The sequence below is a fragment of the Lepus europaeus genome, chromosome 17 (assembly GCF_033115175.1).
Source record: "Lepus europaeus isolate LE1 chromosome 17, mLepTim1.pri, whole genome shotgun sequence".
NCBI classification, from domain to species: Eukaryota; Metazoa; Chordata; class Mammalia; order Lagomorpha; family Leporidae; genus Lepus; species Lepus europaeus.
The window spans coordinates 49252259-49324347 of NC_084843.1; positions in this window are offsets into that span (position 1 = coordinate 49252259).

The following is a 72089-nucleotide window of genomic DNA, read 5'->3' on the forward strand; positions in this document are numbered from 1 at the left end:
AATAAAGAAATAAATCTTAAAAGCAAAAGGAAGGGAGAAGTGTAGAATGAACCCTATTGGCATCAGAGATACCAATTTGAGAACACACCCACATGTACACAGAGATGAGTACAGAAGTAAATGTAGTTGTGCATGTAAGCAGGACTAGTACGTGTGCAAATATTTCCAAGTTACGATTTCCGAGAGAATAATTACGAATCAGGAGCAATAAGCACACCTAGTTCCCAGATCTTTCTTTCTAGTACTATTTTCCAATAAAAATAATTTAGTTTCCTCCCATAGAATCAGTTGCTTGCAGATCTGGAGCAAGATGAGCAAGGTGATGGTGAGAGAAAGTACAGATGTTCTCAAAAAAAGAAAAAGAACAAAGATGAGAAACATAAAAAGACCAAAGAAGCCAACATGCAAAAAGTGCTCAGTGGCCCAACATGGAAAAATTGGTGCAGCAAAGTAGATAATGATAGTATTGCATTACAGCCCAAAGCAAACTGCTATAAATAATGAACTGAATAAGTAAGTCAATAAAGGAGAGGGGAAGCTCTTTCTCATAGGAGAATGCCAGTTAATAAATGTAGGAAGAATGAGGGAAATAGAATATCGCTGCAGTGATTGTCTTAGGCAAGCTCCTCCAGTGGATGCTAGATTTAGTGGCAAAAGTTTGAGCATATTTTTCATAGGCTCAAAGCATCTCCTCCACAGTGTCCATTATTTACAATGGGAAAAATAGTAACTTCATAGTAAAGAGACATGGAAGATACCACTTTTTCACCAAACGATCAAGGTTAACATCAGTAGGAATAAAATACATACACATCATGTACCTCCTGACACAATTCACTAAAGAAGGGCATATCACCCATGTGTTTTCTCAGCAAAAATGCTTAATATCTATCTAATCGTGAGAAAGCATACAAAAACAAAGGGCATACTATAAAATAATTGATCATTGTGCTTCAAAAGTGTCACAGTTTTGGAAAACAAGGCAAGCCTGAGGCACTGTTACAGACCAGAACAGATTAAAGGAGCATGACAATGAAATGCAGCATAGAATCTTAGTTAGATCTTGGAACAGGAAAAGGACTGCTGAAATTTGAATAAAGCCTAGAGTTTGGTTAATGGTAAAGTCCTAATTTTGTATTATGATGTATACAGGATGTTAAGCTGAGGAGAAGCATTGTGATGGGTATAGGGGGACTCTATTTTGCTATTTTTCTGTAAGCCTGAAATTATTTCAAAATAAAGAATTTAAAAATTAAATGACCAGCATTACTGCTAACAAGAAATCTCTGTGAAATTTGAGGAAAATAAATAAAAGAATAGAAAAAGAGGCCACGAAAAAATTATTCCCCAAAGGAAGTATTATTAGAGATAAAGAGGGACATTTCATAATTCAAGGACGCCAACCCAATAGGAAGAGATCACAATTCTGAATCTGCAGGTAATTCAATAATATAGTATAGTACACGTACACACACACACACACACAAACACACATACTAGCCCTTCCATCCTATTCTGTTTCAAGGCTTATAGTACAATGATTTGCCATACACTCAGAGATAACAAAAATGGCATTTAAGATCATGGAGAATGATCTGAAAGTTAAAAAGTAAACATCTTCTTACAGAGATAACAACTCCAAGTCAACAATAACAAAATTTAAATTATTTGTCTAGTTATTATGCTCAGGGTGTGATAAGACTTTCTTTACAAAGCTCTGTTGCATTTGACAATCACTTAAGAATTTTTTTTAAAAGATTTATCTTATTTATTTGAAATACAGACTCACAGAGAAAGAGACAGAGAGAGGGAGGACTTCTATCCACTGGCTTACTCCCTAAATGGCCACAGCAGCCAGAACTGAGCTGATCTGAAGCCAGGAGCCAAGAGCTTCTTCCAGGTCTCCCATGTGAGTTCAGGGTCCCAGGCACTTGGGCCATTCTTCCCTTGCTTTCCTAGGCACATTAGCAGAGTGATGGGTAGGAAGTGGAGCAGCTGGGACTTGAACCAGCGCCCATATGGGATGCCAGTGCTGCAGGCTGGGGCTTTAACTCGCAGAACCACAGCATTAGCCCCTTGAGCATTTTTAAAACTTCAGCTCTCTTGACTTGTTCAATAACACTGGGTTCAATTTAGGCTTGGATTTTTTTTAATCCCTCTAGGTGATTCAAACATACAGCCAAATTTGGAAATCTCTCTTCTATGTCATCCTCTCTCACTTGTCGGAGAAACACAACTCCTTCTGTCTTGGATTAGAGTTGGCTATAAAACAAAAATCTACACCCTAGGCTCACTCATGTTCCTTTGGATTCATCTGGGTGGCTCTCTGGTGTGTGCGTTGGCAAGGTGCAGACAGCCGGGCTCACGTTTTATGTCTGGTCTTTCTGCCTATGCTATCCTTTCTTGGCACCTACAGAGTTAGACACGACTTTAGATTTCAGGCAAGCGCAGCTCTTGAAAGGCCAAATATAGAATGGAAAACTGATATTTAATTTAAAAGATCATTAAAGAAAATTTCATTTCAATTCATCTTTGTAGTTTCTTTAAGAGTTTTAAATTTTATTTGAAAGTCAGAGTTACAGAGAGAGAAGGGGAAAGAGAGAAGGAGAGAGAGAGAGAGAGAGAATCTTCCATCTGTTGATTCACTTCCCAAATGTCCACAACGGCTGCGTGTGGGCCAGGTGGAAGCCAGGAACTTCATCTGGGTCTCCTACGTGGATACACAGCCCCAGGTACTTGGGCCATCTTCCACTGCCTTCCCAGATGCATTTGAGAGAGCTGGATTGGAAGTGGAGCGGCTGGAACTCCAAACGGCCCCCATATGGGAAGCCGATGTCACGGGCCAGGGCTTTACCAGCTATCCTGTGACTGTGACGTGGGCCTCGTTTGTGACTTCTGAGTTGAGGTCAAATGCACCTGTCCAGAAAACCCCTTGGGCTTCTGGTCATTCAGAGCAGCCCTCAGTCAAACCCACTGACAGTGGGTGAAGTGGGTGTAAGTTAATTCTTTTAGTACTGATTTTTATGATTTGCTCATCAGTTTGTTTCTCAGGGAAATTTTCCTTTGAAAATTTAGATCACTGACACCCAGATTTAATGGGCATGAAAATTACTCAGAGAAGGATTAAAAAAAAAAAAAAACGGAGACAATCCCCTACCTTCTGAGATTATATATAATTAACTTTGGGGTGACTTGGTAAAAATCTGTACCTTTTAAAGATTTATTTATTTATTTGTAAGGCAGAGAAAGAAAGGAGAGAAGGGAGAAGGCAGAGAAGGAAAGGGAATGAGAGGAAGAGGAAGAAGATCCTTCATCTACGGATTCATTCCCCAAACGGCCACAAAAGCTGGGGCTGGGGCAGGCAGAGGCCAGGAGCCAGGAGCTCCATCCTGGTCTCTCACATGGGTGGCAGTGACCCAAGTACTTGGGTCATCATCCACTGACTTCTAAGGCACATTAACAGAAACCTGGACTCAAACCACCACTCTGGTATGCGTTTGCTGGCATTGTACGCGTTGGCTTAACTCAACATACCACAATGTCTGGCCCCAGATTTGTTTTTTTAAATAAGTAGTTTTGCATGACCCTAGTGTAGTTGGGTCACTAGAATACCTTTAGGATATCCTTGGTGGGAGATCATCTCCAAACTGAATGTGGTTGTTGAGCTCCAGTAGCTGCAAGCTAGCACAGACACTGAACTTCAGCACTGCAGTATTCCAAGGGAAGACAGAGCTTGCTAATGTACCATGGGGGTGGGGGTGTGCAGTCTAGATAAGAAAATAAACCTTCCGTTCTCAGACTTCTTTGTAAATGACAACTTTTGCAAAATGACTCACCGGAGGATTATTACGGACCAAGGATGCTAACAGTCATTAACATTCTAGGCACAAATGTAATTCATTTAGAGACTGGCAGGCACTTGGTATCGTGAAGTACCTAATGTAATTGCATTCTGCAGCTAGGACGTGGCGATGGACCCCTGGCTGGCCACGTGGGTCTCTCCCGTCAAGCACAGCCTAGAAACCTCTACGTGTGGCCCTGAAGTAGGGCAGCTTCAGTTTCCATCCTTCCTTCCATCTCATTTTCTGAAACACCATTCAGTTATATTGAGATCAAAGAGGAAAGAATATTTTATTTTTTTCTTCTGTGCTCCTGGCTGAATGTGAAAATACTCTGCTCTGTTTAGAAAGTTCGTATAAAAAAACAATTTAATCTCTCATATGTATGCAGCAATTGTTATGAAAGCAGAGAGGGGAAATGTGAAAGCAATTTAGTTATCACCACAGCGCTCTACTGCCTCTTGTATTTTCTTCAGATTTTAGCCTTTTCTTTAGTGATGAATCTTGGGACACACTGTTCACTGTTTCCACCCAAGAAATGCTTTTCAAATGCCTTTTCTCTTTTATTTCATTTTCCATTTAGTGTTTGCTAAATACCACCAGGAGTAGCATTATGGTCTGGGATAATAGAAGAAAAATTAAGTGTGTTGAAAGCTGTCTGCTGCTTTTTCTAGGAGGGTGAGACCTCATTGCCACACAGGAGCCTGCTGGTGGACTTCTAACAGAGGACAAAGGAACTCGGTTCTAGAAAATCCTACTGTGGGTTTGGGAGCTCCAGTGAACCACAGCAGCATCCCTGCCCAGGCAGTCTGCCCTTTCCATTTGTTAAATTGTATTTCTCATTAGAGCCTGGCTGATAACACTTATAACAAGGCAGAGGAAAGTAGGTCTTGTTGCCGCTTAATGTGAGGAAATTGATTAAGATAAATTTAAGATTGTGCCCATCTTAGAAAAAAAAAAGAAATAACTCATTATGAAAAGAATGGACTGCTTGCTATTATTCTGATAGGGAGCAATTTAATGAGCAAATTTATGAACTGCTGAAGCCAAACTTCTTGGCAATTGCATTTTGCTTGGTAGTTCCTAAAGAAAAAAATAATAACCCACATTAGGAGATGAGCAGATGTTTTCATAGAAAACTCTGGAAAATACACAAACTTGCAAATGAGAATTTATATAACCATTAATATTCTGATACATGCACTTAAAACCATTCTCTTTGTGTTTAGATGCATTTTGGCATATTTTATACACTGCTCTCAAAACTGCCTCTTTTCACCTACTCTCACATTGTAAGCATTTCTCATGATTAGAAATTCTTCACGAACATCAACTGAATGTTAGTGTAATGAATTCTTGGACATGACGTTTATTTATAATACTCATAATCGTCAGCCATCATTGACGCTCTAAAATATTTGTGGAAAGTCCCAAATTCCCACCTAGTAAATTAAATGGCAGATGATAGATTCTGGATCACCCTGTTTATAATAACGAAGTCACTTCTTGAAAAAAATGTTAAAATATTGAAGAGGATCCTAGACCTTAAGAACTGGTTGTTTGGGACTGTGTTTTGGTTATATTTGGGGTTGAGTCATTGTTTCCAGAGTTGCTTCTGTGTTTGATGTCAGTGGATTAGAGCTGGATGCCAGTGGTTTCTGGATCTAGCAGGAGGGTACAGTAACCAGGAAAGAGAACAAATGAGCTCCAGCCATGATGTGTTCAGGATGAAGGGAAGACTTGTAAACATAAGGGTGATCTATTTAATCCATCTACCACAAGACCACAATTAGTAGGCAACATCTGTATACACTGTCCTATATGAACTTAAAGGCCATATGCAAGACTTACAGACCACAGTCCATCTCTTCAAAGAGGTTTTATGTTGAGTCCTTAAAACTGCCCTAGAGCTATAGAAGGGTCTTTTCAGGCCTGTCCTGCTGTCTTTTCTCTTAAATCCATCTGCTGTGCACCAGAGGTGGCAGTACCCACTCTGACACAGCTCAAGTGGGCAACTCAGTAGTAACTCTGATCTCAGAGGGCTCCTGGATCTGCTCTGGGCCCACACTCCCCAGCTGCTGGCAAGCTCTGCTCTACTCTTCACCCCATAGCAGGCTACTATAATACCCCACCCCATCCCCCACCCCCCTACCCCCACAAACGCCAGTGTCCGGGGCCATGTTTGTCCAGAAAGGTAGAAGGCAAAAGACACACAAATTAACATATGGAACAAACTCCATTCAGAACTGCAAACTGTTAATTTGCATTAGCAAGAATATGAACACAATGATCAAAGGCAAAGATAATTTATGGAGAACTTACCAAGTGCCAGGTTTTGCTTGAAGCACTTTACACGGATTATTTTAGTCAATTCTTACAGCAGCCCTGGAAGTTGTTATCACCATTTTATAGATGCGAAAACAAAGTCAGAGAGGTCTTCCAGATGCCAGACAGAACAAATAGGATTGAAACCTATTCTGACGCCAGTGTGCGCCAGGTGACACTGCTAGCTCACAAAAGGAAAGAGTGAATTAAGAAAGACTTCCGAGGAAGTCTGAAATTTTTCCGAGCAATGGATACAACCTAAGGAGAGAAAGGGAGGGTGTGTTCTAAGTCAGGAAAATGCTGTGCATCCAACTTGCAAGAACCTAATAAAAATTCCTGTCATGCTAATGTCTACCCACATGCTGGAATGTTTTCTCTCCCTTTTATTATTTTGACTAACTCTTGCTCATCTTATCAAACTTAGCTCAGAAACCACCTTGTCTAGAGCGTTTCCTGCAATATCCCTGGTTAATTGCTCCATGCATGCTTGGTGATGACTTCTTTCATAGCTTGTAGTAGATGGGGGGGGGGGGGGGAGGGAGAAAAGGAAAAAGAAAAGGGAAAAGGAAAGAAAAAGTTTTTGTGGCAACCTCTGCCCATGCACTTGGCCAGGCACCTTGGTAGCCCTACTTAGGGACTGCATTTATTCCCCCCACTCTGGAGTACGAGCAGGCCTCTGACATGTCTGGCCAACAGGATGTGGTAGGAGAGATGGTACACCAGGTTTCAGACTAGACCACCAGAGATCTGGGGAATGTTGATCTCTTGGATCCTCGTCTCTCCATGAGAATGAGGCTAAGTTGTGATGGAGGAGGAAGGAAGCTTATGGAGAACTGAGTAAACCCCCAGAAACTGAGCACTTATCTGATGCCTCACCTGATCACAGAGGCATGGGAGAGCCCAGAAGAGGAGGATCAGGCCTGGTTCAGATCAGCCAAACTCCCCATTCAGCCTGCACTCTGGTGATCAACTGCAGACAGCTGCTTTGCCTTATCTGTGAAGTTGTGGAATGCTGAGTGGCACAGCAGGTATCAGCTGATACAGAAACTGATACCCATAACAAAGTCATAAAATACGTGACGTCAATTTTGTGTACAGTGGTGAGCACAGGCTAGGGAAATAATGGGTAAACTGCAGGAAAGGGTTAGAAAAATGGTGAGAAAAAATTTTAGAGGAGTTTTGGAAAATGGCAAGCCATCTTATATAATGAAATGACTAACAAACTGTTAGCTCTGCTACTTAGGGATGGAACATATCCCTAGTGAGTTACTGGATTTGGCTAAGAAGACCTCTAGGCACAATGTTGAAAGCATGAGGATACTTCAGGCCTGACATTATAGTGCAGAGGGTTAAGTCATTTCTTGAGACACCAGCATACCATACTGGAGTGCTAGTTAGAGTCCCAGCTCTCCACTTCTAATCCAGCCTCCTCCTGCTAATGCCTTTGGAAGACAACAGATGATGCTTGGGCGCATGCCACTGGTATGGGAGACCAGGATGGAGCTGGTAGCTCCTGGCTTTGGTCTGGCCCAGATCTTGCTGTTGTGGCCATTTGGGGGATGAACCAGTGAATGGAAGGTCATTCTGTGTGTCTCTCCCTCTCTCTCTCTGCTATTCTGCCTTCCAAATAAATAAATCAATCTTAAAAAAAAAAGAAATTATGAGGGTACCTCAAAAAGCTAGTGGAAAAGTGGAGTTAAAGATAAGTTTATTTTGGTACAAATAATTTGAAATCCGTGCATAGCTTTTTTCATAATACATATTTTCAATGAGCTTTTGAAGACCTTGCAATGCATGCATTTCAAACAATTTTAGAACCAAAATAAACGTATCCTTTAATTCCATTTTCCCACTAGCTTTTTGAAGTATCCCATATCAATTAATCACTGCTTGATATGATAGGGTACAGAAAGCAGATGGTGAACTAAAAATCCGTACTGGATAGTTCATAAGATGTAAAGGTTAGGAAATAAAAATGTTTCTCGGCTGGCGCCATGGCTCAATAGGCTAATCCTCTGCTTGCGGCACCAGCACACCGGGTTCTAGTCCCGGTTGGGGATGGCACCTGCATGGAAGACCAGAAGAAGCACCTGGCTCCTGGCTTTAGATCAGCACGGTGTGCCAGCTGCAGCACGCTGGCTGCAGTGGCCATTGGAGGGTGAACCAACGGAAAAGGAAGACCTTTCTCTCTGTCTCTCTCTCTCACTGTCCACTCTGCCTGTCAAAAAAGTAAAAAATTAAAAAAAAATGTTTCTCACTTCTAGCCTCTCAATCAGTAAATAATCAAATGCAAGTTATCCCAGAAAGACATGGCCTTGGGGTTTAAAAAGCACATAAAAGCAGCAATTTATAGGACCTAGGCAAACATATGTTGGTCAGTTAAGCAAGAAACATTTTTGGTTACTGATGATAAATTAATACCCCAGGAATGGAAGGTTCTGAATTAACAATTTGAACATGTGCTTATTTCTAACCCTAAAAGCTGCCAACTTCTGTTCCTTGTATCCCCGTGGCTGTCACCCTTTCCCCCGCCGGTATTCCATCTCCCTACTTCCTGGGGTTTGCTTTCCTCTAATCTCTCAATGATGGGATCCGTGTAGCAATTTAAACCTAATGAGACTTGTAACACTTTCCAACCCCCTATTTAATGTAAGCAACTCTGTACTTGATAATTATATTACCACGTAAACTTATAGAAGAAGCTGCAACTTAATTCCTAGACAATATTGTGACAGGAAAACAACTTCTAAACTGGGAACCAAAGGCAAATCAATTTATCATATTCTAGGTGTGAACTGAAAGTCCCTTAAAATAGAACTTTGTGGATTTCCTTGCCCTCCCTCACCCCTCTTTTTGTCCCTCCTTTCCTTCCTTCTTTCTTTTGCTGTAAGCAAAGAAGTTTTAGAGTACTTTTGGCATTTTTTTATTTTCTGCGCTCTACTAGTCACAGGGTGGGGATGTGTATGTTTGCCAAAACTGTAAAGGCCAAAGCAAAAAGTCTTGTGTTGCAACATTCTGTCGCCAGAGCAGGCTCAGTTCCGTCCTGACCAGATGAGACCAAATGGAGATTGCTCTCTGAGTCAATTCCAGAAAAACTATTTGCAGTCTCCACATGTTCTCAGTGAGCAGATGATGTTGACAATAAATAAATAAATAAAGGTGCCTTTTCTGATTAATTCTTGGAGTACAGTTTACTGATGCACAAAATAGATGAAAGAGATGACATTTGGATTGAGTTCACTCAAGTGGTATCATGGTAAGCAAGACGGAAATCGTACACAAGCAGTGAAACAAAGAACAAGACTCTCTTTTTACCCTTTCATGGCTGAAAATTTAGCAAAGCTAGCATTCGGTCCCGAGTCTCTGTGCTTCAGAAGCTGTGAACATGTTAGAGGTGTGAAAAGCAAGCACAAGCAGAGTCAAGAACTGAGCTGATAGAGGACTTCAGGAAAGTAGCTAGGACTGCTGAGGCCATTGGAGTATCTAGTGTTGATGTCCAGTACTGAGACTATCTAGTATTGAGACTATCTAGACTATTGATATCTAGTATTGAGCCCATTGCGTATCTGGTCTAAACTGGGTTAGAAAGGCCTTTGGAGAAATATAAAGTTATGATAGGGCACCTGAGCTTTGGGGACTCCTGTTTCTGCCTTCATGGAATGACTTGTATTATACTTTGCCTCCAGTGGAGAGAAACTATAAAATCTGGGTAACATGATAGCTTGAAGGCACTGGGGAGCAACCATGTCAGCCAAGACTTGAGGGACCCAGAATGCTGAGAGAAATGTAGACTGCGTTTGCTTCCTCATCCTCCCTTGGGTCATTTGCTAATTTTACAGATCAGAGAAAAAGAATCCAGCAGGCAGAAGCATGCGAGGGCTTTGGCATTTTCATTAGGCTAAGAAAATAGATGTGGCTTGAGGCTGCCAACATAGCAAGAAATGAAGAAACCCAACTTCTAGAAAAGGAATCTTGGAGAAATGAGCTTGAAAACCTGCATGAGATTGCCCTTTGACACCCCCCCCCCCCCCAACTCCTAGGTGTGCTTAAGTGAGGCAACAGAGCCAAGTTTCCGCAAAAAAGGTAGCAGATGCCAGCAACAGGGAGGCCTGAACAGACATTTGGGGCCAAGTAGATTTAGCACTAAGGAGACAGGCATTAGAATTCACGGTCAACAATGTGGATGAACCCTGGGAGATAGCCTTACACTTTTTAATTTTATTTTTTGACAGGCAGAGTGGACAGTGAGAGAGAGAGACAGAGAGAAAGGTCTTCCTTTGCCGTTGGTTTACCCTCCAATGGCCGCTGCGGCTGGTGCACCGTGCTGATCCAAAGCCAGGAACCAGGTGCTTCTCCTGGTCTCCCATGGGGTGCAGGGCCCAAGCACTTGGGCCATCCTCCACTGCACTCCCGGGCCACGGCAGAGAGCTGGCCTGGAAGAGGGGCAACCGGGATAGAATCCGGCACCCCGACCGGGACTAGAACCCGGTGTGCCAGCGCCGCAGGTGAAGGATTAGCCTAGTGAGCCGTGGTGCCGGCTGCCTTACACTTTCAACTGAGACTTTAGAAGAGGAACTCACCTAAGAGTTAGGGCTAAGTTACAGCATTAAAAGCAATGCTGAAATGGCCCACATTCCAATGATCTATCACTATTCTGCAAAAGTGCAACAGGTTTAAGACAACGAGTAATCATCTTTCACAGTTCTTGGGCTCAAGAGACAGCTGGGTGGTCTTGTCTGGTGTCCTTCATGTGCATCCACGTGTTTGAGGACTTGCTCACTCAGGTGTCTGGAGCCTGGGCTGGGAGGTCTGGAATAGCTGGAGAGTGATCAGGCATTTGTGTAGAAGTCCTTTCCACATGTCTAATTTTTGCTTCCTCATAGCATTAAATCTCAGTGTAGCTGGACTTCTTATATGCTAACTGGTTTCCTCTACATTAGGCATTTCAAAAGACAGGAAGTAGAACTGCCAGTCTCTTGAGACCTGGGCATTGAAACGATGCAGCATCACTCTTGCCCTATCATGTTGGCCAAAATATCTTGAAACCTACCCAGGTATAAGAGGAGGGAACATACATATCTGAACTCAATAACATGAGTGTAAGAGAACTTGAAGTCATCTTTATTATACCACAAATGCAATCCCACAAAGCATTAAGTTCAGTCTCAACTAGATGAAGCTGATCTTCACATACTTGACCTACCTGTCAGAAAGCATTTAACTCTGCAAGGAGAAATATTATTTAATGCAGAGACCCATAACTGTTCATGCACAGTGTTTGATACTCAGTGAAAAACTAGTAAGAATGCCTAGAAATATGACCAAATCACTAAAAGCCAAGAGAAAAAGTAAACAACAGAAACATGACCCTTAGCAACTGCTAAGGGAACTTAAATAAGAATGGTGAATATGATCAAGAAAAATATTTTGAAAGATAGTTAGGAGGCCAATGTAGTGGCTTAGCAGGTTAAGCCATTGCCTGTGATGCTGGCATCCCATATGAGCACTGGTTCGAGTCCCGGCTGCTCCACGTCCAATCCGGCTACTTGCTAATGTGCTTGGGAAAGTAGTGGCAGAAGGCCCAAGTACTTGGGCCCCTGCACTCATGTGTTTGACCTAGTGAAAGCTCCTGGATCCTGGTTTCGCCTGGCCCAGCCCAGGCCGCTGCGGCCATTTGAGGAATGAACCAGCAGATGCCAGATTCTCTCTCTCTTTTTCTCTCTCTCTCTGCCCTCCTCTCTCCTTGTGTTTCTCTGCCTTTCAAATAAATAAATTTTTAAAAAATGTTTAAAATTGCCAGTAAAAAAAAGATTCTCTTCATCAAAACAGGATTGACAGTTGACTTTTCAACAAAAATGTTGAATGTGAGAATTCAGTAGGATGATTGATATCTTTAAAGTGTGGGAAGAAAATAACTGCCAATTTAGAATTCTATATCTAGTGAAGATGTCTTCATAAAATAAAGCAACATAAAGACAGATTTAGATAAAAAGTAAGAGAACTAATTCTTGAAGACCCACACTAAATGAAACACTAAAGACATTTTACACACAAAAAAGAAGAAAAGTCTCATATGGAAACAAAATTGTGCAGGAAGGATGAAGATTACTGGAGGAGGGGATAGTGGGAAAGTTTAATAAATATTGGTGGTTAAGAAAAATAATCAGGGGTCAGCACTGTGGTGCAGCAGGTAAGGCCACCGCCTGCAGGGCCAGCATCCCATATGGTGCTGTTTCTAGTTCTAGCTGCTTCACTTCTGATCCAGCTGTCTGATATGCCCTGGGAAGGCAGTGGAAAAAGGCCCAAGTCCTTCAGCCTCTACACCCATGTGAGAGACCTGGAAGAACCTCCTGGCTCCTGGCGTCTGATTGGCGCAACTCTAGCCATGTGGCCAATTGGGGAGTGAACCAGTGGGTGGGGGACCTCTCTCTCTCTCTCTCTCTCTCTCTGCCTCTCCCTCTCGCTCTGTTTAACTCCGACTTTCAAATAAATAAATAAATCTTCTTAAAAAAAATCACAAAGTCTTTTGTGGTTTAAAAATATACAGAGAGTTAGAATACAAGTGTACAACAGCATGGAAGACAATGGAGAATGATAGCATTGAAGTACTGTCAGACTGCATTGTCTGAAAAACAGAAAAAGCTGATGTTAGGAAGACTTACAAATTAAAAATGCATTTTAACAAATCTCAACCTCCAAAGCTTTCTAAAATAGAAAAGTAGGTTTCCAAATATCTGATAGATTCAAAATGAGGCAAGAATGGATAAGAACATTTTTAAAAGATTATATAAGCAGAAAACAAATAATTAGATGGTAGATTTGAAATTAAATGTATAAGTGACTACATTAAATATAAATGAACTAAACACTACAATTAAAATGTAAAGAATGTTAGAGTGCTTACAGAAAAAAAAATCCAGTAACACGCTCCTTACAAAGTGACACTTTCAGGTATAACTCACAGAGGATTAGAGAAAAAGTATAGAAAAAGATATACCATGCAACACTACCCAAAAAGAAAGCAGATATGACTATTTCAATATATGACAAAGTAAACTTTAAGACAATAACATTAGTCAAGATAGACATGTTTCAAAAAATAGTATAATGTTATATAAAGCAAAAACCAAGAGATAAAAGAAGAAATTGCAAAAAAAATCAAAATCACAACTGGACTTTTAATAGTCTTAGTGATAAAGATAACAGACAAACAAAACTATATGCAAAGGTCTAGAGGTCTAAAGCAACAAAAGTGAATAAGGATATAGACAATTTTGAAGGACATGTAAAGGGTCTTTAAAACTTCATGGAAGTACACATCAAAAAGATATGCATGGATTTCAAAATATTTTTGTACCAAATAAACTTATCTTTTAATTCCCTTAAGCTCCCTGTGTTAATAAGTTTGCACTAATTAGCCTGAAGAGAACATCACAAAAGCAAACCAAACTAAACCAAACCAAAAGCATTCTCTTTTGAAGCACACATGGTTACTTGTCAAAAATAGACATTCTGGATCATAAAGAAAATCCTTTAAAAATTCAAAAATGTGAAAGTTTAAAACTATGTACTCTGTTAGGAGTAGAATTAAGCTTGAAATGAAAAACAGAAAAAGGACTAAAACAAAAACAGCCAAGTTTAAGAAATAAAATAGTACATTTCTAAAAACTCGTGGGTTGAAGAAAATTACATTCTAAAATAGAAAATAATTTTAACTGCATAACAATGAAAATATGACATATTGGGGCCAGCATTGTGGTGTAGTGATTAAAGCCATCACCTGTGGTATTGTCATCCCACGTGGGTGCCAGTTTGTATGCCAGCTGCTCTACTTCTGATTAAGCCCCCTGCTAATGGACTGGGAAAAGCAGCAGAAGATGGCCCAAGTGTTTTGGGTCCACTGCACCCATGTGGGAGACCCAGATGAAACTCCTGGCTTCAACTTGGTCCAGACCTGGCCACTGCAGCCATCTGTGTAGTAAACCAGCAGATGGAAGATCTCTCTGTCTCTCACTCTATCACTTCCTCTCTCTAACTCTTTCAAATAAATAAATAAATCTCTTTTAAAAAGGAGTAGAAAATATGACATACTGAGATGGGTGGATGTAGCCAAGAAGGGGAAGGGGAGGGGAGAAAAAGGAGAAAATATAGCATTAAATTCCTGGGCTTTGTTAAGTGATTTATTTATTTGAAACACACACACAAACATACATGCACACAGAAAGAAAGAGCGAGAGAGAGAGCGAGAGCGAGAGCGAGAGAGAGAGAGAGAGAGAATGAATCTTCCATCCACTGGTGTACTCCCTAAATGGCTACCACTACCAGAACTGGACCAGGCCAAAGTCTGGCGCCTGGAACTCATTCTGGGTCTCCCATGTGAGTGCAAGGGCCTAAGTATCTTCCACTGACGTCCCAGGCACACTAGCAGGGAGCTGGATAGGAAGCAAAGCAGCCAGAACTTGACCCAGTGTCATACGGGATGTTGTCATCACAGCAGCGCCTTAACCTGCCATACTGCAGCTCTGTCCCCAGTGCCTGAATTAAAGGACTTGAAACTTAATCATCTAAGCAAATATTTCAGGAAGAAACGCTGGAGAAAACAAAACTTTAAAAAGCGGCCGGCATGTGGCTTAATAGGCTAATCCTCCGCCTTGCAGCACCAGCACACCGGGTTCTAGTCCCGGTTGGGGCACGGGATTCTGTCCCGGTTGCCCCTCTTCCAGGCCAGCTCTCTGCTATGGCCCGGAAAGGCAGTGGAGGATGGCCCAAGTCCTTGGCCCTGCACCCCATGGGAGACCAGAAGAAGCACCTGGCTCCTGGCTTCGGATTAGCGCGATGTGCTGGCCGCAGTGGCCATTGGAGGGTGAACCAACGGCAAAAAGGAAGATCTTTCTCTCTCTCTCTCTCTCTCTCTCTCTCACACTCTCACTCTCAGTCTCACTCTCACTCTCCACTCTGCCTGGCAAAAAAAAAAAAAAAAACAACTTTAAAAAGTGAGAAAAGGTAAAGAAGAAGAATAAGACTAGAGATCAATGATAAGTATGCAAATGTACAATAGAAAAAACAACAGTTAAAAATTGGCTCTTTTGAAAGATTAATAAAACACATAATCTCCTTGCAAGACTGAACAAGAGAAAACAAATTATCAATATGAGGAATAAAAAGGTGGTTATCAGTTCAGGTACTTTAGAGATTTAAAAATAATGAAAGAAAACTGCGACAACTTTGTGCTGACTTTCACAACAGGGGGGTGGGCATTATGGTGCAGTGGGTTAAGCTGCTTCTTGTGATGCCTACATCCCAGGTAGGAATGCCTGGGACCAAGACCCACCTCACATTTGCTTCCGATCCAGTTTCCTGCTAATGCACTTCAGAGGCAGATGATGGCTCAAGTTCTGAGTCCTCTCACCCATGTGGGAGACTCAGAAAGAATTCCTAGCTCCTGGCTTTGGCCTGACCCAGCTGGGCGGGCATTTGGGAAATTAACCAGCAAATGGGAGATCTCTCTTCATCTGTTTCTTTCCCTGTCACTCTACCTTTCACATAAATAAAAATAAATACATAACATTTTCTTTAAAAAAAATTACGTGAGTGAAATGTATATACGTCTTGAAAAATACCTTGGCAAAAAGAAACAGAAAACCTGGACATATAACCATTTCAGAGCCAACTGGTTTCACAAGTAAATTCTACCCAATACTGAAGACCATCAGCAGTGTTCATACCCAACATCTTCTACTAACGCCCAACACTTTTAAGTGCTAAGATTGTAAGAATATATAGAAAATACCTCCAAAGCTTGAATGGCTGACAGACTGATAAATAATTGCAATAAAATATTCAAGCACTTCTGCAGAGGCATGAAAATAGCATTTTGGCTTTGTACATTTCATTGTTCTGGGACATCTGGACAGCTTTGGAGAGGGAAGGTATGGTTGAGTCTCTCATGTTGGTAGCAGAAGTGGCCAGAGAAATGGAAGAGCTGACATCAGGAGGGGAAAATAAGAAGAGTATCTCATCCTGCGAGAGCCTGGCCGGTTAAGATAGGTGGGCAGCCTGGAGTACCTGGCATAGGTGCGTGAGGCAGGTGTTAGTAAGGAGCCATGATCACTAAACCACTCTCATCTTACCTCCCTAACGTGGGCTCTCTCATCTCCTACTGTTCATGGCTTTTTCTCTCCACATCAGTTCTAAAGGAAGCAAGTGGCATTTAAATAACCTCTGCTGGAGGCATGGATATAGGGACCCATAGCGGGAAGAGTATGTGATGAGAGTGGAGGGGTTATAGGAAGCAGGGAGAGCAAAGACTGTTTTGCTCCTGTCCTAGATACATGATCTTGCTTCCCTAATCGTGATAACTGTACTCAGGAAATCAGAGTCCCAGCTACCCATCTCAGTTTCTGCAACTTGGCTCCTGGTTTTGTTCTTCCTACTCACTGTTACTCTTTTCATGCCCTGAAAATTATGGTACCATCAACCAGCATCAGGCGTGTAATGGATCAGTGACTGGATGGATGGTCAAAAAGACAATATGCAGGCCCCCATATTGGAAAAGAAAACCTGTACTTCAGCCCGAGGGAACTGCAGGGCCATTAGATGTGTGGAGTAAACCACACTAAGACCACCAGAAGACAAGCCATGGTAGCATATAATTACAGTATTAAAGTGTTGATACACACTTCCAGGCATGTGGGCCGAAATCACAGAAAGCAAAGCTTCCCAAAGTCAGGGAAGGCTCCAAATGGGCGACGATTTTCATCATGACCACCCAGCAAAGAACAGAGCATAAACAACTTCAAATGGTAAAGAAACAGTTAGAAAACCCCTGAGGAAAATACCCAACAGGGAAAACACTGGCTATTCATGTCACGTAGGCTTTAATGACAGAAAACCAAAACAACCAATCAACGAGGTTAGCAAACCAGTGGATGCAATGTTAAAAGAACGCATTTGCTTGTTGCTCAATCAGTTTTGTTAGTTGACTGTGTTTGATGAAGCATTGAAGAATCTCTTATCTTCAGAAATTTGGGGCAGGTTCAATAGTCATTGTAAGGGGTTAGCTTCGGACAAACGGTTTGAAGGTCCCAAGACCAAGACTAAAAGTAGGGCCAAAGACCTTGAATGCTCTCTGCGATTTTTCCCTTGATTAATTGGCCTCGTCCAGACTGTTGTTGTGTTTTTGTCTGGGGTAATTTTGGATGACATTCCTCTTGTCACTTATCAAAACTTTCTAGTGGACTGCTTTTAAGTTCTTACTAGTATCTTTTAAAATGCCTTCTGTTTGACATCATTTTCTACTCCTCCCCAAGATGAAAACAACAAGTCAACTGAAAATGTTAAGAATACCGGGTATAATGACGTTAGCAATGCATGGCCCCCTTTTCACTAGAGGGTACAAAGCTCTGGACCAAAATAGTCTGTTTACTGCCTAAAAAGTATTTATTGACCTGAGAATAGTTTGTTAACCTTAGAACACTATGTTCATGAAACCTATTTGCATTTTCTGAGAGAGGAACACTGGTAAAGGGTTTTGGTTGACCATTTTGAAAAAATCTTAACTCTCACCACCCAAGTGCTTATTGAAACCTTACTATATTTCACATGTGATCTGCTTTGCAGGAATGTTTAGGAAAGTGTTTTCCAAACTTAACAGCAAGATGTTAGATATCTCTGACAAAATGATTTCTGGGCAAATGAGCTTGCGATATGAACTCTTCCCTCTGAATCTTAGCACATATTAGAAAAATGAAGTCCTGAATTGTCTTACATTAAATAAACTAGCTTAATTTTCCCTTGATTGACCAGTATTTCCTATTCTTATATATTTTTTCTGACCGTGGAAAAGAATTGAATCAGTCTCCTCTACTCTCCCTGTATTTACTGGGGAGGACGAGATAGAGATGGAAGAACCTCCACAACATCATATAGTGAGCAGCAAACAGCAATTATGAGATAGTTACTGGTAATTAATGTTTTCATGGCAGAAAGATTCAAGTAAAACATTCAGCCAAAGTATTTGTTTTCTTCTCTCTTTTCTCCTCTTTGTCTCCTTGGTTTTTAAAGAAAATATTTATTTATTTATTTGGGAGAGACAGACAGAGAGACAGAGAGAGAGAGAGATGATTCACTTCCCAAGTGCCTCCAACAGTCAGAGGTGGGCCAGGATGAAGTCACGAGTCAGCAAATTCATCTGGGTCTCCCCCATGGGTAGCAGGTGTCCAAGTACTTGGGTCATCATTGAAAGTCTTCCCAAGTACCTCAGTGGGAAGATGGATCAGAAGCAGAGGAACCAGGACTCTTAACTTGCACTCCAATATGGGATGCTGACATCACCAGTGGTGCCTTAACCTGCTGTGTCACAAAGCTGGGCCATGTTTCCTTGTTCTGATCTCTGTCACCTTCCTCCAACCTTGGGCACAGAGAAGCTGCAGCTCCTTTTGCTTCAACTATCCTATTGTTAGCCATACAGCTCCTTTTTCTGTCAGTTTCTTGAATGATATTTGATGCCATTCATGGTAAAAAGAGGTTTAGCTTTATATTTTTATTCATCACACAGACCAAGCATCATCAAGTCAAATGCTGGAACAAGTATGAAGGAGATAGGTTTGGAGTCAGATGGTCAACGAGATTAGTGGATGTACAGCCAGAAATCTGTTCCCAATAGGAAGAGCATCTTGAGTGTGGGTAGAAAGTCAGAGACTGGCCCCCAAGCGCAAGATCAGGTTTGTCATTGCACGAATCAGTAGGATTAACAAATTTGAGAGGGTTGTGGGTCAGATGGTGTGACAGCACCCCTGGGAACCTGGGACATACTGAATACAGAAGACAGTCCAAGAGAACAGAATTACTGGGTGTCAAAGGGGAGAAAGTAAAGAAATTTCCCTAGGAACAACAACAATGACCATTAACTCAGTTTTGTTCGGTTCCAACTTTATATTTTAAAACAAATCATAGTAAAACATTTGGTTATTAGGATGCTCTGTGAATGTTTATGTGCCTCCAGGTATGAAGGGTGGTAGTATCTTGGCTGATAATGGAGTTAAGTGAGTGATTCGTAATGGAACATAACCCACAGTTTGAGAATAACTAATCTAGTCAACCACCATAAGTTTAAGAGCCTGGAAGCTTACAGCAGAAAGATTAAGAGTGACTTGCCCAACATCATAGCTCCATAGCCAAAAACTGTGGATTTTACTGACACTGCTTCCATATATACTTTAAGATTTTATTTTTATTTGAGGGTAGAGTTACAGACAGTGACAGGGAGAGAGAGGGGGAGAGGGAGAGGGAGAGGGAGAGAGAGAGAGAGAGCTCTTCCTTCCATTGGTTCACTCCCCAAATGGCTGCAACACCTGGAACTGCGCAATCCAAAGCCAGGCACCTCCTCTCAGTCTCCCATGTGGGTGCAGGGGCCTAAGGACTTGGGCCATCTTTCACTGCTTTCCTAGGCCATAGCAGAGAGCTGGATTGAAAGAGGAGCAGCCAGGACTAGAACCAGCACCCATATGGGATGCCGGTGACGCAGGCAGAGGATTAACCTACTGAGCCACAGTGCCAGCCCCTCTGTATATATTTTTAAGCTTTAATTTTTATTTATTTTATTATTTAAACATTTATTTGAGAGTTACAGAGAGAGAGAGAGAGAGAGGGAGAGATAAAGAGAGAGATTTTCCATCCACTGATTCACTCCCAAAATGGCCACAGCAGTTGGGGCTGGGCCAGGCCTAAGCCAGGAACCAGGACCTTCTTTGGGGTCTCCCATGTGAGTGCAGGGGCCCAAGCACTTGGGCCATCCTCTGTTGCTTTCCCAGGCACATTATCAGGGAGTTGGATCAGAAGTGGAGCAGCCGGGACATGAACCAGTGCCTGTATGGGATGCTGGTGTTGCAGGTGGCAGCTTTACCTGCTACACCACAGTGCTGGCCACAAGTTTTAGCTGTTCTATCAGGTTAGTTTCTAAAATAATATCATCCCAGAATTTCCCATTACTCCTTTAAATGCAAAATAATGTTTGCATTTCAGTCTCAGGTTTTGGGTTTTGGGCTTAGTTCTAAATTTTAGAGATTTTACTGTCATTGCTGGAATAGTAACATTCAAGGACCAAACAGTGACACCCAGGCTCTAAGTCCTCTATCCCCTCTTTTTGACAAAGAGAGGTGAGCTTTGTTGGCCTATGTTGCTCTAGTCTCAATCTTCTTTGCATTCCTTGTAAGGCTCCCACTCACCTCACTTCACCCCCACGTCTAGTTCTCTTCCCTTTAATAACCTCCCACACCCTGCACGCCTCCTTGTTTCCTCCTGGGTCCGATGCCAACAAAGGGCAGACACACGTGGCTGCAGCTGAGGCTGATAGTTATTTAGTTGCTTGGCCGAGTTTGTGCTCAGGTCTTCTCTCAGTCTTCCCCCCAGATGCTTAAATAATTTCCCTCCTCCTGGCTCTATTTTTTTCCTTTCTGAGGAACATGCACTCCGCTTCTTCCACATCACAGTTTTCTGTCAGCACAGGCAGGGGATTAGCTTCCCAAAAAAGATGGCTATATTGGGCATGTATGTAGCACCTGCCCCCACAGCCACTGAAAGCTTTCCATGGGGGAAGATCGGCCATCTTCATTACACTGCTGAAGAGAATAGAGGTGGCGAGTAGGAGGAGGATGATACTAGAAGGTGGGAAGAAGGTGGATTGTCAGTTACACTTCATAGGCGGAGCAACCAAAGAACAGATTCGGTCTGTTCATCTATTTCCTTTTATCATTTGGGGCCTTAGAGAGAGTCATAACATTGGAGCATTGATCAGCACACTGGCTTACCAAGAAATCAATCCAGTTCTCTGGTGAAGACACTTAAATAAATAGAGAGATCTCCTCAGTCCATGGAGAGCCTCTTAATATTTAGGTTGAATCAATCTCTACACAATACAGCACAGCGTCGTCACGAAAGGCACTGAGCATGGACACAGTATCCTGGGTTCAGACCCTATTCTCCTTCATCCTACATCTCCACAAGCCTCCATCGTCTCAGCTGTGAGATAGAAATAGGCTACTAGGATTTCCAGGGTTGTTTTCAGGTTTAAGTGATGAAAAAGGCTTTAGCATATTTGAAAGCTCTTGGGTGGTATATGCAACAGACAGAAAGAGATTCAAGATAGAAGGAAGAAGGGCTAGTTTATAAAGCAAGATTCCTCTGGGATAACGCAGAGATGTTGGAATAAGCCTCAGTGAGAAAGATGGGCTCCTCTCTTACACTGGCAGGAGTACTAGGGATTCTGAGGAAGTTGGAGGACTGAAGAGTGGAGAAGGTATGGAACCCTTACCATGGAGAAGAGCAGAGAGAACAGATTGAAAACTCAGTAGAATTTCTTGGCAGTGCCTGCATCATGTTGAGCATGTTGACCATTAATACATAATGACAATAGTCAGCCCTGGTGAATTTGCTACAATGAAATTTAGCAACCTTGGTCAATGGCTGGATTTACTGAAAGAGGTCAAGTAGATATGATGAGTGGTTATAGTAACCAAATATTGAAGATAAGTAGGATAAAGAAAGGAAGCAGGGGCCGGCGATGTAGTGCAGCGGGTTAACGACCTGGCCTGAGGCACCGGCATCCCACATGGGCGCCAGTTCGAGACCTGGCTGCTCCATTTCCTATCCAGCTCTCTGCTATGGCCTGGGAAAGCAGAAGATGGCCCAAGTCCTTGGGCCCCTGCACCCATGTAAGAGACCAGGAGGAAGCTCATGGCTCCTGGCTTTGGATTGGCACAGCTCCAGCCATTGTAGACAATTGGGGAGTGAACCATCAGATGGAAGACCTTTCTCTCTCTCTGCCTCTCCTCTCTCTGTGTAACTCTTTCTTTTTGCCGTTGGTTCACCCTCCAATGGCCGCTGCAGCCGGTGCACCGTGCTGATCCGAAGCCAGGAGCCAGGTTCTTCCTCCTGGTCTCCCATGCGGGTGCAGGGCCCAAGGACTTGGGCCATCCTCCACTGCACTCCCGGGCCACAGCAGAGAGCTGGCCTGGAAGAGGGGCAACCGGGATAGAATCCGGCGCCCCAACCGGGACTAGAACCTGGTGTGCCGGCGCCGCAAGGTGGAGGATTAGCCTGTTAAGCCACTGCGCCCGCCTCTGTGTAACTCTTTCAAATAAATAAATTCCCAAAAAAAAAAAAAAAAGTGAAGGGATGTATTGTGAGTCAATGAATAACAGGTTTGATATAAACAACTGAATGAACCACCTAGAAGGATATAAGCTATGAGGTGTCTGAGTTCTTGATTTGGAAGGTAGAGCAACTTTTCTGAGTGATAATAAGGTCCAGAGAAAGGCAATGAAAACCTATGACCCAAGTTTGGAGTGGAGATCCTTGGAGATGAAGAGTTCAAGGAAGTGAGCAGTTAGGAAGCTGGGTATCAATATAGATGATGAATTTATCCAGGATATCGATGTGAGGAGCTGAGTATAGACACCCAGATTTGATAAATCATAATGGCAAAGAGGACTCAAGGAAGAGTATGTGGATACGGGTATGTGGGTATGTGGTTGAGCAAATTCTCCTTGGGAAAGTTGTCTAGAAAGTTATATCTTCAGGACAATCAGGGTTTTGCACAATGGGGACAATGATGCCCACACTCTAGAGTTATCAGGATTAAATCATATATACTTTAAATGCTTACCATATTTAAATACAGAATTAAACATTACACAATTGACAAATCAACAGACAGTATGCTATGTACATCTGTATATAATCTAATTGCACTAGTTTATTAGGGGAAATCTATTGTTACCTGGATTTATAAAGAAACTGGTTTGGAGAGGTTGAGTAAGTTGCACAACTCTTATAGCTCAGAAGTGGCAAATGGGAGCCCAGAAAGTCTAGGGCTAGAGACCACATTTTATTTTTAAAGGTGTATTTATTTGAAAGACAGAATTACACACACATGGCGGGAGGGGGTGGGGGTGGGGAGAATGTCCATCTGCTTGTTCACTACCCAGGTGGTCAGAGGGCCACTGCTGAGCCAGGAGCCTCCTCCAGGTCTCCCACGTGGTTTCAGGGGCCCAAGCACTTGGGCCATCTTCCACCGCTTTTCCCAGGCCATTAGCAGGGAGCTGGATTGGAAGTGGAGCAGCTGGGACACAACTTGGCACCCATATGGAATGTGGGTGGTGCAGGCAGCGGCTTTACTCACTATGTCACAACACTGACCCCAATAGCCTACATTTTTAAACACCATTATGTACTGTTTTTGTTTTGTTTAAAACAAATGTTTCAGACTGTCTTTATGAGTGAAACCAAGCCACTGATGTATTTTGAAATCATTTAAGCAAAGCCTAAATTAAATCACATTCTCAAGGCAAAAATTTCCGGTAAAAGTGAAAATTCTCAAGAATGTAGTATGTATGCTACTTTCAGCATGAAAATATCACTATCATATCATACTTACAGTGCAAAAAAAAAAAAAAAAGAGGGATTAAGGCCAGTCAGTAACTTTATTGAACTTGGTATTTCAAATCTTGTCTGCAAGGCTAGTTTGTACTCTTTGATCTTGATTGATGTCTAGGAAATAGCACTGTGCATTGGGGAAGAGATGAAAATGAATTAGGAGTCAATGGAGCTACAAGTAGGAGTAGGTGGAAAAAAGGGAAATATGTCGGCAGATATGGAATGACGGATGGGAGGGCTGGTGAGAGGAAACCAGGGACTCCAGTCCCCTGCATCTCCTTGGTATGGATCAAAGAAGCCATGACAAAGATGACTGAGTACTGTTTAGGCCCTCATAGGTCTTGCAATGGGAGGACTGTCACTCACATTGAGCAGGGTCTCTATGCTATTGGGGTAGATCCAGAGCATAATTTGGAGTCCAGGGTTTCCAAGAACGCGGAGTTCTTTCTCAAGAGGGATAAAGGGGCAGCAATAAAGGCCAAAGCACTTTCATTTGGCTTTGGGTGCTTCATTTGGACCTCTCAGTCCTCATGTAAACCACACACTGAAATTCTGAGTAAATAGGAATGTTGTTCTTTTCTTCTCCAAGAAGCAAAGGTCTCCGATACCTAGACATGTCCTCTACCACTCTGACATCCAGACAGTGCCATTACCCGTGGCCATGAGATCTTTGTTGAGATGGGAAGGGTGCACATAGGTTTAGTTTTAAACTAATGACCTTCCAGATCCTGTGTGTGGGTGGGCCAGCAGTGAGCACCCATCTCCACTGTGCTGGTTGATGCTGAGAGAAAATGATAATGAGAGAGGATTTACAGAAAAGATTAACATTTCCCTTAGCTGTTTCTTATTTTCAAGAGGAAGAATTCTTTCCTCCCAATCCTGAAGAGACTAAAATAGAACCACAGTTGATTCTCAGCTCTTCAAAACCCTGTACTATTTTCCTTAGCATGCTTGCTGGGCCACAGCCACCCCAGAGGTATAAAGTAAAGGTGTGACTTTTCCAAACTGTGGGATCAAAGGACCAGCCTGGACCTGTTCATTAGCTGGTAGTACTATTGTGAGTAAAGACCATTTTGAAAAGCACATTCAGAAACCAAGAGTTCTGGGGGAATTCATGGGAAGCACCCGGAGAGAACCTCAGGCAGCCACATCATCTTTCTTTCCGAAGTCCAGTCCCCGGAGTTCTCCATTCTGAGAACTGCTAGGGAAACATGAAACTCTTCCTGGCAGGTATTGAGATACTTGGTTTGTTTGGACTTTGCAGTGATCCCAGGAATGTTAATAGGCATGTTTCCATGCCAACCACATAATCAAACGATGATGATAGTTTAATCCAGTCCCAGGGAGCAGCTAAAAAAATAAAAATATGGACCCACTGGAAGTCCTGGTTCGCAGTTTCACCAGGTTCAGAGCGGAACTTTCTGGAAGGCTCTCTACCTGACCCTGTCTATTCTGATTAGGATGGCAGGGCCAGTCTCTTTCCGTTAGGGTTTGTCAGTTTTTCCGTTTAAAAATTGTGACTGCTCAGAGCACAAACGTCTGTGGTGTTTTGAATCCGAGTCTTGCTGACAGCACACAATCCAAAGGCATGCAATGCACGCCCTGCACCACATCTTTGCCTAACTTTTTGGTGTGAAATTCCAAGTTTTGTAAGTGTAGTCTTTTACCCATGATCCTGTACAGCTGTTTTCAGATCCAGGAAATCCTTGGACAGAAAGCAGATCTGCTTTCTGGGATCCAAGGAGCTTTACGTAAGGAGGTAAGAGATTCCTGGCAGGAAACCTGGAACAAGTCTCAGCTGTTCCATTTCCTTTTGGAAAATGTTAAGGTCAGCATTATTGGCCAGATGTATTATGTTAGCATCCAGAATCACGATTAAGAACAAAAATTAGTTTTATCAAAATTGGATTAGAGTTTGGGCCCTTCTGCTGATTAGCTGTATGGTCTTGGGTAATCATTCATGCTCCATGGGGAATGATTTCCCCTTGAGTAAAACTTAAATGGTTGGTTGTGTTGGAATCTAAGCCTATCCTAGTTTCAATAATCCAGAATATTCTGGAGAAAATAAAAAATGCCTTGTCATAGATTTCACTGTGCTACCCCACATGACCAGCAGATGGCAAACTAGCATTGTAGTCTGAAACTGATACCATGATGTGATACAGGTAGCCCCAGTGGTGATGAAGGTAGGTAGGTACAGGGTACTGATCATTTAAAAAAAAAATCCACAGATTCATGGTTCATGGATTCCTAGGCGAAGATTCTGTTTCCATTAGACTTTCCACACTTACACAATTGAGGTCCTTTGGAATGCTTTGAAAGCATTGGAGCAAACCAAGCATTTCTTCTCTTAATCCTTCATTCATTAATTAACTCAACAATTATTTGTACAGAGTCCATGGTGTTCAAGGTCCTGGGCTAGTGACAAGGATACAGACATAAAAAGACACAGTCCCTGTACTCAGGAAGCTCATCTTCCAACAGGAGGGGACACTCTGGGTTGTCATTGTGGCGAGATGCAGAGAAGTTCACGCTAGACCACGTGAGATGGGGCTGGAAGAGTGCTGGCAGCAACAGACTGGATGTGTGAGCGTGAGTGACGGCTGCCGTCGAAAACAGGAAATTCACTGGAGTGAGGAGTGGTCCAGGCAGGAGAAATCCCGTGAGCAAAGCTGCATGTGCACGAAGGGGGAAGGAAATCCAGAGCTAGAAACAGCCAGGACTGTGGCACAGACCAGGCAGAGTGGTGTGAGAAGAGGAGCAGAAAGACCTCATGGAGACGGGACTGCTGGGCCATGAACATTTCCCCTTGATGCTGTTGGCAAGGATGATTTTATCACATTAGTTAACTGGTATCTCGGTGGACAAGGAAGTCTGGTATAATCGAAAAACAGAAGCAGTAGGTTTATTCTGACTGAGAAGTTGTAGGGGCAGAAAAGTGTGATACCTTCCTTCATCCATCATAAGGGTCACAGTCGCCAACACTCCAGTAACAAATGACAAGTTAACAAGAGAAGAGCATAATCATGTTTATGCACAATTTTATATGATTGTGGAGTATTTAGAAATGAAGACTCAAAGACCCAGGGGAATCTATCTATTTATATTCTTACGTTCAGTGAGGAATGGATAGTCATGTAGAAATGTGATTGGATAAAAGGGCATGATCTAATGATAACAGACAGGTGGGAAGCTAGCAAAACTCTCTTTAGATTCTTCTTGACCTTCCTCCATCTGGGTATAGCACAAGATTCCTCTGGAATAGGGGTTAAGGGAGATGAGAAGGAGATGACAGAGACAGAGACAGAGAGAGAGAGAGAGAATTCTAGCGTGTATGGCTTGTTTTGGGGAAAGAGGATTTGTAATTTCTGTGACCTGCCTTGGGGAAGGATTCTGCTTTCTATTACTCACTTTAGAGGAGAAAGAGGGACAGGAGACAGGATGGAGAAGCTCATAGAAACCTTGATTCTCAGGCACTCCTAATGTTCTTCAGTTTAAAGTACTCGGCACGCCAAGGTGCCATACTTTGAGGTATTGTGTTTTGAACCCCAACAAAATGGAAGAGCATGGAACTCAATCAATATTATCTTGGATCAGTGTAGTTCAAAACAATATTCATTGCATTCCTGGGGTTAATTAATCCATTCTTTGTTGGCCAACACACAAAATGGCAACATGCAGCCTGTCAAAGTGACATAACAACCTCTACGACGTAGTGTGTCATTTGATTTATTCTCCTTAACACTAATCATAGCTCTCTGTGTGCTACCCACTGGAATTGCTACTCTTACGGCAAGAATTTCCATCACTGTTCATCAAAGAAACCATGGAGCTTGGCTGAGGAGGCCCGTGATACATCTGAACTCACCTGTTAGCCCCCTTTCTCACCAAGACTCCGTATCTATTAAGCAACTGTTTCCCTCTGAAAATCTCAGATCTTCAATAACATAGTTGCTTAGCAAATGACACTGGGAATTAGCTCCTAGAGTGTTTCTACATAGCAGAGGAAACAAATAACATGCCATTATGGATTTTCTGGCCATAAAACCAAGACAGGCGTTAGATTTTAAAGAATTACATGCTGAAGACAGGCAATCACTTAATTTGAAGAGCAAAGGGATGTCTGTGATCTGCTTTGTATCTTGGTGTGCCCATGAAGTTGAGGTAGAGGAGGTTTTATCTGTGAACTCACATGACTAGTTCACTCCCCGACCCTCCCCAGTTTTGTTTTAAATGCTCTTAATAGCAGAGTATTGTGCACCTAGACATTTGCTGCAAACCATGCAAAATCCAAAATCAATGACTCTCTCACTTCCTTTATGCCGAGTTAAACGCACTTACACAATGCAGTTCTTTGTGTGACAAATGAGGGATGCTTTGGGGCTTCTGGGAAATTTCCAGTTGTTCTGCAGTGACATACTCAGACCACACTGCCTCCTCCTTCCCTAATCAAGAACTATTTTCAGGGCCTGGCTGCAGTTTGTCAGAATACAGTAGTGGCCAACCATTGTTCTTACCCATCTGCTTGCATCCTTCTGACTTTAGGTTACTATAAATGTAGTGAGACTCCACCTGAGGATATAAGCCTAGAGTCCTAGACTGTTTTATTAATACTCATAGATATTTATGTTCTGGAGATAATCATATCATCAATTTTGGGCATCCTCAAACATAAAATTCATGGAACTACTTATTTCATCAACTCAACCATGCCACCCCTCTAGCCAATAAAATAAATCAGACATGATAAAAAGAAGCACCTCTCCCTAGGTTTACCACAAAGCTTCAAATAGACTCTGTTTTAGCTAGAACCATTGTGCTTAGGGTCAGTATAACCCCATAGTGGGTCAAAATGCTCTCCTTCCCACCACTCTGCACACCCTTGTGGCCTGAAATGCTCACTTTTAGAGATAATCACGGATGGTGCCATCACTTAAAAAATTTATTTTCTTCCAGAAAAGACCTGAGATGGGAGCTTTCCATGCAATCCACAGAACCCTAGCCTCCTCACACTTGCATACAATTCTCAGTGTATTCATTCAAATCCACTCTTTTCTCAAAAATACAATTGTATCTGCTCTAATTTACAAAACAATAAACAATTTAGCAAACCAATACATATGCTAGTAACAGTGAAAAAAAAGTCTCTGATAAATCCCATGTTATTTAGGAGTCAGGTCATGTTCACTATGAGGTCAAAGTTGAGATTTTGGAAAGAAATGTAGACAGCGTCTCTAGCTGAAGAATAATGAACCTCACAGCTGCTGTTATCACTGGAATGCAGAGGGGAAAGAGAAACAGCAGCACCAGGCACTTTTCACAATGTGGAGAGGAAAGAGAACTAGGATCATCACCGTGGGGTTTCCTCTGCATGTGTCCTGGAGCTCCCGGCTGGACAGAACAGGTGCACATGTACTGACTAAATGACTTGAAAAGGTAGAATACAGGAGGCCAAGGAGGGTGACTTTCTACCTCTTGCTCTAAGGCTGATAGAATGACAGAGACAGACAGAGCTGGGAGGGGGCTTATCTTGGGAAGTCTCTCTCGGTTTCCAGATAAGTGAACCAAACCCAAATCACAGGGGAGTTGGGACTCAGACCTGCTAGGCCACTGACTTGAACTCACTTCTATTCACCAGGGAGGTCCACTTTCCTCTACACTGCATAATAAGGCAAGGAGGAGAAGCACAGGGAACAAAGAGACAACAATCTGGCTACACACCCTGGAATTCCTTAACGTGCTGAAATGGAGACTTTTAGGAAAGTCAATTCCCCTGGGAAGAAAGGGTCAAATGCTCTTCTCAGATTACCTTTGGCTAGAAGATGTGACAGACAATAAACCTTTGGTGTGCTTTGTTGGATACATTCCTTACTCTAAGGTAGTCTGTGTTCTTGTTGTCCATCTACTTCCCAACACACACAGTCAGGGACCCTCCTGGGATTCCCCACTCAGGCCTGAGCTCCTCCTTTTGGCTAAAACAAATGTTGCTTTCATATGAAATACACATCTTTTTTCCTTTGTCCATATGAAATACACATCTTTTTTCCGTTGTCTTATAGGCTAGATGCCTTTTGCCTAGCTAAGTCTCTAGCTATCTAATTTGTTAAGCCTAGGGGCCAGCGCTCGCTGTGGCGTAGTGAGCTAAGTGTCCGCCTGCAGTGCAGGCATGCAATATGGGTGTGAATTCGAGTCCCAGCTGTTCCACTTCCAATCTAGCTCCCTGCTAAAGGCTTGGGAGAGCGGTAGAAGATGGCCCAAGTGCTTGGATCCCTGTACTCATGTGCAAGACCCAGAAGAAGCTCCTGGCTGCTGGTTTCAAATCAGCCCAGCTCTGCCCATTGTGGCCATTTAGGCAGTGAACCAACAGATGGAAGATCTCTCTCTCTCTCTCTCTGTCTGTCTCCCCTTCTCTCTGTAACTCTGCCTCTCAAATAAATAAATCAATCTTTAAAAAAATTCCTAACCTATCCAAGTCATCCTACTGAAGGGAGTCTAAAAGGCACTCCTAGAGCCATCTCTCCTCACCTAGCCATAACGCCCTGTCTGTCCAGCAGCGTAATGGAAAGAGGAATGGGAAGGCGGAACTTGAATCTTGGCGAGGTAATTGTGGGCTTGGAGCTTCAACATGCCATTGTAAAAACAGGTTTAAGTCCCCATTATTCAGGCTTCCAGGGAAGTCCAGATGCTGAAGTGTATGGAAAGTGCTTGTAAACTCAAAGTGCTTTCTAAATTCATGTGTTGCAGTGGGAATTAAAAGCCAGGCTTGGAGCACACTTAAGTATCTTAGGGTGCATGCCTTGGTGACTCCATGCTCCATCTCTGTATAGAAGCAGCTGTGCCTCTAGGTTTCCTAAGACAATCGTCACCTTCATGGAGAAAGACAATTTTACAGCATCCTTAATGTATCACACAGATGACTTCTCACTGTGATTACTAACTCAGAAGCAGAAAGTAGTTCGGGAAAGAACTAGCTTTTTCTCGTTATTAGGCAACCATGTAGGGTTGTCTTCACAGTGTTTTTCCAGATCTTTGGGGCTCTAAGACTTTCCTGCAGCCTCCATGACCACCGTGCTAATTCCTTGGCAGAAGCTTCGTTTGGCATCTTCACTTATTCACTTGTCACATGCATCGTGCAACAGAAAAATGTTTTTTTTTCCCATCACCTTTTAAGCCTAGGGCGCCGAAATATGGTGCCTGCATTTTTCTGATTGCATTTCCTCTGAGACAAATCTTTGTAGTAAACTTCTCCTGAACCTGGCATATCCTTTTCTTTTCACACATTTACTCCATAAATTCTCATCTTTGCTTTCTCACCTGGCTGACTTCCTGACAGATGGTATCATTTGCATAGTGAAATAAAGCTACTCTGCCTTTTCCCTCAATGAGATGTCATCCAAGCACAGGCGAGGCACCTGACCTTTCTCGCCTGTGACACGGCAGTAACTCCACCAACTCATCCTGTTCGCCTGCTTCTGGACCCAGTTCATGCTTGACAATCTTGAAATGCAAATCAGATCTAGTGTTGATCAACTGGCAAATCATTTGATCTACCAATTCAGTCTGTGCAGAAGCTTGGGGAAACAGATGTTTCCAGGTTATTGAAAAGATTTGAAAAATAATAAAAGTTTAGGTAAGTTTAGAAGCACTGTGTATTTCTAATAAATGTTAGATAGGACCTCATTAAATCTAAGTAGTAGCCCAGCAAATTACTGCAAGGCATCCCATATCTCCTGATACTTTTGACCAATGTTCTTCTGAGGCTATTATTTAAAAAGCTTTTAGCCCTGTCAAAATGATGAGTTGAATAGCTAAACAGATTTCATCGTAAGAACTATACAGAGGAATTGGGCATGCCTACATATAACACTCAAGGGAAAATATGCAGTGGTATTAATTTGTTTCCTATTCTTCCTATTGAGGAAATGAGAGTTAAGAAAATCATTTTCATTATGCTGACACACCCTGTTCACAATTAGTATTTTGGAATTCTTCAGACATACAGAAAAGTCTTAAAAAGTACAATAAGTACTGTCTCTCCTCCACTTAGATTTCCCAGTTGTTTAATGACTGCTTATTTGATTTATGTATCTCTTACCTACCCCAGAACCCTTGAAAACAAGTTGCAAACCTCATGATGCTTTATCCACTACAGTATATTTTCTAACACAGTATTATTATTATATCCAAGTAATTTAGCATTGATATGCAATTTTAAAGTAAATGTTTGAGTTATAACTTGCATACAGTGAAATACATGATTTTTAAGTGTGGAGTTCAATTTTGAAAAACACATGTACTTGTATAATCCATGCCCCTACTAAGACAAAGGCATTTCAGAATACACCCTCTTCCTAATCAATCCTTTTTACACCAAAAGCAACCACAGATTCATTTTAAACTTGATATAAATTGAGTCACACAGTTTGTGTATCTGAGGTTTTTCCCTCTCAGGCTAGTTTGAGAATCATGCACCCTATAGGGCATATCAGTGCTTCCTTTTTGCTGACTAATTTCATACTTTCTAGACATGTTTCAGTTTGTTACTCATGTAACACACATGTAGTCATACATTACATTTGGCTATCCTTGCTCTTCAGTGTCTTCTAATTGAGAACAATTCTACTTTTAAAAATAACTCCTTTGACTTTTTTTAGAAAACATTCTGCAGAATGTTGCACATCTTGCCTTTTTCCACAATTTCCTGTTGATTAGATTGAGAATGACTGTGAAAGCAAGTCTCTACATCATCCCCAAGGATCTCCACCTCCTGTTGGTCATGCCATTGTTCAGTCTCTGTCCCTGTTAAATCAGGGGTTGGCCTCTGTAACCAAGAGCATGCTGGGCATATGATAATGTGTAACTCCCAGACCTAGGTTATAAGGGCATTTTGGCTCCTGCCTGGAGCTCTTGGTTCACTAGATCAAAGGGAAGCCAGAAAGACAATCAAGCCACCCTGGGAAGATGCTCAAGTCAAAAGGAACCAACTTTCCAACTCAGATGGCCAGCCGTGTGGCGTTTTGGAAGTGGATAATTCATCCCCCCTCTAGACTTCAGATTATTATAGCTCCAGCTGACAACCGGCTGCAACCTCATGAGAGACTTCAAAGCAGAAGCCAAAACCTTCCTGAATTCCCCACAGAAATGTGAGATAGAATAAATGTTGGCTACGGTTTTAAACCACCAGCTTCCTGAGGTATTTATCATGCAACATTAGACAATGACTATAGTGGCAAAATATATTTCCCCCTGAGTGATAGCAAGCATCATATTCTACTACCAGTAGTGCTAGTTTGATCATTTGTTTAGATTAGAATCTGCTAGGTCACACCAATGGCGTTGTTTTTCCTTTTTGTGGTAAACCAGTCACCTGTGGGGTGATATTTGAGACAATCTAAATATTATGATCTCTCATAACTCTTCCCAATGCCTTTAGAAATATCTATGGCTGGACTAAAGATTACACTGATGTTTCAAAGTAGAGATGCTCTAATTCAATCAGTATTTTTTATTTAAACTCCTTCCTTTTAAAATAAAAACAAACAGGTTTCTACACATTTTGACTTTTTTTCTTCTTGAGTATCGTTATGGATTTGTGTTCAATGTACTATAATCCAATGCCCTTATTTTTCCTCTCCATTTGCTTAAATTTGAGTTTTGGGAGCCCTTTCAAGCTCTCTCCAGAGTCACTTGGATGTATCTGGTCTTTGAACATGTTGAGAGAAGCATCTTAGTGCTAGTAAAACCTACATCTTCTCAGGAGATCCCACAGGATCTGGAAATCACTGAGGTTTTCAGATTCTTATTTCAGGTCATTTATTAATAATTGCTGAATTCATTTAACAAATATTGGGTACCTCTGAGCACCAGGCATTAGGAATACAGACCTGGATACAGATGTGAACAAAGAGAAAGAAAAGAAATCCCTTCCCTTACAGAATTGATGTGGTAGTGAGAATTTGCTCCTCCTTTGCTTATACAATTTTTTGAGTTGCTCAAGAGATCAAGCCTTCCTCCTGCTTCTGTTGGACTGCATTTTCTGCTCTCTAAAATATAGCCTGCTTGCTCTTCTGTTTAATGAAGATAGAAAAACAAAAACAAGAAATCTGTAGCATTAAGGATCTATCTGTGTGATCACCTGAATTTTTATATCTAAGTTCACTTTATTAATTATATTTCTCCTGTGTGATCAGCCACCTTTTTGCTCTATGACAGTGAGAGAAGGATCTTGAAACTTTCAGACAAGGGAAAAGTCATTTCCATCCCAGAGTTCAGCTGAAAATGACTTTTATATTCTGCAGCTCCTTGATACCTCCTGTGTAACCATTAAAGCTGCTCCAGAGGCAATTTGGGGGCATTATTGTTTAATCAAATCATTCTGGTAGTGTGTGCACCTAGAGCAATACTAAGCACATCATCAAAGCACAGACAATGGCCACTGAATGTAATTTAATATGCCATTGGACTGGTTTGACTAAACTGACCCACTACACATGTGGCTTGCTGTTTTAGTATTATGTAGTATCTATGCTGAAGGTGAAAATCCACCAAGGCTATGGTCTTCCCTCTTTCATTCTATACCAGGGGCAATGTTGGGAGGTATTTTCAGCCACAAAACTGTGAGGAGTACTATTTGGCACCTACTAAATGGAGGCCAAGGATACTAATAAAATACTATGTGCACAGGATAGCCCTCCATAACAAAGACCTCTGTGGTCCAAACTGTCAACAGCGCTGAGAATAAGCAATTCTGTTCTATATGCATGATCTAAGTCACCTGATAATATGCAAAAGTACTAATATCCAGAGCTCAACAGGAGATGGGTTAGTGACATCTGAACATAGCCTGCAAGTAACATAAGCAACTGGATTACTGGTAATTGGCAGCAGAATCCAATTTCAGGAACAAATCACAATATCTGAATTACTGGGAAAATTGGATGCCACAAAGAATGATATAGAAAGGACTTGATATTCTGCTGCTTTGCAGAGGATTTTAAAGGGAATTCCACCTGTGGCCTGTGTTCTTTTTTCACCACCTCCCTTGCGGGTATAGGTGGGGATGAATGGCTTAGGGACACCAGCAAAAGATGATTTCAGCCTCTTTTTACCTTTGCAAAGCCTTTGTTTCCTTCACCTGGCTGAAGGACCCTTATGGGGGAGAGGGACAAGAAACTAGGCCTGGGCAAATATCAGGGGCTTCTTAAGAGGTTAGACGCCCAGAGCAGAACTGCCCCTCCCCTCCAGGAAACCTCTGGGCGCGCCCCAGAGCAGAGCTGCCCCTCCCTTCGGAGGGTCTCTAGGCGCACACTTATGATGTCACTGCGACCGGCCAATCCTGTAACACCTTAGCACTCTCCCTCAGCATTCTCCGGTATGCTAATTGTCCCTCCGAACCAACCAATCCCGTGCCACCTCTGCATTTTATACCAGCACTCTCCACCAGCATTCTTCGCCAGCATTCTCCCATATGCTAACGGTCCCTCTGAACTGACCAATCCTATGCATGCATTAGGAATATGCTAATTCGTTGCCTATATAACCTGTGTAAAACTGCCGCTCAGGGCTCTCCTCACTGCCTGAGGTGGGGGGCCCGTTTGCGCAAACGTACAATAAATACCTCATGCTTTTTGCATCAGCTGGTTTGGAGTCTGGATTTCTGGGCGTCCTCTCGAGCAAGTGGGCATCTCTTCTGAGAGGTCCAACATTTGGCGCCCAACGTGGGGCTCGAGGTCGCCCTCAGACCCATTCTCTGCGGACCAGTTGGAGGTATAATTAAGTGTTTTCTGTCTGTTGTTGTCTTCGTCTTGAGTATTCTGACTGGCCAGTATCTGACCTGACTCTGTGGGACCAGTGGGGGAGGCAGGCGTGCCCAGCAACCCCTGGCCCGTTACCCGGAGGACGCTCCGGGTTATGAGGGGAAACCCTCGGTCTGTTCCCCCGGAAGACGCACTCGGGGTGGTCTGGAGGTGGGTCGGAGACTAAGTCTCCCTCCTTCCCGGGGAGGGCTGGTCAGGCAGCCGCTCCCAAAAATAGCGCAATAGCGTTCGATTTGTCATAGCCATGTGGTTTGTCTTGTTTACTGTATGTGTCTGTGTATTGGCTATTCTTTTTGTTTGGGCTGAAATCTTTGCACCCATGGGTCAACAAATAACCACCCCTTTAAGTCTCACTCTAGATCACTGGAAGGACGTTCGAGAACGCGCGCGCCACCTCTCAGTGGAGGTTAAAAGAAAACGATGGGCAAAATTCTGTTCCTCAGAGTGGCCGGCCTTCGAGGTCGGCTAGCCAAGGAACGGCACTTTTAACCTCGATATTATTTTACAGATTAAGGCGCGAGTCTTTCAGCTAGCCCACCTGGGATGATTGTCAGCAGCTTCTGCAGACCCTCCTCACTACTGAGGAAAAGCAGCGTGTCTACCTTGAGGCACGGAAAAACGTCCCTGGAGCAGATGGCCGACCGACCCTACTGCCAAACGAAATCGAGGAGGCGTTTCCCTTAACCCGTCCTGATTGGGACTACACCACCGTTGCTGGTAGGGAGTGACTTCGTCTTTACCGCCAGGTTCTCCTTGCGGGTCTCAGAGGGGCTGGAAAGCGCCCCACCAATTTGGCCAAGGTACGTGCAGTAGTGCAGGGGGCTGAGGAAACGCCGGCAGGCTTCCTAGAAAGATTAATGGAAGCCTACCGTATGTACACCCCGTTTGACCCCCTGGCAGAGGACCGGCAGGGAGATGTAATCATGTCCTTTATAGGACAGTCAGCGCCGGACATCCGCAATAAATTGCAGCGGCTAGAGGGGCTTCAGGGGTATACCATGCAAGATTTAATGAAGGAGGCAGAAAGGATTTACAACAAAAAGGATCCACAAGGAGCAGGAAAAAAGGGAAGACAAAAGAGATAAAAGACGTAATCAAGAGCTTAGTAGAGTTTTGGCCACCGTAGTGCAGGATACAGAAAGGCTTCACCTCCTAATACTTTTACCTTAGTAGTTTGTATTTCAATATATAGGTTTGGAGGGGCCCACCAAATCTCCCATCGCAGGGGTGCGACAAAAGCCAGGAAAGTCATTGCCAGATTTTGTAGCTAGGGTCGAACACAGTCTCCATCGTAAGTTGCTGGCTGGGGACCTTTGGGATCAGTTTGTTAAAATGCTTGTTTGGGAAGGAATGAATGCTGATCATCGGAAGGCCTGCACTGGCCTGAGGGAGGCTCGTAAATCCCCAGAGGCAGTTAAAACTAAGGTGGAGCCTTCAGGTGTGGCAGCAACCCCTAAAAGCCCAACACTGCCTTAAGGCACTGCGCCTCCAATTCCGCCCATGTGGCCACCCCTTTTTGGTTATTCCCCTCCCTTGAATCACCCGCCGCCATCTTGTAAACAGCGTGCCTACCCAACCTCACAGCCAGTCCTACTAGGCCCCGACGTGCACAGTCTTCCCTGTAAATGGGGGACCACGGCCTTTCTCTGCACTCTCTTCCAGTCAGTGTAGCCTGTTACACCCTTGCAGGCCACAGCCAGATACTCTAGGGGAGACTAGTCCTTGGACTGCTTTTTTCCTCTCCATTTACAATTCAATGCTGTCCTCACTAGGAGGGGGAAGAAAAAAAAATGCCTTTGGCTACCACTGGCCTTACCTAAAAGAACAAAAACCTCAATCCATTAACCCTTTCCAACCTAATGAGTCTTTATTTGCAGTTAATAAGACTTTTTCTCCAGCACTACGGAAGTCTCTCATTCCCTGCCGCTTTGTTTCAGATGTGTTTCCCTGTCCTAAGCAATGGGCTCCTATGCTGATGACCAGCTCTTTTCTGTGCTGCTGTAGTTAACTTATCTAAGAGTTTGCACGTGTCTTGAAGGTTTTGTGTTTTATTGGATTTGTCTGTCTTTAATGTTTGAGTGATTACCTAACTCTGATCAGATCTACCCCACAGCTTTGATTAAAATACTCAGGTTATACGTGCTAGTTTTTGGCTGAGTGGTTGGACTCTCTAACAGTTTAAATTCTCAAATGGAGTCTAACAACTTTGGGACTTCCAGTAGGATCCCTGGAACTCTCAAAGGATGGGACTCTAAATTTGTTAAAGTAACAACTGTTTAAGTCTATTTAAATTATGCAGTGTATTAAAATATTGTAGATGATGTCGGACCTATGTTGTATTCGTGTTTTTGCTTTCCAGCTAAGGTGGTCTTACAAGTTTTTATATGTCCTTAATATGCTTTAAACTTGTTTCTTTTACAGATCTGCTTTTGCAAAAACTATAGTGTCTCTTTTTAACAGTGTCTGCTTAGTGGGTTACTCTGCCATTTCTAAAGTTAGGTCATGTAAGCTCTTTTTAGCTCTGTTAAATAGTTCTAAGTTATGTGCGGATTTTGTGTGCTAACTCTTATGTTCAAGGTGTTTATTTCTGGTTTCCAAGGTAATCTAGTGTGTACTCCAAAAAAGCCTCTTTTGGATGAGCCTTAATGGACTCTTTCCCTACCTCTTCTCTCTTCTTGGACTGCTTCTTGCCCTGCTTTTAATCCTTGCTATTGGCCCATGCATAACGAATAGGCTTATACAGTTTATACAACAGCGCATAGAGGCAACTAGGGTAAGACAGGTTGAGGTTCATTACCAGAGGCTGCTAGCCACAGAGGGCTATGATCCCCTGAACTGGGGAAGCACCCCCGGTGCTCTCCACATTGCCAATGACGGGTAAGATTCCGGATGGACCGGAACAACCTAAGACAGGCGGTGGAGAAAGCTCACCACGCCCCCATAATTACAAGTCACGCGACACCCCAAGACGGGTAAAGCACCCAGCGTCCTGCACCAACCTAAGACAGGGCTCATGGCCAAGCTGCCTGGGTTACCAATGACGGGTAAGGGCAAGGACGGCTGGGGGCAACCTAAGACAGGGACCGCGTGCTAAAACAAAAAGGGGGAATCTGTGGGGCATGAGCGCGGCCAGGCCAGGCCAGGCCAGGCCCGGGGGCTCTGCATGCGCAGCTGCTCCAGGGTGCCCCCGACCGAACTGCGCGAAACGAAGCCACGCGGAGCCAAGTAAGATGGCGCCCAGAGGAAGTAAGATGGGCGGAATCCAAAGTTGTTTACCACTAAAACTAATTGGCTGCGCAACAACAAGGGAGGTAACAAAACTAGTAACAAGTGTATAGACATAGGGCTAGTCCTATAAAAATCCCCCCCCAAGGTGTTTTTTAAGTAATTGGTTGGTCCTTAGCCCTGCCCCAATGACTCTGCAGTTTTGTGTTATAAAAGGTACTATTATGCAGAAGGTGACTGAGTCCTTGCTAGACTTGACTCCCCGCTGCGTCTGATTGTCTCCGGGACCAGGAGGCTGGGGAACGGGCGAGCGGCGCGCACTTACCTTTCCTCGGACCCAGTCCATCCTTGTACGGGTGGACTAAGACCCAACATCTGGCGCCTTGACCAAATTAGCGTTGGAGACTGGCGTTAAAGACTGGGTCCAACTCCTCCCTATGGTGTTGTTCCGGGTCCGAAACACGCCCTCTCATTGCGGGCTGACGCCATACGAAATCCTTTATGGAGGGCCCCCACCAATAGCAGGCTTGCTTGACCTTGCCAGTGACTCCGTTGCCGATGCCCCTAAGTTACAGGCCCGGTTGAGAGCGCTCCAGATCATCCAGAACCAGGTCTGGAAACCTCTTGCAGCAGCCTACCAGCCCAAGACGACAACCATCCCACATCCTTTCCAAATCGGTGATGCCGTGTATGTCCGAAGGCACCAATCTAAGACTCTAGAGCCCCGGTGGAAAGGCCCCTTCACTGTGCTGTTGACAACTCCCACCGCTGTCAAGGTCGATGGAATCGCTGCTTGGGTCCACGCCTCACACGTGAAGCGAGCACCACCCCCCCAGGGCCCCGAGGATCCGGATAGACCAGCCAAATGGAAGCTCCAGCGCACTCAGAACCCGCTCAAGCTAAGACTTTCAAAAACTGTTTAATATTTGTGATGTTCCTGGCCTTTCCCCATTGTTTTTCCAATCCCCATGCTCCACAATTGTTAACGTGGGAAGTAATTTCCCCCACAGGACGGGTGGCCTGGTCTGTTAGTGGTTACATACCCCCAGGGCATGGTGGCCCACCTTATACCCGAACGTATGTCAACTGGTTACTGGGTTAGATACCTGGGATGTACCTGACCAGAATAATTTGACAAAAATCCCTAAAAATAGTCTTAACTATTGGGGCGTGTATGGCTCCCAGTCCCCAGTCAGTGGGACTCAACCCAGTCCAGCAAGAACAGAGTTCCCTCCCTCCAGTGAGGCAGGCTCTCCCCAGACCACCCCTCTTGCCAGCCACCCTTTCGCCTAGCTTGGCAAGTTTAACTCCAAACCCGGGTGCTGACTCAACAGTACCAGTGTCAAGCTTCAAAGATCTCCGAGGTCCAATAGATTTTAGGATTAAAATCTGTGCAAAGAGAAAAGGAGGGAATGAAGGACCCTTATGGGGGAGAGGGACAAGAAACTAGGCCTGGGCAAATATCAGGGGCTTCTTAAGAGGTTAGACGCCCAGAGCAGAACTGCCCCTCCCCTCCAGGAAACCTCTGGGCGCGCCCCAGAGCAGAGCTGCCCCTCCCTTCGGAGGGTCTCTAGGCGCACACTTATGATGTCACTGCGACCGGCCAATCCTGTAACACCTTAGCACTCTCCCTCAGCATTCTCCGGTATGCTAATTGTCCCTCCGAACCAACCAATCCCGTGCCACCTCTGCATTTTATACCAGCACTCTCCACCAGCATTCTTCGCCAGCATTCTCCCATATGCTAACGGTCCCTCTGAACTGACCAATCCTATGCATGCATTAGGAATATGCTAATTCGTTGCCTATATAACCTGTGTAAAACTGCCGCTCAGGGCTCTCCTCACTGCCTGAGGTGGGGGGCCCGTTTGCGCAAACGTACAATAAATACCTCATGCTTTTTGCATCAGCTGGTTTGGAGTCTGGATTTCTGGGCGTCCTCTCGAGCAAGTGGGCATCTCTTCTGAGAGGTCCAACACTGGCCTTTGTCTAAGGGTCCTCACATTGTGAGTTCCAGGGTGCCAATCCCGCTCCTGAAGAACTGTCACCGCCACTCTACTTAGGGACCCTGCTTTAAGCCATGAGCAGCCTCCACAGCCAGCGAGCAAGTGAGGTCACACAAACTGTGCTGGCAGAGATCACACCAGCATTTCGCATTTGGCCTGGAATTCCGTGGGGGCATTCTATCTCCTCTCCTGTGGTGCCTTTGTGGGCCATCCCCTAACAAATGCCTACTTGTTATTCCTCAAAGCTCACAGGGTGTCAGAAGCCAAGACTGAGCCCTCGTTTGCATTCCTGGGGCCCTCTGGCATGGCCTCAGGAATCCTGCAGCTGCAGCATGAATGGGGCCATTTGATGGTTTAGCTGAGGGCTGAAGTGGAGTTGGATGGCACAGAATCCTCCCATTTAAAGGCACTGTCAAATCTTCAACGAGACTCTAACTAATGCTCTTTGGAGAAATCACTTGCTTGTCCGAGTTCCTCACTTTGCTACTCTTTGCTAAGACAGACTATCAGGGAGCAGCATTCTTCTCCCACAGCTCTGGCCCTATACACAATGTTCAGAAAATATTGGTTCAACCGAATAATGGATGCCCAAGTACCAAAACGGGAGCTTATAGTTTTGTTGGTACTGTTGGGGAGGGAAAAATCATTATCCTTTACCTTTCTTAGGTTCTCCTGCTGGCACCCTGTAAATCAGATTTTTAAAAAATTAACACGATAAAATGAACAGGAGTTTGTAAGCATGTGCACCTCAAATGCACGTGGGGGTACTCAGTAATGAGAAACTCAGAATGGTGGTTAGAACTTGGGCTTCTAGAGTAAATAGAATAACACTAAATTTGTAGGGCAGTGGCAAGACAGAAGAAAATGACCTTGAGCTTGTGGAAGCAGGCAAAATGGGGATGGCAAAAAGATGGGGAAAGTAAAGAATGGAAGTGGTATTTTTGACAGTTTGTTATGATTCGGTCTCTGGGCCGATAGGGCTCCAGGGTTGTCTACAGTGACCACCATCTGTCCTTCCTGGTAGACAGAGGAGGGGGACAGCTACACAAATTTATGTCCTGCTTTTAAGTAGACTGCTCTTCTTGTATCTGTTCTCACCTTTCAGCTCAAAATAATACTCACGCCAAAGTGGCCTATTTTGCTGTAGCATATTCTGTTACCCTTTCGTATTGTGTTTCTTTGTTCCCACACCCACACTCCTGCCCTGTCTTTAAAGAGCAGTGTTCCCTGGAAGCACTCATTTTCAGTAAGACCTTTTCAAGGAAATCCCAGCCATCACCCCAGGCACTGTTTTTCCTCTATCTCCAAGCTTATTCTCACATAGCCGGCAAATTGATCTCTTTCAAAATAGGAATCCAAGTGTGATCAGCCATGGGGCACAACTCAAAGTCTTCCACTGCTGGCCACTAAACTGCCAGCCTCACAACTCATCATGTTCCCTCTGTGATTCTGTGCTCTGAGCTCACTGAACCCCATTCCATTGACTGAAGCCACTGAGCTTGCACACACTCCACCTGCCTGCCTGACTTTGAGTGCTAACTCCTACCTTGGCTGCTTTTAGCTTAGCCACTGGCTTTCAAAATTTGTTGCACATTACATTGGCTGGGAGAGCTTTTCATTCCACTATGAATTAAACCACAATCTCTGGAAATGGAATCCAGGTCTGGTGAACTTTTAAAACTCATCAGGTGATTCCAATGGGCAGACAGGGTTGAGAACAATTCCAATGGGCAGACAGGTTTAGGCAGGTGTTATTCAAACTTTAATGTGCAGAAGTATCACCTGGTGATATTGATGTACATCTTAAGAATTTTATTGAGTCATGGGGCCTGCGCTGTGGTGCAGTGGGCCTTAAGTGCCAGCATCCCACAGGGGTGCTGGTTCTAGTCCCGGCTGCTCCTCTTCCAATCCAGCTCTCTGCTATGGCCTGGGAAAGCAGTAGAAGATGGCTCAAATCCATGGACCCCTGCACTCATGTGGGAGACCCAGAAGAAGCTCCTGGCTCCTGGCTTTGGATCAGTGCAGCTCTGGCCGTTGCAGCCAATTGGGGAGTGAACCAACGGATGGAAGACCTGTTTCTACCTCTCTCTGTAACTCTTAAAAAGAAATTTTTTTATTAATTCATTAAGTTGATGGGAGGGAGGGAGGGAGGGAGAGCGAGAAACCTCCATCTCTTGCTTTACTCCCCAAATGCTTTCATCAGGGGTAGGGGGAAAGCCAGGAGCCAGGAACTCCACATCTTGAGCCATCACCTGCTGCCTCCTAGGGTGCACATTAATAGGAAGTCGAAACACAGCAAACCTGGATTTAAACCCAGGCACTGGGGCTGGTGCTACGGTGTAGCAGGTAAAGCAGCAGCCTGCAGTGCCAGCATCACATGTGGGTGCCAGTTCAAGTCCCGGCTGCTCCACATCCTATGCAGCTCTCTGCTGTGGCCTGGGAAAGCAGTGGAAGACAGCCCAAGTGCTGCACCTACATGGGAGACATGGAAGAAGCTCCTGGCTTTGGATCAGTGCAGCTCCAGCTGTTGTGGTCAATTAGGGAGGGAACCAGCGGATGAAAGACCTCTCTCTCTCTCTACCTCTCCCTCTCTTTTGTGTAACTCTGACTTGCAAATAAATAAATCTTAAAAAAAAAAATTGGCACTCCGATATGGGACATGGGCATCTCAAGCAGTATCTTAACCTCACCGCCAAATACCCTCACCTGGATGCAGATTCTGACTTAGTACATCTGGGATAGGGCTTGAAATTCTGCCTTTCTTCCTAGCACCCAGCTGAGGTCCATGGCGATACTTCTGAGCTGCAAAAAACACTTTGAGCAGCAAAGGCTGAGACTCTGGTCCCTCTACGACAGAGGTTTTCCAACTATGGTCTCCAGCGTGGTGGCATTGGTATCGCATGGGAACTGGTTAGAAATGCGAATTCTCAGGCTTCAACCCACACCTACTGGTCTGAGACTCTGGGAGGAAAGCCAGCAGGCTGTTTGAACAAGTCTCCCCGGTGATCTCATGCACACCCACGTTTGAGAACTGCCCCAGGAAGTGTCCCTGCCAACCGTGCCCATTGTTTTAATGTAAGCTCTTTAAGAACCCTCCAATGATTGAGACATCTACTACTTAAATAAAGATCTCATTACTCACAGATCCTTGGGACACACAGCACGCCTGGAGGCCACGCACGGAGGTCAGGGAGCTAGAAGGAGGGCTTCAAGAGCCAATGGCTTGTTTGAGTTCAGGGCGTTTTCCAAACAGGTTTTTCCAGAGGAGTTTTCATTGGCAACCCTAACGCAGGCAGGCATGAATTACAGGAGGTCGTGCTGTGACGGCAAGGTTGTCACTGAGGTGTAGCTGCATAGTCCACAGGGGCGTGAGGCTCAGAGGGGCCTCTCAGGCAGGCTATGTGGAGCTGTCCCATGGCGAGGAGGTGACCAGGAGGAAGCTGTATGAGTTAGATACGGAGATCCGCCATGTTGAGGAACCAGGAGGAGGTGCAGAACTGGAAATGGCGTCAAGGGTGACTGAGCCCTGGTGCTGGGATGAGCAAGTCCAACTTATCCAAAATGCATGTGGAGGCGACATCAAATAGTACGACATCACCGTAGCCTACGTCCCCAAGACGAAGCTGATTTCTCCCCGCCTGGTTTCCTCTGTCTGTCCAGGGCAGCTTGGCTCCGGGTCACTGCGGCACGTTGTATACACAGTGCTCAATTCTCTGCTCGCTGGCCTTGTTACCCCAAGCAAGAATGAAAGGACAAATTCTGTGACTCTTGGGCCCATGGGATCCCCATGACCTAGCGCAGCAGCTGGCACCGAATAGGCACTCAGTAAATATTTGTTGAATGTATTCAAGAAGGGCAGAGAGTTGCGCTGTGGCGTTCTGTGTAGCTCTTTCCAGGTAATTGCCTCCGAGGCTAGCATAAAGAATGGAGAAAAGAGAAAGCACAAGAGCAGAAAATACCATCGTAGTCACCCGCCGCCTGAGCTCTGCCCCCAGAGAGGCCTCTAGAAGGCAGGGCCAGGCCTCCGCGATTCCTCTCCACAGCAGAGCTGCTACCTGCCTCTCTGAGGAGGCAAGGCTTAGCACAGAAACCCGGGACACGGAGGAACCACTGTTTTCCGTGGAAATACCCGGATCTTCTTTTCATGCCACATCACTAGGGAGAAAGGGATTCACCTGCCTCCTTCACGGTCCACTCGCATAGGTTTTCTCCATTAACTGGTGATGGGCTCCTCAACAGGCACTCTCCATTCCATCCAGGGAGCAAAGGTGAAGATCTGTTAGTTCCCGAAGCCCACAGACACCACAGGTGTGGCAGTAAGATAAAGCGAGGGCGACTCTTGCCACCCCCTGGGACCCAGCCATCAACAGGTTTTAGGGATTATCCGAAGCAAATCCATGTTAGTAGGCATAATTCTCTTTGAATACATGAAGCTGCTTCCAGTCACCATGGCAGGCAGCTGAAAGTCCTCCCGGAAGCCCAGAAGCACCTGGGGGCATGCTTCCTGAGCTCGTTGCATGCTAAAGCTTCCTACAGGGGCTTGTGTTGTGCCTCGCCCGTTAGACCACTGCCTGTGATGCCCACATCCCTTCTGGGCACCAGTTGGAGTGGTGGCTGCTCCACTTCTCATCCAGCTCCCTGCTCATACACCTGGGAAAGCAGCAGAGGATGGCTGAAGTACTTGGGTCCTTGCATCCATGTGGGAAACCCGAATAAAGTTCCGAGCTCCTGGCTTCAGCCTGGCCCAGTCCTGACCATTAGGGACATTTGGGGAGTAAACCAGCAGACAAAAGATCTCTCTCTCTCTCTCTCTCTCTGACTTCCAAACAAATTAATAAATTTTAAAAAATCTATCTACAGTGGTTTCTAACAAAAACTATGCCCAGCTGGCTCCTAGATCAAGAAATCAGACTGACGGAATGGGGCTTGGCACGTGTGTTTTTAACGTGCGCAGATGATTCTAATACGCAGTTTGTGACCCACTGGCACAGCATTACAACCAGGTGGAAGGCTGAGAAGTCATCAAATCCAATGCCAGACGTGGTTGGAGTGAATGAGCTAGACCATCATAGAGCTTAACTCGGGGACTGCAAACCACAGCAACAAGGAGTGGGAAAAAACAAAAAACAAAAAAACCAGTGTCAGAAAAGAAGTGCAGAACGAAATCAAATGCATCTGCCCACATCACATATTCTCCATATCGTTTATGTGTAGGTAGAAGGCTAAAAGGAAGTTCCGTTCTTACAGGTGGTTGTCCCTGGGGCAGGCTGTGGGTGGGGACTACAGAGGAAGCACAAAGAGGCTAAAGGTGCCTGCATCTTGGTGCTTGGCTTCACATTGACTTCAAAACAAGACTTGGAACAATCGCACAGCAGTAACAATGTCTCTTCTGATTGGAGGACCTGCACGTGTTGGTATTTCTCTGTGCTTTCCCATTTTAAACAATCTTCTCAAGAAAATTACATTTTAAAAAAAAAAAAAAGGTCCGTATTTAGGTTGCTTTAAACGAGAAAGCTGAGGCCTGAAAGCCCAAGAGATGTAACACCTGTGTCCGAGGCAGGGCCCAGGGCTCCAGGGTCCCGCCTCTGGGATCAGCCGTTCAGCTCTGCGCAGTCACAGATCGCCCTGTCCGCAGTGCTGCTCAGCGTTCCCTTCACCCCCTCAGCCTGAGGGTCTCAGCTGGATCTACGCCATCGCCATCGTTGTCCTGGCCCTGCTGCTGCGCGGCTGGGGACGCAGGGGAGGGGCTGTCGCCGGGGCAGCGCCGTGCTGTGACCCGCAGGCTCCCGCACTTGCCGGGTAGCCCAGGGCTCCAGCGCACGATGGCACGGTGCGGGACCCTGGCAGGGTAGGCAATGAGCGCGCTTGTACCCACGCTGGAATAGCCCCCTCCCATGGCAGCGACTCCGGACGGCTCAGGGCGGGCTGAATTTACTTCATGGCAGATCGTGCAGCTGGATTATCGACTGTGGTTGGGAAGAAAAAAAAAAAAAAAAAAGGCGTTGAAATGAAATCAGGAGCTCGAAGGGATCTGCTCTTTTGATTCGGCCTTTTTCTAGGATTCTGCAAGCTCCAGGTGGCTCTGGTCCAAAGCGAAATAATTGCCCTGTGATCCTAGCTAAAATTTTGGGGCAGTCAGCTGCACGAATCAATTTCTTGTTAAAAAAAGCAAGCACACGGCAGCAGGCACTGGCTGTCCTCCCCCACTCGCACTCCTCCCGTGATCTAACACGACTGGCTCACCTGTCTCTGAGCTGTTTGAATAAACTGGGCTTTTTTTTTTTCCCTCCTCAGCAAGCTGTGTTGTAAAAGCAAGGCAGGGTCGAAGAGCAGTGGAGTGGGAGTGCAGGTCCCAATTACGCCGGGCAGTCCGGGGCTTTAATGGATGTGTAACTGTCAAAGCGCAGTGGGGTGTTGGGTAACCTCTGAGGCTGCTGCTTGTGAGTGCAAACCACCAGGGGGGAAAAGAGACAGGGATGGATGAACTCGCGTTTCTGACTCCTCCTCACCTTTGAAGGGTTTGACAATACTGCTGCGCACTCCCTGGGAAGGGTGCTCTCCTGACCTAGCCGGCTTCTGGTTTGCCGGAAGAGGGGAGAGCTACATAATTAAGGAAGGAAAAGCCAACACGGGTGGTGGAGACTGCACACCTAATGCAGGAATTCAAAGCGCAGAAGTCCCACAGAGGGGAAGGGGAAGAAGCCCTATTATCCGGTACCTCCAAAAGGGGAGCTGGGGACAAGATGGCTTCTCATTGCAAGGTTTCAGACAGGAAGCAGGAAGAAGAATCTGTTCCCCTGTTGAATCTGCTTTGCCTGCTCTAGAAATTGAGCTCCAGTGGTGTTCTAGGCATCCGACCATTTTATTGCTAGACCGCAGTAAGAAATTTCCCTTAGTGCCTGGAAACAGGAAGTCACTGACTCTTCTTAAGGCAGAGATAGTAGAGCTCAATTTGCTTGTCACTTCCAGTTGAGTGGTACTGGCTGGCTGGGGCACTGAGAAAGATCCAGGCTCTGGGAGAACTGTGCTTGATTGCTGTTGTCCGCCTTCGAGTAGAAGATAAAGGTGGCACGAGCACCTCCTATTTTTCATCTCCGCTTTGGGATGCTTTTCCTTTTGTAGGTACATCACTATCACTGACATCATGTAATAATCAATGTGGGCTGGTGCCGCAGCTCAATAGGCTAATCCTCCGCCTGCGGTGCCGGCACCCCAGGTTCTAGTCCTGGTCAGGGCGCCGGATTCTGCCCCGGTTGCTCCTCTTCCAGGCCAGCTCTCTGCTGTGGCCCGAGAGTGCAGTGGAGGATGGCCCAAGTACTTGGGCCCTGCACCCCATGGGAGACCAGGAGAAGCACCTGGCTCCTGGCTTCGGATCAGCACGGTGCACCGGCTGCAGCATGCGGGCCACAGCGGCCATTGGAGGGTGAACCAATGGCAAAGGAAGACCTTTCTCTCTGTCTCTCACTGTCCACTCTGCCTGTCAAAAATTAAAAAAAAAAAAAAAATCAATGTGTTCCTCACTGATTCACTGAATCACTCACTGAATCTTCTGCTAAGGAGCTTTCAGCCTAAAAGGGAAGGCAAAGCAGGTTAGCAGTGATACATTTCTGCAAGTCTACGGCATTGACCATGTTTACACACAATTCAAATGGTACTATAATGCTTTTCCTAAATTACCAAAATGCCTACAGAATTTATTCCAGAGAAAATAAACCTTGATTTTTAGAATCCATCCTCCTAAAATTAAGCAATCAAAAACTTGAAATTATATAGCTAAAGTAAATGTTCAATAACTAAATCTGTTTTCAAAGGCCTGATGTAAGTAGCTTTGAGCATAAATCCAATTGCCCAGTCAGTCCTTCAGTAACTCAAGCAGAGGTAATGGTTATGGTGAAGGAAATAAAGAGTAGTAGCTGGGAGAACTCTGCCACTGATGTTTTGCTGCCCTTGGGAGGAAGGATAAGCCAGGTTTTGAATTCAAATAAAGAGCTTGGTAGGAGGACAGGGCAGGAATTGTGTAGAGAGGACAGAGAATAGAATGTGAATGGTCAAGCCTTTAATGTAGACAGTACCAGCTTAAAAAAAAAAAAAAAAAAAAAAGGGAAACACTGAAGTTTGTCATTAGAGCTTGCAGTAGGCTAAATAATGTCCCACCCAAAGATGTCTGGATCCTAAATCCTGGGCCCTGTACACAGTGAAAGGGACTTTGTAGATGGGATTAAGATTGTTGAGGTGGTTAAAACTATCCTGGATTAACTAAATTTGCCCATTGTCATCACAGAGGTCTTCATAAAAGGGAGGCAGAAAGTCACAGCCATAGAAAACTATGATGTGATCGTGGAGGAAACGTGATCATGGAAGCAGAGATCAGTGACAAGAGACCATAGCCAAGCAATGCAAGCAGCCTCTAGGAACCGGGAATGGCAAGGATAGATGCGCCACTAGAATTTCAGGCTTCTGACTTCCAGGACTGAGAGAGAATACATCTGTGTTGTGTTAAGCTACTAAATACATGGTGATTTGCTATGGCAGCACTAGGAACAAGCCCCTGGCTTACTTATGAAAGATCTCTTCCAACTCATAGCTTTTAGGTTTCCAGTGACCTCACTCCCATAAATATCTGTTCTTAGCAATGAATTGCAGTCACACATTTCAATCACAGCAGTCTGACTGATGGCAACTTTTGTCCATGTTAACTAAGTTCTAAGCACAAGGACCCACTCTTTATCCCTTGATGTGTAAGACAACACTAGGAGAACATCTATTGTCCTTGATTAGGAGGAATCTTTAAGGTTCTTTGGCCTCTGAGATATACTAGCCACAATAAATAAGACCACAATTTTATTTTGTATTGTTTTCTTCTTTAAATGTCTGGTAGAATTCAGCAGTGAATCCATCCAGTCCTGGGCTTTTCTTTGTTGGGAGGGCCTTTATTACTGTTTCAATTTCTGTCTCAGTTATGGGTCTGTTTAGGTTTTCTATCTCTTTCTGGTTCAATTTAGGTAGGTTGCATGTGTCCAGGAATCTATCCATTTCTGATAGATTTCCCTGTTTGCTGGCATACAAGTCCTTGTAGTAATTTCTGATGATTCTTTTTATTTCTGTGGTGTCTATTGTTATGTTTCCTTTTTCATCTCTGATTTTATTGATTTGGGTCTTTTCTTTTTTTAGTTAGTTGGGCCAATGGGGTGTCAATTTTGTTTATTTTTTCAAAAAACAAGCTCCTCATTTGGCTGAATTTTTGTAATATTTTTTGGATTCAATCCTATTGATTTCTTCTCTGATTTTAATTATTTCTCTTCTCCTACTAGTTCTCTTCTCCTACTAGTTCGCTGCAGTTTTTCTAGATCCTTGAGATGCATTGAAAGCTCATTTATTTGGTGCCTTTCCAATTTCTTGATGTAGGCACCTATTGCTATAAACTTTCCTCTTAACACTGCTTTTGCTGTATCCCATAAGTTTTGATATGTTGTGTTATCCTCATTTACTTCCAGAAAGTTTTTGATTTCTTTTTTGAAAGACCACAATTTTAAATAATTTTTAGTTGCTCTGTGTCAGTGACAATGCCATTACAAATGTCTTTACATCCACCTTCCATCTATCGCATTGATAAACAGAATTATTTCAGTTGGGCATATGAATTCTGTATATATTCTGTATCTTTTGAGACTAGCTAAGGTGAAATATACTGAAATTTTTTTAGATGATTAGTCTATAGGGTCCATGAGACCAGGACTGAGGTCCAACTATAAGCATCAATGAGTTCCAGTAACTAGCAGAGTATCAGGCAGTGGTAGATCTTTGAACAACAGATATCAGTTGAAGAAATGAAGGAACTAAAGAGTAAATAATCTGGGGTGGTAGTTGTTGATTACATGGATTTCCCTAAGAAAAATGATACGTGTACTAGGAGACTGTTGCTAATTTTTGCCAGAAATATAGTGATCTTTTAAATAGACCTTCCCCCTCACCCCGTATCAGTGACAAAGTCAATTACAAGTATCTTTACATCAACCTTCCGTCTATCACATTGATAAACAGAATTATAGGAAATCTTTGGTGCAATTATAGGAAATCTCAAAATTATCTGTTACCTTTTTCTGGTTTTTGAGTGTTATATATTGAATATGATTGACGTACATAATCAGAAAAGGGTAATTTTCATCAAAAGTAGATTCTTAGGGAACACAATCAGATGGATGCAGTTAGATGACTGTCCTCGGGGATGGCTTTGGCTTCCAGAGGGAGGCATGAAGCTCATGAACAGAGTTGATATTGACCCCTGGTTTTCTTATGGGAAAATGAGCATGGAAAGAATGAGGAGATACAGTTTGCTATTATAAGAAGCAGTGACTGCGAGTTGGACCTTGAGTCTATCTCTTAGTAGTTGTTTGACTATAGACAAGTGACTTAGCTTCTCTCAACTCTGCTGTTCCAGCTCTAAAGTTGGGTTAACTACCTTTTAGGACTCTTTGGGGGTTATGTGAGCTACAGGTTGTAAAGCATTTAGCCCCATCCCTGGCACATTGTCAATACTCGATGCATGTCAGCTTTTATTATTTTCATTATGAATAAATTGAACATTGTTGGCCTTGCTGCTGACATTTCCTGCTGATAATGCAAACTGATTTTTCAGTGCACACAAATGGAGGGCACTGGGAATTCCTGGATTTTTTCCCTAGCAATAATTAGAGATGACAGAGTGATTAGGTGGCTAGAGGACATAATTAACCTCTGTGGCTCTCAGTGCTCTCCTCTGTAAAAGGAGAGGATGGAATGAGAAGACCTTTAAGATTCCTCCCTGGTCTAACATGTTATATCCATAGGATTTATTTTTGCAATAGAAATTGCATTCGAAAGATGATTTTCTTTAAATGTAATTTCGAGTGTATGTGAGCTGCAATCTATTCCTTCCTACAATCTATTGTCTTAGATGAATATTTTGGGACATAATAAGAAAGATCCTGGAATGTAGTCAACTGTCTTTGCATTTCATATACAAGGCTGGTGGTAGATTCTAATCATGTTGGTATCGCTCAAGAAAACTAAATTAGACTGGTTTTGAGAATGGACTAGAGGATAAGTAGGGCTAAGATTATTAAAAACCATACATTGTTAAAGAGAACAAGAGCCAAGTGTTTCAAGGTGAGCAATGGCTAACTTTGTGATGGAGAAATTTAAGATTCTGCCTGACAAAAAGTAACTTTATTTTATAGATGACTGCCCCATGGCTGCCCAGGGCTACCAATTATGGTGCCATCTCAGCTAACCTCTCACTCTATCCCTTCCACTCTGAATGAAAACTTACCTGCCCAATGTTTCATTCCCCCAGGGCTTTGCTTCTAGTTGCTATGGCAACAGCTAGCTAATCCAAGTTTCTCATGCCCTTCCTGCCTTCTTAAGCAAGGGAGACTTCAGGAGACAATCTCTTCCTGTACATGAAATGACGCTAATGGGGGATCCTCAAACTAAGATTTAAGACAGTTATTTTGAAATAAGCAGCCTGTGGTACCTCTCAAATTACAGGGTGGAAGCTATTTTCCCTCTCCCTGTGTACAGAGCCAACCTGGTGCCTTGTTATCCTTGCTCTTTCCTTTCTAAACATCTGTGTCTTCTCTGCTGTGATCATGTAGCATGCTGGATGGTTCTGTCCTGTCAAGAATTGCTGAGTGCTGTGAATACACAGATAGTCAAATTCAATCAGCCAGCATCTCTTCCAGGACTCTCTAACGCAGGAAGAAATCACACAGTAGTAAATAACAATAACAACTTGTAGCGATTTCTTATCCTGTCTTCTATTGACATCTTGTGCATTCTAGTGAGGCTTTATCCAACGACTAAGCCCCTAGAGCTGTACTTGCTAATACTAAATTGCAAAGGGAAAATGTCTCAACAGTAAGAGAGAAGAGAAACCTGGATGTGGAATGATTACAGAGTGGAGTAACTTTTTTTTTTTTAAATTAAACTTTTATTTAATGAATATAAATTTCCAAAGTACAGCTTATGGGTTACAATGGCTTCCCCCTCCCAATACTTCCCTCCCACCCGCAACCCTCCCCTTTCCTGCTCCCTCTCCCCTTCCATTCACATCAAGATTCATTTTCAATTCTCTTTATATACAGAAGATAAGTTTAGTATATATTAAGTAACGATTTCAACAGTTTGCCCCCATATAGCAACACAAAGTGAAAAAAAATACTGTTGGAGTACTAGTTATAGCATTAAATAAGAGTGTACAGCACATTAAAGACAGAGATCCTACATAATATTTTTTTAAAAAAATTAATTTTCTATGCCATTTCCAATTTAACACCAGGTTTTGTTTTTTTTTTTTCATTTCCAATTATCTTTATTGGCAAAATGTGACAATATCTCATCGTTGTTATATAAAATGCGACAATATCTCATTGTTGTTTATGCTGGTATCCTGTTTCTAAAATTTTGCATCTCAGCTGTTCAGACCTCCAAACTCTGTCTCCTTCTCTCCAACCTGTTAATAAGTTGATTTTTTCCCAAAAAACACAAATAATAAGCATACTACTTATCCTTAGAAGTATTTGCATTTTGACATGAAATATAGATGTAATTCAAACTACAGAATCATATTAGTCTAAAAACAAGAGTCTGGGAGGGCATTAGAGATGCAGATAATTTTACAGCTCAATAACTTAGGATGAACCCCATCTGCATTTTTGCTTTTGGGCAAGCTACTTAACCCTTCTAAGCCATAGTTCTTTCACCTGTATGGAGGCATCATTATTGTTCTTGTCTCCTAAAGAATTGCCAAAGAAAACTAGATGTAGATGATAGTTAAAGCAGTAAAAGCTGATTTTAATCAGGAACTATTTTAATAGAGGGGAAATGACCTCAGTATGGAACTAAAGTCATTTCTAAATACATTGTGGACAAGTGGGGATTTATAGACAAAAAGAAGACTGGGGATGGGGTTAGTGGACAGCAAATTAATAAGAGAACGCATCAGGTGTAAAGGGGATTCCTGGCTAAGCAATCTAACAACATTCTTGCTGAAGGCTGGCTAGTGAGATCACATATTACTTTGAGATGGTGGGGGTTGAAAATTTAGATCATGTATCTAGGGTGATCAGATATTGAGGGTATGGGATTCTCTCTAAACTGACTTTATAGGATTCTCACTAAAATTGGGGGATAAACAGATGGGCACTGAAGGTTGAGGCCTAGAGGCGGCCTGGAGGAGTCTAACTGTGGAAAAGCCAAGGAGGGAGTTTCATCTGGGTGTTTGGAAGATTGAATTAATCATCCATATAAAGTGTTAAGGGATCAACTAGGTGCTTAGGAAACGATGGATCCTTGGAATATTAACCTCTAACTAAATATATATGCTTTTTAAATAGTTTTCCCCATTTCATAGGTTGTCCTTTCACTTTATTAATTGTTTCCTTTGCTGAGAAGGAGGCTTTTTAATTTGAGGTAGTCCCATTTATTTGCTTTGGCTTTTGTTGCCTTGCTGTTGGTGTCATATCCAAAAAATCGTTGTCAACATACTTGTTCTGCATTTTTCTTCAACAAGTTTTTGTGACCTCAAATCTTGGCCAACCGGTATATGAAAATGTGCTCTACATTACTAATGATCAGAGAAACACAAATTAAAACCAAAATATCACTTCCAACCTTTAGGAGAGCCATTATCTAAAAGTCCAAAGATAAATGTTGGTGGGGTTGTGGAACCCTTGTATACCGTTGGCAGCAATGAATATCAGTATAGTCATTAGGTAAAACTTATGGAGGTCCCTCAAAAAATTTAAAAATATGGTTACCATATGATCCTGCAATCCTACTTCTGGGTATACAGAAGCTGAAATCATTAGCTCAAATTGATATCTGCACAAACCATGTTCATTGCAGCATTGTTCACCTTTGTCAAGATGTAGAAGCAATGTAAGTGTCCATTGATAGATGGACACACAATGGAATATTATTCAACCTTTAAGAAAAAGGAAATCCTACCATTTGCTGCCATATGTAGAAATAAACCCAGCTCAGAAAGAAAAATTTGCATATCAGTTACATATGGAATTTTTAGAAGTCAATTTCATAGAGGCAGAGAGCAGAATGGTGATGTTGCCGAGTTTCAGAAACAACACCCAAAACATAACACTTGGGTTTCAAACTGAGAGCACTTGGGGAATAGCAAATGTAAGGAAGAGCTTTCTCTGAAGTTCTCTTATCTACCTAGAGACCAAACTGGCAAAAGAGGAGCACAATTGCCTTCAATATTGCTTAAATTTCATTAATCAGGGAAGACTGAACTCAGAACACAGCAGAAGAGACTGTGAAGAGTGAAAATCAAACACCACATCTAAGACCAAGGCCACATTCCATTGTTTTTTTTTTTTTTTTTTTTTTTTTTTTTTTTTTTTGACAGGCAGAGTGGATAGTGAGACAGAGAGACAGAGAGAAAGGTCTTCCTTTTTGCCATTGGTTCACCCTCCAGTGGCCGCCGCGGTAGGCGCGCTGCGACCTGCGCATCACGCTGATCCGATGGCAGGAGCCAGGTGCTTCTCCTGGTCTCCCATGGGGTGCAGGGCCCAAGGACTTGGGCCATCCTCCACTGCACTCCCTGGCCACACAGAGAGCTGGCCTGGAAGAGGGGCAACCGGGACAGGATCGGTGCCCCGACCGGGACTAGAACCTGGTGTGCCGGCGCCGCAAGGCGGAGGATTAGCCTAGTGAGCTGCGGCGCCGGCCCATTCCATTGTTTTGACCCACTCATCACCCCTAAAAACCATTGAGTTTCCCTCTAAGATGGCCTATAGCCTCCAATTCTCTGTTACCTATGAAGAGGGTATTTAAGCTTTAGCCATCTCGCCCTTTTTAGAATTTCATGTTTTGTGACTCCATGCATATGCATGTTAATACATTTGTATGCCTTTTTTGCTCATGAATCTGTCTATTGTCAGCTTATTTCAGCAGATTCAGTTATTGAATCTTCAGAGGTGAACTTTGAATTTTCCTGCAGTGGTTACCAGGGGTGGAGGGTTGAGAGAAATGGGGACATGGTAGTCAAAGTGTGCAAAGACTTACTTGGGTAGGATGTGTAAGTCTGAGGAATCTAATGCAGAGCATGGAGACTATAGCTAGTAATAAGTATTGTACTCTTCAAATTAGCTAAGCAATAGATCTTAAATGTTCTTACCACTCAAAAAAGAGACTATGTGAAGATATGAGTAAATTAATTAGCCTATTTATATAAATTTATATACTTCCATACATTTATTTACATTTATATACATGAACATATATCCACAAATCCTGATGTATACTTTAAATATATGTAATATCTATACAAAAATTTTAAACCTCATTTATTCATTTATCAATGAGTCCTTGTTGAGCATCTAGCAAGCGTGTCTGGGCACTGTTCCAAACACTGTGCTAAGGCACAGCAGTGAGCAAGATGGACAAGGTCTTTGCCATTGCCAAGCCTACACGGTAGTGGGGGTAAATGATATAATGCATACTTTCAGGTAATGATAAGTGCTGTGAAGAAAAAGAAGCAGAGCAAAGAGACAGGTAAAGCGTGGTATGGAGTGGAGCTGTTTTAGATGGAATGGTCACGAAAGCTGTCTCCGCGAAGGGGGCACTTACACAGAACTTTAAACGAAATAAGGGAGTGCGTCAGGAGGCTCTGCTGAAAAGAATCAAGCAATTAACCACACTTTGTTGCAGTGATCATTTTCCTGGGATTTCCTGTTGCCTCTAAAATTATGTCAATGGAGCGATGTTTACTCAGCCAGGGGTAAGACTGATCTTTAATCCTAGAAAGAAGGAAACCAGAGTTTGCTGAGCACTTACTATGTGCCAAGAGCTGTACTCCTGCTTTAATCAGGTTCATTTTGAACCCTAATAAAGGATCTAATTACACAGTCATCCCTCAAAACAGCTTAGAAAGCTGTTATTATTCTCCCAATGTGGAAACTGAACCTTGAGAATTTTCAGCAACTTGCCGTGAAGTTGAAATGGAATTCAAATAGATTCTTCCTATCACTGGTAAACTCTCCAGATAGTTCCACCATGCAACTGGACTATGCCCTGGAGGGCCTTATAAAAGCAGTCTCCCTAATCCTTACACAAGTCCTTAGAAACCACTGGACCTAATATGGTCATGGAGAATGTATTCCAAAAGTCCAAGTCTAGAGGCTTCACTTAGCACAAGCCTGGATAAGACTAGCTGGACCTTGAGAACATACCTCCTGAATGCAGAGACCTGCCTATACCTAGATACATACAGGGGAGAGCTAGGATGCCAGTCTGATATTGTCATCCTATCTTCCAAACCCTCTATTCAGGGGCTTGAGGAATTCATCTATTCTGTTCCATGAGGAGTGTTTAGATTTTTCAAAAGTGTAGTTAGGTGGCAGGTTGCCAACGTAAGGGTCTTTGGCCACCTGTAGGAGGTTTATCAACAAAGAAATATCATGTTTTAAAGTTGTCTGAACAAACTTACAAGAAAGTAATTATGAAAAAGAGTGCTGATTTTTTGGAAACTTTATAATAATTTAAGTTGTTGCCTTGCTTAAAAAAGTTGGGGGGAAAGGGCATTAACAGAGAAGCTTCGATCTGCCATTTAATCTTACTTAATCTATGAGGTAGGTAATTTAATATCCTTTATACAGATGAGGAATCTGAGACTCAGAAATATGTTGAGTACCTCAGATTAGCCATGAAGCCAACTTCAACCTGATCCCATTTATGTCCAGATGTCCCAAAGCGTGTTGTACCTTCAGCTATAGCAATTATTTCTTTTGGACTTGGTTCTCAGGGTCAGGTGCATCATTTTGCAAGTGACCTCCTTGGAGCCAGTCATTGTCCTTTCACGACAGATTTGATTTTGTAGCACTGGATTCATCTGAAGTCAAGACTGAGTGGATGACCGCATTGTATGACATCATTTTTGTTATTTCAACTAGAAACAAATCAGAGAGAAGAAGAAGAGGACTTCTCATTTATCTTTGTTTTCTTTTAGCCACAAGTATCATGTTTTCCATATCATCAGCCAGGGGATTTTCAAAAATTTAAGATTGCTTGTTGAAATGTAACACATGGATCTAGGTGTCAACCATCCAAACCGAGCATTAACTTACTCTTTTTTTTTTTTTTTAAGAGATTTTCTATTAGAGAGGAGGATCCCTAAGAGAATAGAATATAGGACAAATGAGCCTTGACAGTGGGGCTAGGCTGCAGGATGGTCGAAGCTCAGTGGACTGCTTGTGGGAGGAAAGGGGAGGCTGGAGGGTCCTGCAAGGGAGTGAAAGTGAGACTGGGGAGCAAGGGTGGGGAGGCTGAAGGGAGTGGAGGTGAGCAGCATGAGCAACAGAGACTTGAGATTTAGGATTAGACTCTGAAATGGAGTGGGAGGAGAGAAGACAGAAGCAAGGAAATCTGCCTTTGCCATGTTGGAGAAGAAAGCACTCTGGGAGGATATTATAATAAAATATTACATAAAATTATACTCTCAGGAACCACTTAGAATCTTAGAAGAGGTCATTGTAACCTCATTCGCCTCAGGGAGAGTCGAATACTTTCTCACTTGATTCACTCTGGAATGAACTCTAGCTAAAATATAAATCGCTGTATTCTCTGAGAGCCTTAATAACTTCCCTGCATCAAACGCAGTTGTCATCAATGTGCAGTGATGGTCCACCTTTCACCCCACCGGTCACTAATAACCAGCAGAGGGAATGCAATTAATAAATGTCTGAATATGCTTTGATTTGTTCGTAAGGTAGAAACACCAGCTTTCTCTCCAGTAAAACGTTTATCGAGAGCAAGTCGCTAAGTGTTAAATCACAGAAATTTAAAAATATACATATGGAAACACACACATTTTCCCATCAGTAGGGGAAGAGTCTCAGGAGTGGAACTTCACCAACATCGCCACCCTCTTTTGTGCATCTATAAAAAGCTGCACCAATTTCGTGAGGCACCTATGTTATAAAATGTCGGCATATAATTAATTCAAAATGCTCCATCATTAAATCATGTAATGCTGCTTTGTGAGCACACAGAAGCTTAATTGGGAGTAATGTAACTAAGGAGATTGAGATCCAGAGCGCTGTAAATAAAATAACTGCTAGCAGCTCCTGCAGCATAAATTTAGATCAGGCAAAAACCTTGCAAAGGTCTCAAGGCTCATTGAGTTCAGCAGTCTCCTCTACACGAGACAACAGGAAGATGACCGTGTCTCCTAACTGGAAGGTCTGTTGCAGGCTGTGGGATTGCTCCACTATTAGCAGGGAGAGGACTTACAAGTTGGTTGATGGCAACACTCAGAAGCCCTTCTTGATTTGCAGTGGATGAATGGATACAGCACAGTGTGCATTCTGCATTTTTAAGGGGCAGTGTTCTTGACTTCAGGAATTTTAGTTCACTTATTTTTTTTTTTTGACAGGCATATTTAGACAGTGAGAGAGAGAGAGACAGAGAGAGAAAGGTCTTCTTTTCCATTGATTCACCCCCCAAATGGCCGCTACGGCAGGCGCACTTCAGCCAGTGTGCTGCGCCGATCTGAAGACAGGAGCCAGGAGCTTCTTCCTGGTCTCCCATGCGGGTGCAGGGCCCAAGCACTTGGGCCATCCTCCACTGCCTTCCCGGGCCACAGCAGAGAGCTGGCCTGGAAGAGGAGCAGCCGGGACAGAATCTGGCACCCCAGCTGGGACTAGAACCTGGTGTGCTGGCACCGCAGGTGGAGGATTAGCCAAGTGAGCTGCGGCACCAGCCCAGTTCACTCATCTTTAAAATGGACAGACTATTACTTCCTTTGCAGAGTTGTTTCAGGATGAAGGAAAAACGCAGGAGTACCTATCAGAGTGTCTGGCATGTGGAGGGTATTCAACGAATGCTCTTGTTTCCCCCATGCTCTCAGCAGGGTCCTGCACATTGTCAGATCAGTGCTGCTAGGGCTGAAGTGAGCCTTCTGAGATGAGGTCTCCAAGCGGATGGCCTCTATTTCTAGTCCTTAGGAACAAATGAAACTCAAAACACTTTTGAGATACAGTCGGGCTAACAGCGACTAAGAAAATTGGAAAACTGTCACAAGATGACTGTGGAGGCTTTCCCGTGATAGGATCCCCAAGCTGAGGGCACGAAAGCAGACATGTGGCATCCGTTCTGCCATGTCTCCTACTCACGCTCACGCAGCCATTACTAACGGATGCCAGCCATCTGCCCCGTCTGTCCGGAGGAATTCGCAAGACTCCGGAACACTGCGGTTGGGCAGGCAGTCATACCCTGTTGGCGTTGTCGCTTGAGGTAAAACCTATTTGCCACTACAGCCCACTGCTTCCTGATCCTAACAGTTGAATAGCACAAGGGGAACAGTTGCTCTTTTCCTCTGTCCCTTCAGAATGTCCCAGGGCAAGAGGGAGAGAGCCCTGTTCCTTTCTCTTGATGGAGTGGTTCTCCAGTCTGTGATTCCTTGCCCTTTCTATTTGGATACCAATGCACCGTTTGTATAATATTTTAAGTACACTAATCCTCATAATAACCATGCGTCACAGAGGATGTGCAGTGTAGCGCGTTAAGCCACTGCTTGCGACACCAGCATCCCATATCAGAGTTCCGGTTCAAGCTCTGGCTGCTCTACTTTCGACCCAACTGCCCGCTAATAATGTACATGGGGAGGCAACAGAGGATGATCCAAGTGCTTGGGACTCTGCCACACATGTGGGAGACCCAGATGGAGCTCCAGGGTCTTGGCTCTGGTCTTGCTCAGCCGTGGCTGTTGTATTCATTTGAGGAGTGAACCAGGATATGGAAGTTTGCTGTGTGTGTGTCCCCCTGCCTTTCAAATACATACAAAATAATTTTTTTTTAAAAAGAGGGAGATTACATATTATTGTCCTCACAATACATAGGCTAGAACCAAGGCTGCAGGGAGTTGGTAAGTTTATCTTAGCTGACTGAGCCAGCAAGCATCCTCAGAGGCTGAGGAATGGTATGTCCCAGGCTGGTGCTGTGGTACAGAGGGTTAAGCCGCGGCTGTAGCACAGACATCCCATATGGGTCACGAGTCCTGGCTGCTTCACTTCCAATCCAGGTCTCTGCTAAAGCAGTGGAAGATGACCCAAATCCCTGGGCCCCTGCCACCCACATGGGAAACCCAGAAGAACCTCCGGCTACTGGCTTTTTCCTGGCCCCACCTAGCACTGGTCACTGTAGCCATTTGGGGAGTGAATCAGCGCATGGAAGATCCTCTCTTTCTGTCTCTCCTCTCTCTCTGTAACTGCCTTTCAAACAAACAAATAAATCTTAAAAAAAATGTATATCTATATATATATCATCTATAAAAAATGTAACACCCAATTCTAAGATCTGGTAATTATTTAGAGATAAATGCTACAATTACTAAGTAACATCAGGAGAAGACCAGGGATCATGCTGGTCCACAAGTAACCTAGAGAGGAGACTCTAGTCGTGAAGGAGAAAAAAAGGATTGGGATAAGATATAAGCAAGACCATGTTCTAGGGGAGCACCATGAGCAATGATACAGAAGTGTAGCTTTGTGGGCACTGCAAGCAGTGCTGTTGGGATCAGGCCAAGGAGAAAGACTGTCATGACCAACACAACTGGTCACGAGGAACTCTGAAGAATATCGGGTGATGAGCAGACCAGGAAGCAGGACCCTCCAAGGGTACACTGCATTACTCTTTTGATTACTGAAATATAAGCTATGATTTTAAATAATTTCTTTTCTAGATAGAATTATATTTTCAATTTGTTAAATATAGTCATTGCTGGGGCAAGCACTATGTCACAATGGGTTAAACTGCCTCTTGCGACAGCAGCGTCTAATATCGGAGTGCTAGTTCAAGTCCCAGCCACTCTGCCTGTGATCCAGCTTCCAGATAATGGGTTTTAGGAAGATGGCACAATAACTGGGGCTCCTGCCACCTCTGTAGGAGATCAGGATGGAGTTCCTGGCTCCTGGCTTCATCTGGTCTCGTGGCCATTTGGAGAATGAACCAGCAGATGGAAGATCTTTATTTCTCTCTCTCTCTTCCTCTTTCTATCTCTCAATCTATTTATCTAATCTATCTCCTTCTCTCTCTTTTCCTCTTCCTCTTCCTCTCTCTCTGGCACTCTGCCTTTCAAATAAATAATGTGATCATTATCTAAATTTCTTTGGCTTGGTCCTAGAATATGCCTTTTACTATTCAAAGTAGAAAGGAGAAATCTGATATTTTTGGGTTGGAAAAAATGCTTATACCCTTTCTTTCTTACTCCCCTAATTGTTTTTATTATTATTTTTTTAATATCTTGGGGTAATTGGTCTTTTTTTTTGAAAATAGGATACTGAATACAAATTTAACCCACAAAAAGAAATAGGGTTCATGTATGTAAATTTCAACAAATAAAATTTTATAGAGGAAGAAAAGTTATTTTTCAAAATATCAGAGGAAAACAATATGAAATAACCTATTCATCATCAATGTATTGATTTTCCTTAGTTTGATGTATACTTTTTAACATAATTGTAATCAAACTAGCCACAGGAAAAATAAGGAAGCAAGAAGCGTCATAGGGGCCAGCGCCGTGGTGCGGTGGGTTAAAGCCCAGGTCTGCAGTGCCATCATCCCATATGGGCACCGGTTTGAATCCCAGCTGCTCCACTTCCAATCCAGCTCTCTGCCAGGGCCTAGGAGAGCAAAAGGAGATGGTCCAAGTGCTTGGGCCCTTGCACCCATGTGGAGACCTAGAAGAAGCTCCTGGTTCCTGGCTTCAAATAGGCCCAGCTCAGACTTTTGCAGTCATTTGGGTGAGTGAACCAAAGGATGGAAGATCTCTCTCTCTCTCTCTCTCTCTACCTCTACCTCTGCCTCTCTGTAGCTCTGCCTTTCAAATATAAATAAATAAATATTTTTAAAAAATGAAGAGTCAGAAAAAATTATGACATCAAAGAGTAATGAGGTAGGCTTAGTCCTGTGGAGAAGAAATTATAAGACAGAAATTGAAAGCAGTGCACTTCAGGCATGTTTGTAGACAAATTACTAGACCAAATACAGACCACAAACAGACTCAAACATGCATATGTATTTACTATATGATAGAAACACATTGTGGGGTAAAATGGATTGTTCAATGATTATTAAACATTAAAAATAGAAATCAGAGAAAATGCTAGAAGAAAATACAAATACACAGAGAGGGAAAAGCCTGACTCAGTATGATCCTCAATCCAGAAATCATAAAATCTATCATAACAATATGTTTATTGAAATAAATTGTTTTAATCTTTATGGGAAAACACAAGTAACATTTAAATGGGTAACTAAGAAAAGTGATTGCATTATGTATAATAGACAGGCTAGTTTTCCTTATTTATTAAATATAAGAAGATACAAGAAACCTAAAAATTTAGTAGGCAAATTAGAAAATATGTGAAGGAATGGCTCAAAGAAAAATACAAAATTCTTAAATATATAAAAGACACCTAATCTCTCCCATTAAGAGGGAAATGCAAATTAAAGCTACAGTCATAGTCTATTTTCACACAGTAGAATGACAAAGTTGAGACAGTTAAATAGTGCATTGTATGAGTGAGGACATGAGCAGTCATCCATCTCTGACATCAAGGGTGAGATAGTGACCAGCAGAAATCTTTGGAAGATAATTTACAACATCTTTACAAATTATAAATGTACCTTCCTTTTACTTTGGAATCTCTGCTTCTAAGAATTTGTCTTATGGGCGTATTAGCACATCTCTTTGTGGATTATGTAGAACCATTCATTCCTTGATTTTTTATAATAATAAAAGATGAAAACAGTCCAAATATCTGTCAGTACTGTACTGGTTAATTAGATTTGGTGCATGCTTATAATGAGATACTGTGCAGCTATTAAAAATGGAAAATAATGAGTTTGAAACATTAGCTCTGTTTTGACCACAGCACAGCTACACGATGACTTTTCCTCTCGGCAAAATCTCAGAAGGTTGTCAGGAGGATGGGAGGGACTATGAATGGTGACTCCTCTGTCTAGTTAAATTCATTATAATAAATAATATTTCATCAAGAGGACAAGTCGTTACATTTTAGGTAGGCAGAGTGGACAGATTGTGTCTGCCTTTAACATATATCACTGAGAGTAAAAAGTATGTCGTGGCCAGCACAGTCCTGGAGAGCTTCTAAGGACACTAAATGGGAAGTCCTTCAACTCAGTTTGTGCACGAACTGTGTGACCTCACACACAGATTTAGAATGAGAGAGACCACCGCTGCATAGTATAGCAAGATGGTGGCACCAGGACTCCACAAGTTAGGCCTGGGGCTGGGGATGGCTGAAAGGTATAACACTTGCCCAACATGCTAGTCTAAGATGTCTCTAGGTGCTCATAGTGAGAAGAGAGTCGGGGTAAAAGCTGGGAGACCTTCTAGAGAGCTTCTCTACTTGGGAGGATTCCTGTGAACAAGGGCGCACGAGGAACTCACATTTGTGCAGATGTATCCTTGACCATGCCAAGCTTCTCAACTCTCACACAGTTACTAAGATTTACCAGTGCCTCCTCTCCTCTTAGAGGTTCAGACCTCAGGAATTGGGGATGGGCCCAGTCATTGGCATTTATTAAATGTTCCCCCCGGGTGTTGCATCTATACAACCAGATCTGAGAATCAAGAGACTTGCTCCTCTCATATCTTTGTTTCCCTTTGTATTTTTTAAAGGAATTCTTTAATACATTAGATTCTCAGAGTCACAGCGAATGCGTGAGCATTAATACAACAAAATTCTTATATTAATGTGATATTAGTACAGCCGGTGTTGTGGCTCATTTGGCTAATCCTCAGCCTGTGCCGCCGACACCTCAGGTTCTAGTCCCAGCTGCTCCTCTTCCAGTCCAGCTCTCTGCTGTGGCCCAGGAGGGCAGAGGAGGATGGCCCAAGTGCTTGGGTCCTGCACCCGCATGGGAGACTGGGAGGAAGTACCCGGCTCCTGGCTTCAGATCGGCGCAGTGCTGGCCATAGTGGCCATTAGGGGAGTGAATCAATGGAAGGAAGACCTTTCTCTCTGTCTCTCACTCACTGTCTATAACTTTCTCTCTGTCTCTCTCTCTCACTGTCTAACTCTGCCTGGCAAAAAATTTTTAAAAAAATGTGATATTAGTACAAAGATAACAGAATCCCTGTAGTTCATAGGTACAATCTAAGGATATAACAACTCTTTCTCTCTTTGCTTTTAAGATAACATATTTTTAATTTACATTGTAATTAAATACGTCAGTACATAAAGAGTCCAATAAGTAAAAAGTTGTGAATAGAAATATTTGGTACTTGTGGTGGAATGAGAAGGCCATGCCAAGGTGGCCGCTGGCAAGCGAGTGTCAGTTACTCAGGAATGGCTTTGAAACTCACCTGGCAACGGAGCCTGCCTGGCAACAGGCTGTGATTGGATGGATTTGAAACTGCCTGGCAACAGGCTGTGATTGGATGGCTTTGGAAACTGCCTGGCAACAGGCCGTGATTGGATGGATTTGAAACTGCCTGGCAACAGGCTGTGATTGGATGGATTTGAAACTGCCTGGCAACAGGCTGTGATTGGATGGATTTGAAACTGCCTGGCAACAGGCTGTGATTGGATGGGGCATAGACCGCCCCTTGACCAGATTGGCTGGTCTTGGCTATATAAGCTGTTGTACAAACTGAAATAAACGAGTCTGCGGGCTGCTCGCCTCAAGCCTGCTTTCATCCGACTCCCGGGGTCTGTGTGTTGTCTGTGTGTTGACTCCGTGCCTCTTGCCCCCACCACGCTGCTCTTCTCAGAAACGAATCCACTGCAACATTGTTGAGAAATCAACTGCAACAGGTACTTACACATTTTATTTCTGCTGCTCTTCAAACTCATTTAGGTCTCTAACTGGGCTTAAGATGGAGAAAAAGAGGCAAAGACAAATCATTGAAAAAAAGTATGAAACAGAGAAGGTGAAAAGAAATAAGAAAGAAAAAAGTGAATTGCTGAATTGTTCACTGAAAACTCATTCCATGGGACCTAAAATTCTGCATAAGACCTAAAAGTCTGCAGTTTCTATATTTCAAAGTTGATTTTTATGCACACTTTAAGTTGGAAAGCTCTGACCTACTGGGAGATCCATTTACAATACAATTAATGCTGGAACAGAAAGAGACTTGTGCCAACTGATGGAGGGTAATGGAACAGATGACTCATTGTCAAAAAGGCTTATACTAGGCAAAGGAGCTTGTGCAAGTAGCTTGAAATTTGGATAAAGAATCCCATGAAATTGGGGGGTTTACATGAACACCAAAATCCAACTGGTGGGGCCAGAACTGTGGCATAGGGGGGTTAAAGTCCCAGCCTGCAGCACTCGCATCCCATATGAGTGCTAGTTCAAGTCCTGCCTGCTCTACTTCTGATCCAGCTCTCTGCTATGGCCTGGGAAAACAGTAGAAGATGGCCCAAGTCCTTGGACCCTTGCACCCACATCCGAGACCTGGAAGAAGCTACCGGCTCCTGGTTTCAGATCAGTTCAGCTCCAGCTGTTGCAGTCATTTGGAGAGTGAACCAGCAGATGGAAGTCCTTCTCACTCTATTTCTACCTCTCTTTAAGTCTATTTTTTAAATAAATAAAATAAATCCTAAAAAAAAAGAAAGAAAAACAAAAAATAACTGCTTTCACTTTTTAATGGCAAACCTAGTTGAGTTGGGTATTGGAATGATACTTGTCAATAACACCTATCATTGGACAAAGCCCACCCTTATGCAGTATTTAGCATTCATCCTAATTTGAAGACATCTGCAAAAATTTATTTACAAAAAAGTTCACATTCATAGATACCAGGGATTAGGACTTCAACATACGTCTTTTAGGGTGGTCAGGGACACAATTCAGTCCACCACAAACATCTTGTACAAATCTACTTCCTTTTGCTTAAGTTTATTTTGCTCATCAGACCAGCAGCAGTCACGCTTTTGAGATCCATTTTTCCCACCTCTTCATTTACAGACCTATAAATTATTCTTTCCAGAGTTGTACTTCCGCTCTGATAAAAGTACAGCTAAGAAGGATAGGATGGTGACACCTCATCAGTTTCTCCATCAGCAGACTGATAGGCATTAAATTACACTGACAAGACAGATGATCTGGGAGCAAATGCCCAGTGTGCAGAGAGAGAGAGAGAAGTGCTTGTGAAGACAGCTCCACAGTTTGGAGTTCTTTTTCTCACCCACGAATACTTATTTGACCAGAAGAAGTAACTTGGTTTCACAGGGCCAACAGTTTGTTTTGTCCCCAGTACCTGAATATCAATGTGAGGAAGCCAGAAATCCAAAGAGGCAGGCAAAGTGGCCTCTGGGGATTTCTTGGGAACATTTTGATCTGTTTTTTTCTGTTAAAAATAAATTATTCTAAGAACCACCCCCCACCAAGTTTCAAGCCAACTACTTTTAAGTCCTTGTAAACACTTGAAACAAAGAAACATCTTTGCTATTCTCTCATTGACACAGAAAAGACTGAGTTCTTTCTCAATGAGCTTTTTATTTCTATTGGACTAGTAGGCATGACACATTTTAAATGGACCACTCTAATTCCAGGGTTCCAGGCTGTCAGAGCCTTTAGGACCAGGTTGCTAGGATCTAGGAACAAGAGCAGGATTACAGAAACAAGGACAGAGAGAGCTGAGGAGAAGTAGAGGTGATTAACAGGAAATGAGGCAAGAGCATGAGATATTCAAAATCAGACAGAGGCTGAAGGCTTTCTATGGGGTCAATGCAGATTCTCACACCTGTGGAGAATTGCCACCCCCATCCTGCCCAGAGCCGGCCTGGACCTCTTTGCCTCCTACAGGGCTCAAAGGTGGCTCCTCTGGAAAACATCATGCTGAGTGAAATAAGCCAGTCCCAAAAGGACAAATATCATATGTTCTCCCTGATTGGTGACAACTGAGCACCTAAAAGGGAACCTGTAGAAGTGAAATGGACACTATGAGACACAATGACTTGATCAGCCCTTGTCCTGACTGTTGAGGAAGAACTTACTATTTTATTCCTTTTAGTATTTTTTTTTTTGTTCTACTTAATACCATTGGTTGAACTCTTTAATTAACACACACTTATTCTTAGGCATTTAGATTTAACTGAAAAGTGATCCCTGTTAAATATAAGAGTGGGAATAAGAGAGGAAGAAGATGTATAGTTCGGCACATGTTCACTTGGACTTACCCCTAATGGTAGAGCTACAAACGTTCCAGGGAATTCCAACTCAATCCCATTAAGGTGGCATGTACCAATGCCATATTACTAATTAAAGTGATCAATTTAAGTTCATAGTTGATCATAATGATAGGATTAAGTGTCAAAAGGATCACATAAACAAGACTAGTGTCTGCTAATAATAACTGATAAAGCCTGGGAGTGCAGTGGAGGATGGCCCAAGTGCTTGGGCCCTGCACCCGCATGGGAGACCAGGAGAAGCACCTGGCTCCTGGCTTCGGATCGGCACAGTGCGCCAGCCACAGCGTGCCGGCCGCAGCGGCCATTGGAGGGTGAACCAATGGAAAAGGAAGACCTTTCTCTTTGTCTCTCTCTCTCACTGTCCACTCTGCCTGTCAAAAAAAAAAAAAAAAAAAAAAAAAAAGGAGAGAATGATCCAACATGGGAAGTGGGATACACAGCAGACTCATAGAATGGCAGATGTCCTAAACAGCACTCTGGCCTCAGAATCAGCCCTTAAGGAATTCGGATCTGGCTAAAAAGCCCATGAGAGTTTCTCAGGCATGGAAAGCCAAGACACAGTGGCAAAAAAATGACCTAAATGAAAGATCTCTGTGAGTGAGATTCCAGCAGAAAGAATGGGCCATCAAAGAAGGAGGTACCTTTTGCTGAGGGAGGAAAGAACTTCCACTTTGATTATGGCCTTATCTAAATAAGATTGGAGTTTGTGAACTCAAGAGGCTTCCATAGCCTTGGCAGCTCATAACAAGAGCCTCGGGTGATTACTGATATCATAAACAAGAGTGGCAATTGTTAAATCAACAATGGGAGGGAGTCACTGTGCACCTACTCCCCATGTAGGATTTCTGTCCTTAATGTGTTGTACTATGAGAATTAATGGTAAAACTAGTATTCAAACAGTACTCTATACTTTGTGTGTCTGTGTGGGTGCAAACTGTTGAAATCTTTACTTAGTATATACTAAGTTGATCTTCTGATAATAAAGATAATTGAAAATGAATCTTTATGAAGAATGGGATGGGAGAGGGAATGGGAGATGGGATGATTGCAGGTGGGAGGGAGGTTATGGGGGAAAAGGCCACTATAATCCAAAAGTTGTACTTTGGAAATTTATATTTATTAAATAAAAGTTGGGGAAAAAAAGGTGGCTCCTGCAGCATTATAGAAGCTAACAAGAGTGTTCCCTTTAAGGGAACCCTCATATGTACAACCTGGATTGTGCGTACACATTTAAAGGTGGTGCAGAAGGGCAAGGAGAGGAAAAAGAGGATTTGAGACTTCCTGTGCTGTTTTTAATCCAAACACATTTGTTCCGTACAGCATGTAAAATTCTTCTGTCCCTGAATGAATGCCTATGATTTTATCACTTCCCAGCTCCACCCTCCATGTGTGAGTCCAGGGTGATCTTACTTTCTCACTGATAAATATTATAAAGGAAGTTCCCTGGAGTTGGGAATATAATAAAAGCTTTTCCCTGACTTGCTGGAGAGTGAAGGCAATCCCAATAGATTCTGAGCCTTGCAATGGAGCCAGTTTGCATGGCAGCTCTTCCCCTCGCAATGACACTCCATGCCAGTGGCTAAGAAATGTCAAGGCTGTGGCCTGTACTGGGGTCTCTGTGCTGGTTGTGGCAATGAGGACTTCAAATATCAGCTCTGGTGTGAAAAACCAGCTGCCTGAAAAGAAGCTGAGAACATCTTGGGAAAGGGGGGGAGCCTGGGGACTCAGCGCACGTGTTCCAAGATTGTTTTTGAAGCCAGCATCAGGTGATTCCAGCTCTGAAACACTAAAATGGAAGCAGTGAAGTGGGTGTAGTGGTGTGTGTGTGTGTATGTGTGTGCGCGCGCACGGAAGGCTTAGCATAAGCTGCCTTCTGAGATTAACTCATGCAACTAGACAGAATTATTTGACTCATAATCCTCTATGGCTTTGGAGTTTTGTACATGAGTCTAAAATATCACTGCTGAAAAATAAGGGAGATTTTGAAACAGGGAAAAATAAAACATGAGGTACTGTCGATTATACCTATATGAGTTTCGTGGGATGAATGTACCCAAAAGTTTCAGATTGCAAATACGTTGGCATTACTTAGTAAGAACTGGACATTTCTGAGATTGAAGGGCGTCCCAAAGAAAGTTCTCCCCTACTAGACTCTAAAAAATTCTCATATCCAAAACTCCTTTGCAAGAAGGGAGCATTCCTTGAATAAGAGAATGAAGGTATGAGTTTACTGTGCAGCCTACAAGGCAGCTGTCCGAAACAATCACCATCATTGCTGTACTGTCTCCTCTGGTTGGAAATCTCAGGTGGGTAGTACAGGAACTCCACCGCCTTCTCACTTGTTCTTTGGCGAGGTCTGTGAGCGCTGTTCCGCTCACATAGGAAGGTTAGGGTCACCTGAGAGAAAATATTTAGGTCACCTGCTGATTTGGAGCTTTGTTTAAAGACACTTAAGTCTTAAGTGCTCTTAGAGTACATCCAGAAGTGATTTGACATTTAGACATGGACTGAAAAGGCCTGGATTTTAATCTTAGCTTTTCATGCCATTACTGTATGATTTGGAGCAAGCTATATAATACATTTGAGGCTCATTTTCTTCGTCTGTAAAAGTGAGGTCATAATATATATATATACATATGTATATAGATGTATATGTGTATGTATGTATATACACATATACATCTATATTTGGTAGCATTGTTCTAAGGATGGACTGATGTGTTTAGCTAGTAGAAACAATCATTACTTTATACTTTTCAAAATGCTTCATTTAATATATATGAGTATTATCCACTTGTTGTCTACCATTGAGGTAGACAAGGATAATGAAGGCAGAACCAAGATTAGAACCTAGTACTCCTGATTTCCCAGAGTAGATCTGGTGTTTCCTAACAGTGTAAATCCACACAGAACAATGAAATAGAACATCCAACTACTTAATTATTTTGGACTTCATGAGTTAGATTGAAACTGTTGGAGGAAAGTGAATGGACTTGCCATTTGAGAAAGAGAAAAAAAAACACTCAAGTGTCTCTCCCAAGTTGGTAAATAAATTAATTTACTCCCAGATATTGGTCATTGTTTAACCATTGTACAATTTGGGAAGCTGGTTTCAGTAGCTTAATACAGAGTGTGTTCCCCACATAAGTCCCAAGAGGCCATCTGAGAGGAATCCAAGCAACACAACTTGGGATCCATCCTGCCAGGCCTCTCTGGAGCAGAAGACACAATGACTGACTTATTCTATTTCAGGTCATAGTTTTCTTGGATCCCAAGAGAAACTCATTGTTCTTTGGAAGTTAGTGTGTATTTGGAACAGTTTCTTTTATGGGATGCTGGTCTTCTTCCTCAATGCAAGAGAGTCAGAGAGACTCCCACCTCTAACCTGAATGCTCATCGTTGCTATAAATGTTCTCTTCCAACACCATGGTGGATAGCCAGCAATAATACCGCTCTGTTTGGGGGAATCTAAATGAGAAGCATACCAGTCCCAGTGAAGGAGCGCTTCCATTTTAGAGGACAAGAATTTTAGTTTATTTAAGTACATGTGCTATGAATCTGGCTTTTGAAATATTCAGTTAATTGATAATTAAGGTTTATCAGGTAATCACATAACCACATCTCAAAAAACATGAAGTTGAGGGTTCTGAAGAGATCATTTTAAAGGCCATCTAGCCAAAGAAGGCAACATAAACTTTTGTTGTTCTCTTTGACATGGCTCTAAATAGTGCTGAAAGTGTTTAACTTGTTTCACAGATGCTAATTTGAGCCTCAGACAGCTGCAGTGGTTATTAATATGAGCACAATGGCTGACAATTTGACAACAGCCTCTAGTTTTCTCGTACTGCCTCCATACTAAATGTCCCTTTTGTGCCTGGGGCATAAAAGTCATGGTCAGATGTCTAACTTGGAAGACACGCCTGTAGGCGGATCAGCATCTCAAAGTTTGTTTTATTCTTTAAGAGAGTGATATTCTTTTAATAGGGAAATCGATAGATTTCATATTAGATCATAAATCCTTAACACATTATTAGTTTTCTTACGGAGCAGTGAAAACCGAAGAAGAAAGTTATTAATGAAAAGTTAGTGAGGGGTGATGTGTTCTTAATGCATATTTACCCAAGATAAGCTGATATGAAAAGCATCATGTGACATCAGTTTGGAATTAGAACAAATAAGCAATTCTTTCTCCTTCAACTGAAACATGATTTAGCCTAGCAGTGA